Source organism: Coregonus clupeaformis, chromosome 9 (assembly GCF_020615455.1).
Source record: "Coregonus clupeaformis isolate EN_2021a chromosome 9, ASM2061545v1, whole genome shotgun sequence".
NCBI lineage: Eukaryota > Metazoa > Chordata > Actinopteri > Salmoniformes > Salmonidae > Coregonus > Coregonus clupeaformis.
Window position 1 is genome coordinate 49,882,357 of NC_059200.1, and position 72,089 is coordinate 49,954,445.

General features: G+C 43.9%; 2 protein-coding genes across 5 annotated transcripts in view; both read right to left on the reverse strand.

The window, feature by feature from the left end:
* Window positions 1-4,935: 4,935 nt before the first annotated feature.
* Window positions 4,936-38,159, reverse strand: LOC121574043 (neuronal vesicle trafficking-associated protein 2). The gene is made up of 5 exons (XM_041886584.2): window positions 37,972-38,159; window positions 37,404-37,570; window positions 29,707-29,823; window positions 6,554-6,664; window positions 4,936-6,227 (listed from the first exon to the last, which is right to left on the reverse strand). The coding sequence occupies exons 2-5, from the start codon at window positions 37,530-37,532 to the stop codon at window positions 6,036-6,038; spliced, it is 549 nt and encodes a 182-aa protein (XP_041742518.1). The 5' UTR covers window positions 37,533-37,570; window positions 37,972-38,159; the 3' UTR covers window positions 4,936-6,035.
* A 10,995-nt stretch (window positions 38,160-49,154) lies between these two features.
* Window positions 49,155-72,089, reverse strand: part of LOC121574044 (cytoplasmic polyadenylation element-binding protein 4-like) — a 25,232-nt gene continuing 2,297 nt past the window's right edge. For 2 of the 4 annotated variants that reach the window (XM_041886587.2, XM_041886585.2), the window contains exons 2-11: window positions 72,000-72,089; window positions 64,659-64,749; window positions 60,390-60,440; window positions 58,402-58,425; window positions 56,905-57,075; window positions 56,194-56,283; window positions 55,801-55,919; window positions 55,404-55,518; window positions 54,873-55,054; window positions 49,155-53,172 (exon numbers count right to left, since the gene is read on the reverse strand). The exon at window positions 72,000-72,089 is cut by the window's right edge and continues 1,065 nt beyond it. In XM_041886587.2, the coding sequence (XP_041742521.1) occupies window positions 52,945-53,172; window positions 54,873-55,054; window positions 55,404-55,518; window positions 55,801-55,919; window positions 56,194-56,283; window positions 56,905-57,075; window positions 58,402-58,425; window positions 60,390-60,440; window positions 64,659-64,749; window positions 72,000-72,089 (1,161 nt within the window). In that variant the 3' untranslated portion in view covers window positions 49,155-52,944. The remainder of the gene's footprint in view (window positions 53,173-54,872; window positions 55,055-55,403; window positions 55,519-55,800; window positions 55,920-56,193; window positions 56,284-56,904; window positions 57,076-58,401; window positions 58,426-60,389; window positions 60,441-64,658; window positions 64,750-71,999) is intronic. The other 2 variants (XM_041886588.2, XM_041886589.2) reach the window with 2 other exon arrangements.

Below are 72,089 nucleotides of genomic sequence, written 5' to 3' on the forward strand. Positions count from 1 at the left end.
ACCACTAAGCAAGGGGCACCACCAAGCAAGCGGCACCATGAAGACCAAGGAGCTCTCCAAACAGGTCAGGGACAAAGTTGTGGAGAAGTACAGATCAGGGTTGGGTTATAAAAAACATTCCAATGAGCACCATTAAATCCATTATTAAAAAATGGAAAGAATATGGCACCACAACAATCCTGCCAAGAGAGGGCCGCCCACCAAAACTCACGGACCAGGCAAGGAGGGCATTCATCAGAGAGGCAACAAAGAGACCAAAGATAACCCTGAAGGAGCTGCAAAGCTCCACAGCGGAGATTGGAGTATCTGACCATAGGACCACTTTAAGCCGTACACTCCACTGAGCTGGGCTTTACGGAAGAGTGGCCAGAGAAAAGCCATTTCTTTAAGAAAAAAATAAGCAAACACGTTTGGTGTTCGCCAAAAGCCATGTGGGAGACTCCCCAAACATATGGAAGAAGGTACTCTGGTCAGATGAGACTAAAATTGAGCCTTTTGGCAATCAAGGAAAACGCTATGTCTGGCGCAAACCCAACACCTCTCATCACCCTGAGAACACCATCCCCACATTGAAGCATGGTGGTGGCAGAATCATGCTGTGGGGATGTTTTTCATCAGCAGGGACTGGGAAACTGGTCAGAATTGAAGGAATGATGGATGGTGCTAAATACAGGGAAATTCTTGAGGAAACCTGTTTCAGCCTTCCAGAGATTTGAGACTGGAACGGAGGTTCACCTTCCAGCATGACAATGACCTTAAGCATACTGCTAAAGCAACACTTGAGTGGTTTAAGGGGAAACATTTAAATGTCTTGGAATGGCCTAGTCAAAGCCCAGACCTCAATCCAATTGAGAATCTGTGGTATGACTTAAAGATTGCTGTACACCAGCGGAACCCATCCAACTTGAAGGAGCTGGAGCAGTTTTGCCTTGAAGAATTGACAAAAATCCCAGTGGCTAGATGTGCCAAGCTTATAGAGACATATACCCCAAGAGACTTGCAGCTGTAATTGCTGCAAAAGGTGGCTCTACAAAGTATTGACTTTGGGGGGGTGAATAGTTATGCAAGTTTTTTTGTCTTATGTCTTGTTTGTTTCACAGTAAAAAATATTTTGCATCTTCAAAGTGGTAGGCATGTTGTGTAAATCAAATTATACAAACCCCCCCCCCCCAAAAAAAAAAAAATCATTTTAATTCCAGGTTGTAAGGCAACAAAATAGGAAAAATGCCAAGGTGGGTGAATACTTTCGCAAGCCACTGTATGGGGAGCAGAGAGCTCAGAGAAGAGGTGCTAATTAGAACAGTAGATATAATAACCCTGTCAGTCACTGACTCTCTGCAGAGGCAAAACACACTGCCTCCCTGTGAGGCAGCAATAACAAAGAACAGGTAAGGTACGTACTGCACTGTATATCTGTACCTATAGTATAGCCTTGTGATATGAATGGTATATCTCTGGATATCTGTTCCGTTTTGGTCTGAACTGTTTCATGTATTCCCAGGTAGAATGTGCTTCAATGATCATGTGATGCAGGTGTCCTGTGCAGAAGTACCTTCGACTAGATCTGTATGCACTTTAACCCTCATACTGTACTACCAACATATTTTACATACTGTACATGGGTTACAAACTGACCCAAGAAGAAACTATTGGAAAAAGGAATAATCATAGCAAAATATCAACTTAATTCCTATCAAAACATCATTAGACATGTACAGAATGTTTTCTGAAATAAAAAATAAAAAAACTGACTTTTAGCACAATTACAGTTCATTTGCATTTTCTGTCAAGCTTTTTTCCCCAAGTACGATCCACATTAGTACTAAAAAGCTGATTTACCATCAATTCATTGTAGTATCATTTAGTTTTTAAAATGTTGAAGTAAATATGAATTTTGGCATATTTATGTGGTAAAAATGACTGCAATTTAAAGAGGCGGTACAACAACATTTGAAATATAAGTAATTTTATTGACAAAAAGTGATTCATCCATTGATCCTGAGAGACAATGACCAAACATATGGCTTAGTTTTCTTTATGTACTTACCCCACAGCCAGCATTAGCATTGCCGCTAATGACACAGTGGGATTGGTAGGGCCTATGGCAGGATGCTTCAAAAAGCATGGCCAAATCCTCAAAGTCACTTCAAACCAAATGTTATAGCAACCAAAATACCATAACAAGTTGCACTTAGAGCCCAATTCTGACCCGAGTTAAGAGTAAATAGAACGTAATTCCCTTTTTTTATGCACTTTTCTCTCTATGTGTATTCTGACCTTGAACATTTTGGTTTTTGCCCAAGCACTACACAGCTGATTCAAATAATCAAACCTTGATGATGAGTTGGTTATTTGAATCAGCTGTGTAGTGCTAGGGCAAACACCAAAACGTGGACCCAGGGGCGGCCCCAGGACCAAGTTTGGGAAACCATGGCTAGAGAACCTGCCGGTTCCAAGTGGAAAAAGCATCTACTTTATTTTTTCAGATATAAATAGCACCATTCTCCATGCACTGTAATTTACAACTTGATAAGAGCTATTGATATGAGCTAGGTAAATGAATAATCCGTTTGGATAAGGGAATTGTAAATATAAATTACATTTGTTTTCGATATTATTAACCTTATAATCGCTGTAGACAAATGTGAAACCCATCATATGGCAGCAAACTGAAGCATGTCAACATATCAACATTCCCACAGTAAAGTGTAGTGTATTGAGATTATGATGGTGTTAAATGTTTTTTAAGTGGAACTGAAAGAATGTTGATTTTAGTATCAAGAGGGAATGTTTTAGTGTAACGCCACATACAACAGACAGGAAGTGTGTTGTAGACAGGGGAGACTGGTGATTGGCCAGAAGAGGGAGCATCTCTTTGCATTGTTTATAAATAGGGGCTAGACTACAGAAAGGGCAGAACGGCCATTCCAATCTGAGGCGCCGTTCTCCGGGTGTCATGTCACCTGTCACTTATGCTGAAAGCTTGTGATCTGAATAAACTTATGATCAAGGATTCAGTATGAGCGGACTCCTTTGTTTATCAGCAATAATTGCCACCACTCACTCGATACGACAAAAGTTTATGATATACAGTGCCATTATGCAGAATTTAAATTTCACGGCCTTGGGATGGGCACTCTCAAATGTCTTTATTATAGGCTACCCCAACTTTCTCTGTTTCCTATTTCTATCATGTTAAATATTAGCCACTGTCAGTATCGACCGTCGGTAGGCCTAATAACAACACAGATTCAACTGCCAATTTACTGTTAGTTATTTTCAGTTGGTATAGCCTACATGATCATTCCATTTAATTCCATTGTTTCGTTTAGCTTCATTTGCTTCCTCTGTAAATGCCGTCACGGCCATGTGGTTGTTGCTGAGGATCATAAGTAACAGTTGATAATATAAAAAAGACATGTAGGCTAATTAAATTGTTATGGAGCGGAGCGCAGATCAAGCCATAACAGTTTGAACACGATACATGGTGCAATACTTGGCTGTGTCATCACACAGTTCCATGGTTAGTGCAGGCAATTGACACACTATTCTTCCTAATATAATTGTACACTAATCTACAGTATGTCCACTAATCTTCCAACATTACCATGGGTTAAAGAACTGAAGTTCATATCGATACAGAAACACTAAACAATTATTCAGATTGATTTAGAACAAGTTGATTGACAAAGTCATGAAAAGTTGGAAGAATTTAATAAACCACTTTTGGGCTTTGATAAAAAAATATGCTCAGAGTGTGGCGGGTGATTTCGGACGGAGTCAGGCGCAGGAGGTTAAATCACAGAATATATAGTTTAATCAGGAACACAGCGGTACGCATCAATGCGTAATAGACTCCAGTGCAACAAGGCACACGGGTGAATATCCCGGCGATACAAATATAAAGTAGCTCACCGAGCTATAATACCTCCACAATAAACAACCACAAACAAAGACAATGGGGCAGAGGGAAAACTTATACAGGTACTGATGAGGGGATATGAACCAGGTGTGTGTAATAAACAAGACAAAACCAATGGAATGATGAGATGAGGAGCGGCAGTGGCTAGAAGGCCGGTGATGACGAACCGCGAAGCCTGTCCGAACCAGGAGAGGAGGCAGCTTCGGAGGAAGTCGTGACACAGAGTGACCATTGGGTTCTTGGTCACCTCCCTGACCAAGGCCCTTCTCCCCCAATTGCTCAGTTTTGCCAGGCGGCCAGCTCTAGGAAGAGTCTTGGTGGTTCCAAACTTCTTCCATTTATGATGGAGGCCATAGTGTTCTTGGGGACCTTTTTTGGTACCCTTCCCCAGATCTGTGCCTCGCCACAATCCTGTCTCTGAGCTCTATTTATAATTCATGGCTTGATTTATGCTCTGACATGCACTGTCAACTGTGGGACCTTATATAGACAGGTGTGTGCCTTTCCAAATAATGTCCAATTAATTTAATTTACCACAGGTGGACTCCAATCAAGCTGTAGAAACATCTCAAGGACAATCAGTGGAAACAGGATGCACCTGAGCTCAATTTCGAGTCTCATAGCAAACTGAATACTTATTTAGACGTGATATCAGTTTTTTTTTTTTTTATAAATTTGCAAACATTTCTAAAAACCTGTTTTTGCTTTGTCATTATGGGGTATTGTGTGTAGATTGATGAGAAAAAACAAACCATTTAATACATTTTAGGATAAGGCTGTAATGTAACAAAATGTGGTTAAAAGTCAAGGGGTCTGAATTCTTTCCAAATGCACTGTATGCAGCATTTACCGTGAATGCAGTCTCCGTGAATGGAAACATTGACTTCAATTTAATCACGCTATAACGCTGATCTTCAGCGCTACAGATTGAATCCAACCGCTACTGTACAGATGTGGACCAGGATAATGAAGAGAATGGAAGTCTGGAGCATTGAAAACAACAGGACAAATACTTTCTGTACAGGTCACAGCTTGCTTTATTTTCATTTCAAACCTATGGGATGCACACTGAGAAACTACTCCAGGCTTTGCTACATATCATCTACCAAAATCACAATAGTTCAAAAAGCGTTTTTGACAACATCAAAAAAATTTAACGGAACAAAACTATGCAGAGAAGCTTATCTAGAAATGGATCTAAACATTGCAGAACCAACCGTTTTAGCAAAGACAGTAATATACACACTGTTCCCCATCATCTCCACGTCTTGGGTATTTATCCCTAGCTTGGCCCACATATTGATGTTGTGTACAGTATCTGGACTGTTTGCTAAAGTGAAATGTAACTGGCAATAAGGTCGTTATTCTCCCATTGAATTATTTTACAAATATCATGAAACCTAGCTACAACAATGCACACACAGAAACTAGCATGAATGCATTGGGCTTTATACAGCTTGGCTCGATGAGGGAACTATGACATACAGTACAGTACATTGAAAAGTGTTCAGTTATCAAACCGTCATGATAGAGAATACTTAGCTAGCTTTGCTCAGATCATTCAGGAAATCTATTGTATATTGGTGTTCATGTTCAACTTCCATAGACGTACAAATCGGTACTCATCAGGGAAAACCTTTTTTATAAGAATGTATTACAGTATGATTATGCACAGAGTGACATAGATATGCCTGGACTTCAATCAGAAACATGTTCCTAGTGTTTATCATGACATGCCTTCCACTACATACAGTCATGACACTACAGGAGGACTAGCAGATAACAGGTGCACACATCTGAAAAATGAAGTTTGACTCTGTTAGTAGCAGCTCAGAAAAACATTGACTCGTGCCTTTGTACAAACAGTTGTTTGATATCAAATACAAAACAGCAATAACAAGTTTTAAAAAATAGTGATGATAAATAATGAATACATAGAGGGATGAGACAGAGACAGCCGGGAGAGAAGGGAGATTTGGATATGGGCAGGAAGGCGAGCGTGAGAGTACTCTGAGCCAAGCAAGAGACTGGGGAGACAGACACTCCCTGTTAAAAGCTTGGAATGGAGACGGGCAGACAAGGTAGGGTTGGTGGGAGGGTTGGGCAGGCAGACTCAGTGCCCGTCTGTGTTGGGCGGCTTGGCGTCATGTGAGGCAGCGCCAGCAGGGAGCCAGGGAGAGACAGAGCGAGAGGTGGTCTGCTTGGCCATGCTGTAGTGGCTGATCACCGTATAGAAGCGCCCTCGGGAGTTGGCATCCTGAGCCGTGTAGTAGGCCTCCAGAGAGGCAGGGATGCACCGCTTATGCTGCAGGGGGGCGAGAGAGAGAGTGGGGAGCGAGGGTTCAATATCATACTCTCCTCATTTACACACTGTTGCACAGCATTAAGGGCTTTTTCTGGTGAAGAGGTTGTTTTTTTCCTCTGGAGAGTGCAGTGGCTGTGTCTAAAGGTGACTCTGTACAGACAATTAACCAGTGTAGTTGTAAGGCTTTGTCCCAAATAGCACCCTATTCCCTATGTAGTGCACTACTTTTGACCAGGGCATATCAGGCTCTGGTCAAAAGTAATGCACTATATAGGGAATAGGGTGCCATTTGCGACACACCCTAAGACCCTGCAGGGCCCACTCACCTTGTATATGAATCCGTCTGGGCAGCTGTGGTCGTAGGTGAAAGCCTTGTACACCACCAGGAATACTATGCAGGCCAGGAAGGCCAAGGCCAGGACTATGAGGATAGTGACCTGCGAATGAGAGATGTCATACACACCGTTCAATTTAATAGCTGCCGGTGATATCAGGTCTCTAGTCAAAGCAGAGGTCAAAAACATCTTAAAGCAAGGTTCTGTTATGTCATTTAATAAATATGATGGAGTTTGACACTATAATATCGGTATATGTTCAAAAGAGCACTCAAACAACTAAAACAATAATTATTACTTGTCTGTTGACAAGGTAAGAGAAAACAAGTCAATATTCAGGATATACAGTGCCTTGCAAAAGTATTCATCCCACTTGGCATTTTTCCTATTTTGTTGCATTACAACCTGTAATTTAAATTGATTTTCATTTGGATTTTCATTTGGATTTTCATGTAATGGACATACACAAAATAGTCCAAATTAGTGAAGTGAAATTTAAAAAATAACTTGTTTCAAAAAATTCTAAATAATAAATAACGGAAAAGTGGTGCATGCATTTGTATTCACCCCATTTGCTATGAAGCCCCTAAATAAGATCTGGTGCAACCAATTACCTTCATAAGTCACATAATTAGTTAAATAAAGTTCACCTGTGTGCAATCTAAGTGTCACATGATCTGTCACATGATCTCAGTATATACACACCTGTTCTGAAAGGCCCCAGAGTCTGCAACACCACTAAGCAAGGGGCACCACCAAGCAAGTGGCACCATGAAGACCAAGGAGCTCTCCAAACAGGTCAGGGACAAAGTTGTGGAGAAGTACAGATCAGAGTTGGGTAAAAAAAAATTATCCCAAACTTTGAACATCCCACGGAGCACCATTAAATCCATTATTTAAAAAATTGAAAGAAGATGGCACCACAACAAACCTGCCAAGAGAGGGCCGCCCACCAAAACTCACGGACCAGGCAAGGAGGGCATTAATCAGAGAGGCAACAAAGAGACCAAAGATAACCCTGAAGGAGCTGCAAAGCTCCACAGCGGAGATTGGAGTATCTGTCCATAGGACCACTTTAAGCCGTACACTCCACAGAGCTGGGCTTTACGGAAGAGTGGCCAGAGAAAAGCCATTGCTTAAAGAAAAAAATAAGCAAACACGTTTGGTGTTCCCAAAAGGCATGTGGGAGACTCCCCAAACATATGGAAGAAGGTACTCTGGTCAGATAAGACTAAAATTGAGCTTTTTGGCCATCAAGGAAAATGTCTGGCGCAAACCCAACACCTCTCATCACCCCGAGAACACCATCCCCACAGTGAAGCATGGTGTTGGCAGCATCATGCTGTGGGGATGTTTTTCATCGGCAGAGACTGGGAAACTGGTCAGAATTGAAGGAATGATGGGAATGATGGCTAAATACAAGGAAATTCTTGAGGGAAACCTGTTTCAGTCTTCCAGAGATTTGAGACTGGGACGGAGGTTCACCTTCCAGCAGGACAATGACCCTAAGCATACTGCTAAAGCAACACTCGAGTGGTTTAAGGGGAAACATTTAAATGTCTTGGAATGGCCTAGTCAAAGCCCAGACGTCAATCCAATTGAGAATCTGTGGTATGACTTAAAGATTGCTATACACCAGCAGAACCCATCCAACTTGAAGGAGCTGGAGCAGTTTTGCCTTGAAGAATGGGCAGAAATCCCAGTGGCTAGATGTGCCAAGCTTATAGAGACATACCCCAAGAGACTTGCAGCTGTAATTGCTGCAAAAGGTGGCTCTCCAAAGTATTGACTTTGGGGGGGGGGATAGTTATGCACGCTCAGGTTTTCTGTTTTTCTGTAATATTTGTTGTTTGCAAGTTTTTTTGTCTTATGTCTTGTTTGTTTCACAGTAAAAATTATTTTGCATCTTCAAAGTGGTAGGCATGTTGTGTAAATCAAATGATACAAACCCCCAAAAAATCAATTTGAATTCCAGGTTGTAAGGCAACAAAATAGAAAAAAGGCAAGGGGGGTGAATACTTTCGCAAGCCACTGTAACTCATCATCATTTGTCTCCAGAAATGCAATCTGAGTAGTGAGGTAGAACGTGTTCATTGCCTGCCATATTAAGCCCAGTGGAGACAAACAGATTCAATAAACATCTTCACTAATTACATTTTTCACAACCCAGCAGCCAAATTGGTTACAAAATGCAATTGAAGCAGACAGATGCAAAAAAAAAAAAACTCCCTAACCACATCCCTAAAAAAGACAATCCAATATGTCAGAATACATTACATTACTTTCAATTGAGTGATGCAAAGAAGTCTATATATATATTTGGTGCTTAAAATGTGTATTTCCCTGTTAGACAATATTATTTTATAGTGGGAGGTTAACATATAATAGGACCAATTTTCTCCCTGTTCCTCCTGAATCTATGATTGGGTGCTTTGGAGCGCTGGTTAATAAAAATCATGCAAATGTATGTAAAGGATAGCTGAGAGATGTAAGAATGGTATTGCAATCTGATTACTTTGAAGAGGAGTGAAAGAACATGTACACACGGCAAAGCTCTATCATAATATAAATGTGGTGTTAGTACAGTAAAACTCTGGTTTAGTACAGCACTAAATCAAGTGACTGAAGGGCTATTTTCATCCTCAGTTCCATAATTAATCATAATGCACCATAAAACAATTTCTCTGTTTCCAATGGCCTCCCTCCATATTGCCCATCACGCCATCTCGGCAGGATGTTAGGGTAATTACATGTAGATAGCGTGCTGATCAGCAGAAATTAGGGTGATTTGTAAAAAGGGAGCACAGAGGCTAAATGACTATTGGCTTGGGTGTTAATGTGAGGACACATGTTTGGTTCTGTCAGAATGTTCATTAAATTACATTCGCTTATCACACACCCTTAACATGTGAAATGGGTATTAGGGCTTAGGCTCAAATAGATTTAAACATACTGTAATAACCAGTATTTTGCATCTTACGTTTGATTTTAAAGCATAGTAATTCAAAACTCAATCAATCTTTCTAAATAAATAAATACTATAACAAAACAGATTTTTCAACTGCAATTCTTTGGCAGTTGTCCACATGACATATAAACACATTATCCCAGTACAGGAGTGTTTAAGCATTAAATTGATAGCTTTGAACCTAGATTTGAAGAGTATTGGTAATACTGACAGAAGCATGTGGACCATTAATATTAATGATGACCTTTTTACATTATTCATAATCTCAATGAACCCTAAACCTCACAGGATTTGGTTTAATAATAATAATAATATGCAATTTAGCAGACGCTTTTATCCAAAGCGACTTACAGTCATGCGTGCATAATTTTTTTTGTGTATGTGTGGTCCCGGGGATCGAACCCACTACCTTGGCGTTACAAGCGCCGTGCTCTACCAGCTGAGCTACAGAGGACCACGTTTAATGTCATGACACTAATTTGACATGCGTAGACACTGGATTTTCTTTATCTGTCTATATGTCCATAGATATATCATAATATTTCCATTACTGGTGGCCAGCATTTGTTAAGCCTGTATAAGACTCATCTCACAGCTAGCATCCATTCCTATTTAGTGTGTCTCCCTCTTCAGGTATCACCAATACAATGGTTGGCTTTGTCATTGTGTCCTTCTAGTCAGAACACTACAGTATACTGAGGAAATGGAACCCTACTATTGAACAGGGAAGTCTGAATCACACAATCTAGTATATTCCTCCTCTAGGTGAGGATATGTTTGCCAATTTCCACCACATCAAATGTCCTACAGTAATACAACACTACCCACATGGAAAAATACTATACTATCGCATAAATACTATAGTATTCACTGTAGTGTTTTTGCGGACTTTACTGTAGTATTCACTGTAGTATACTGTAGTATTTACAGTCAACTATAGTATAAATACTGTAGTAAAAGAAAACTGTAGTATATACTATAGTAATTAATGTTCCATAACCTGTATGTAGGTAGGACTGTGGTCTGAATGGATAGTTCAGAGCTTCTGCTTTTTTCTATAACCTGAAGGGAAGACAATATGTGATCTGCAGTGCATTCGGAAAGTATTCAGGCCCGTTGACTTTTTCCATATTTTGTTACGTTATAGCCTTATTCTAAAATGGATTACATTTTTTTTAATCCTCCGCAATCTACACACAATAACCCATAATGACAAAGCGAAAACAGGTTTTTAGAAAACATTTCAAATGTATTAAAAATAAAGAACAGAAATACCTTATTTACTTAAGTATTCAGACCCTTTGCTATGAGACTCAACATTGAGCTCAGGTGCATCTTGTTTCCATTGATCATCCTTGAGATGTTTGTACAACTTGATTGGAGTCCACCTGTGGTAAATTAAATTGATTGAAAAGGCACACACATGTCTATATAAGGTCCCACAGTTGACAGTGCATGTCAGAGCAAAAACCAAGCCATGAGGTCGAAGGAATTGTCCACAGAGCTCCGAGAAAGGATTGTGTCGAGGCAAAGATCTGGGGAAGGGTACCAAAAAATTTCTGCAGCATTGAAGGTCACCAAGAACACAGTGGCCTCCATCATTCTTAAATGGAAGAAGTTTGGAACCACCTAGACTCTCCCTAGAGCTGGCCGCCCGGCCAAACTGAGCAATCGGGGGAGAAGGGCCTTGGTCAGGGAGGTGACCAAGAACCTGATGGTCACTCTGACAGAGCTCTAGAGTTCCTCTGTGGAGATGGGAGAACCTTCCAGAAGGACAACCATCTCTGCAGCACTCCACCAATCTGGCCTTTATGGTAGAGTGGCCAGACGGAAGCCACTCCTCAGTAAAAGGCACATGACAGCCCGCTTGGAGTTTGCCAAAAGGCAAGATTCTCTGGTCTGATAAAACCAAGATTGAACTCTTTGGCCTGAATGCCAAGCGTCACGTCTGTAGGAAACCTGGCACCATCCCTACGGTGAAGCATGATGGTGACAGCATCATGCTGTTGGGATGTTTTTCAGCGGCAGGGACTGGGAGGCTAGTCAAGATTGAGGCAAAGATGAACGGAGCAAAGTACAGAGAGATCCTTGATGAAAACCTGCTCCAGAGCGCTCAGGATCTCAGACTGGTGTGAAGGTTCACCTTCCAACAGGACAACGACCCTAAGCATACAGCCAAGACAACACAGGAGTGGCTTCGGGTCAAGTCTCTGGATGTCCTTGAGTGGCCCAGCCAGAGCCCGGACTTGAACCCAATTGAACATCACTGGAGAGACCTGAAAATAGCTGTGCAGCAATGCTCCCCATCCAACCTAACAGAGCTTGAAAGGATCTGCAGAGAAGAATGGGAGAAACTCCCCAAATACAGGTGTGTCACGCTTGTAGCATCATACCCAAGAAGACTCGCTGCTGTAATCGCTGCCAAAGGTGCTTCAACAAAGTACTGAGTAAAGGGTCTGAATACTTATGTAAATGTAATATTTCAGTTTTAGTTTTATTTTGTATTAGCAAATATTTCTAAAAACCTGTTTTTGCTTTGTCATTATGGGATATTGTGTGTAGATTGATGAGGGGAAAAACACAATTTAATCAATTTTAGAATAAGGCTGTAATGTGGAAAAAGTGAAGGGGTCTGAATACTTTCCGAAGGCACTGTATACTTTACATGTAGGCTTCTTACTTATGGGTGTCAAAAATTGGGATATGGAGGATATATGCAGGGTAGGGTTTATAGGCAGGTTATATGCAAATTAAACACTGTAGTATTTACTATAGTTAAAAATGTGGTGTTTTTGCGGACTGTAGTGTTTTTGTGGACATTATTGTAGGATTTACTACAGTGTTTTTTTGTGGATAATACTGTAGTATTTACTATAGTATTCTACAGTATACTACAACATGCTATAGTAAGTACTACATATGATCAAGAGATACTACAGTGTGTAGTATATTATACAAGGGGAGGGTCTAATCCTGAATGCTGATTGGTTAAAACTGCATTCCAGCCGGTGTCAACTAATAGTCTTGGAATTAATTGTTTTAACTTGTAAACTGTGTTGGTGGTAAACCGATGTCTGTCATAGTTAGTAAGCTACCCAGTCTGCTTAAGAAGTGATTGCTACCCATTCACACTGGACGCAGGTCCAGCCACTTCTTTTGTTCTCTGCAGATTACAACTCAATAGCTTAGTGTTATTAGCACAACCTCTTTGTTCAGCGGCAGCTGTCCCCAAAACGAAGACTGTCCCTGAAACAAAGACAGTTCTGCCAAGTTGTTCTGCGGGAGTTAGTCGAGGGAGGCCCCGCTCTCTCGCTTCCCCAGATGTTTAGTTAATTTCATTCCGATCTCTTTTGCATTATTGTAGCCTTTTCTGTAGCCTGTCAACTATGTGTCTGACTATCCCTGTTTTCTCCTCTCTGCACAGGCCATACAAACGCTTCACACTGCGTGGCTGCTACCACTCTAATCTGGTGGTCCCTGCGCGCATGACCCACGTGGAGTTCCAGGTCTCCGGCAGCCTCTGGAACTGCCGTTCTGCGGCCAACAAGGCAGAGTTCATCTCAGCCTATGCTACCCTCCAGTCTCTCGACTTCTTGGCGTTGACGGAAACATGGATTACCACAGAAAACACTGCTACTCCTACTGCTCTTTCCTCGTCTGATCATGTGTTCTCGCATACCCCGAGAGCATATGGTCAGTGCGGCGGTGGCACAGGAATTCTCATATCTCCCAAGTGGACATTCTCTCTTTTCCCCCTGACCCATCTGTCTATCTCCTCATTTGAATTCCATGCTGTCACAGTCACTAACCCATTCAAGCTCAACATCCTTGTCATTTATCGCCCTCCAGGTTCCCTTTGAGAGTTCATCAATGAGCTTGACGCCTTGATAAGTTCCTTTCCTGGGGATGGCTCACCCCTCACAGTTCTGGGTGACTTTAACCTGCCGATGTCTGCCTTCGACTAATTTCTCTCTGCCTCCTTCTTTCCACTCCTTTCCTCTTTTGACCTCACCCTCTCACCGTCCCCCCCTACTCACAAGGCAGGCAATACGCTTGACCTCATCTTTACTAGATGCTGTTCTTCTACTAATCTCCTCTCCAAGTCTCCGACCACTACTTTGTATCCTTTTCTCTCTCACTCTCCTCCAACACTACTCACTCTGCCCCTACTCAGATGGTAATGCGCCGCCGCAACCTTCGCTCTCTCTCTCTCCCGCTACTCTCTCCTCTTCCATCCTATCATCTCTTCCCTCTGCTAAATACTTCTCCCTCCGGTCTCCTGATTCTGCCTCCTCGACCCTCCTCTCCTCCCTTTCTGCATCTTTTGATTCTCTATGTACCCTATCCTTCTGGCCGGCTCGGTCCTCCTCTCCCCTCCTGCTCCGTGGCTTGACGACTCATTGCGAGCTCACAGAACAGGGCTCCGGGCAGCCGAGCGGAAATGGAGGAAAACTAGACTTCCTGCGGACCTGTCATCTTTTCACTCCCTCCTCTCTACTTTTTCTTCCTCTGTTTCTGCTGCTAAAGCCACTTTCTACCACTCTAACTGTCAAGCCTCTGCCTCTAACCCTAGGAAGCTCGTTGCCACCTTCTCCTCCCTGCTGAATCCTCCTCCTCCTCCCCCTCCCTCCTCCCTCTCTGTGGATGACTTCATCAACCATTTTGAAAAGAAGGTTAATGACATCCGATCCTCATTTATTAAGTCAAATGACACCGCTGGTCCTGCTCACACTGCCCTACCCTATGCTTTGACTTCTTTCTCCCCTCTCTCTCCAGATGAAATGTTGCGACTTGTGACGGCCGGCCGCCCAACAACCTGCCCGCTTGACCCTATCCCCTCCTCTCTTCTCCAGACCATTTCCGGAGACCTTCTCCCTTACCTCACCTCGCTAATCAACTCATCCTTGACCGCTGGCTATGTCCCTTCCATCTTCAAGAGGGCGAGAGTTGCACCCCTCCTCAAAAAACCTACACTCGATCCCTCCGATGTCAACAACTACAGACCAGTATCCCTTCTTTCTTTTCTCTCCAAAACTCTTGAGCGTGCAGTCTCTAGCCAACTCTCCTGCTATCTCTCTCAGAATGACCTTCTTGATCCTAACCAGTCAGGTTTCAAGACTGGTCATTCAACTGTGACTGCTCTTCTCTGTGTCACGGAGGCTCTCCGCACTGCCAAATCTAACTCTCTCTCCTCTGCTCTTATCCTTCTAGACCTACAGTATCTGCTGCCTTTGATACTGTGAACTATCAGATCCTCCACTCCACCCTCTTGGATTGCGTCATACCTGACAGGTCGCTCCTACCAGGTGGTGTGGCGAGAATCTGTCTCCGCACCACGTGCTCTCACCACTGGTGTCCCCCAGGGCTCAGTTCTAGGCCCTCTCCTATTCTCTCTATACACCAAGTCACTTGGCTCTGTCATATCCTCACATGGTTTCTCCTATCATTGCTACGCAGACGACACACAATTAATTTTCTCCTTTCCCCTTCTGATAACCAGGTGGCGAATCGCATCTCTGCATGTCTGGCAGACATATCAGTGTGGATGTCGGATCACCACCTCAAGCTGAACCTCGGCAAGACAGAGCTGCTCTTCCTCCCGGGGAAGGACTGCCCGCTCCATGATCTCGCCATCACGGTTGACAACTCCATTGTGTCCTCCTCCCAGAGTGCAAATAACCTTGGCGTGACCCTGGACAACACCCTGTCGTTCTCTGCTAACATCAAAGCGGTGACCCGATCCTACAGGTTCATGCTCTACAACATTCGCAGAGTACGACCCTACCTTACACAGAAAGCAGCTAAGGTCCTAATCCAGGCACTTGTCATCTCCCGTCTGGATTACTACAACTCACTGTTGGCTGGGCTCCCTGCCTGTGCCATTAAACCCCTGTCTAAACTTTTTTGTCTAAACTAACACCTGACTTATTTCACCTGCTAGCACTGACTCGTTTAAAGAAATGTACGTATTGTGATCAAGATGTAGTTGTCCCTGATTGCACTGACTTTGCTCACAGCTGCTTGTTTGAAGAAGTGTACTTACTGTGATCAAGATGTGGTTGTCCCACTGGCTATCCTAAGTTGAATGCACCAATTTGTAAGTCACTCTGGATAAGAGCGTATGCTACATGACTTAAATGTAAATGTAAATGTATTCCACAAGTTACCACCGGCTAAATCTATGACGTTGAAATGCCTATTTACTCTGTTCCATCTGACTGCGCAATCCACTGTCTCATCAGCCCAGCCAGGCATTTTATAAACTTGATCTCCACTATAAAAAGCATCTAGACATTATCTCACATTTCTTTTAGACTAACATTCAGTTTTCAACAGTGGAGATTTGTATAAACCTTGCAGTATGTCTCTCCGACATTTGCAACATTGTTTCAATATTCAAATTTGATCTCCAGCTGTCCCATAGTAATGAACATGTCGGGAGTCGGGATGAGACAGACAGGAATGAATCAACATAATTTCTATGGATATATACAAATAATTAACAATAGAAAACAGGTAAAACTAAATTAAGTGCAGCTAGATTGCGGTCTTTCCAGCTTCAGTTTGAAGTGATTGTGTTAGCTGTGTTGTTGGCTAGCTCCTCTGAACAACAGTGTCCTGACAAGAGAGCACATTTTCTGCACCAGGCGAAATCACACATCATTAGCTCATTGTTATGGATGTATCCAAATAAATGTCACTAGAAAACAGCGTAAACAAACGCAAATGCAGCTTCTTTGCTGTTATTCTGGCTGCAATGTTTGATGTGACTGTAAGTTAGCCGTAGTTGGCTAGCTAGCAAGCAAGGGATAAGAACGTTGCCAGCCAGTATGGCAATGGAACATTTAGAACGAACGACTGGGTCGATAGATACAGTACAAAAAGACTGAACGACTGGGTCGCATCTCTGGCAACCGAACCGATAGAACGAACGACCAGCCGGCTTGGGTAGCAACCCTAGATTTGTGTCGGGACTATATCTTGTGGAAGGATTAAATAGTATGAATAAATGAATACAAATAACATTTTTTATGAAAATATGTCAATCATTATTTGAATATGTTGGTAACCTGTTGTATAAAAAGGCTAACTTCGTCTCGGGCCTAACAACACCCGTGCCAATATATCCTCCAAACACCAGCTTCTCTGGCATTATCACTAAAGTATTCTACAGTACACTACAGAATTCTGTAGTAAGTACTGTAGTATTCTTTAGTAAACTGTAGTATTTTTTTCATGTGGGTATTGGCAGATGTGCTCCTCGCTGGCACGGGGTTAGTTGAGAATAGGATGACCTCTATTTTCCCTGGACTTGCTTGGACTGTAATGGGGATTAAATTGGTGTGCAGTGACAGATGACCCTGCGCCATCAAATTGGCCCATTTGAAGTGCTGGCATTATTTCACTGGGATAGTCAGGGGTCTGGTATCTGAACCGCCATGGTCCAATTCATATCTGACTGGTTAACAGACACTGTTTGTTTTTATCTGTATTTTGATTCAATACACACGGTTTCATTTTCTAAAGCTTTTGCCGGCTAGCGGCAATGCCAAATGTATTTGCCCTTGTGCGAACTGTGGGCCTACATGAACATTCCTTTAGCACTCTTCAATGAGGTCAGGGAGGGATGTCATCAAACGAGGTCAAATTTGCCCCAAACATTGCAGCTCTAGTCTAGTTAGTGCAGACAGACAGAGGCGAGACACTAGGCCATCTGCTCACCTCTCCTATGCCAGTGCTGTTTCTCTGCCTGGATGTTGGTTTATTACTGTGCCCTGCTGATGAGGCTCAATGTTGACGTTTCTACTGCTGCTGTTGTTGGTCTTGTTGTTGTTGGCGTCATAATCTGACGTCACTATAATCCATATAGACGGAGGCTCATAATCCCCCAGCAGCAGTGGGATTTATTCAATGGCTAAACATCCCTGGAGTGCAGCAGGGTGGGTGTGTTACGGTGCTACGGTAACAATACAGTCAGAGTGGAAGTGGTACAGTACAGAGAGGGTGTGTTCTTCAGATGGCCATGGAGAACATTGGGGAAACAAAAGACAATCCAAACTGAGCTGAGCCCACTGCAGATGTCCATACTGTGGATGGGTGGACATCTTAAGGACTCTGTCACCCGCCCACAACAACTTGTTTTCATTTTCTCACTCCCTAATCTCCTCTCCCCCACATGTTGTTCAGCAGTTCACTGAGTCTGCGGTGGCTTTGTGTAATAGGCTTCTGTTCAAATCTCGATTTATAGTAGGTTCCAAATGCAGGGGAAAATGTCAGCATACGGCTGCTATGTTTTCAGTGCCATTTCTGTCACCATCAGACATATGGTTTTGCTATATGTGTGTCAGTTTTATCTTCCCTTTCCTTACTAACTCTTGCCCAGTATTGTAATTCCAGTCTCCTTCCCTTATGCTGTTAGAATGCTACCCTCACACACTCTCACAGCAAGGCCACTTTTCCAGCCATATGTTACAGCGAAAACTCTTTCAGTCGCTCCAGGGGGAGAGATAGGGAGAGGCAGAGAGAAAGATAGAGGTAGAGAGAATCAGTTCTTCTTCCTCTAGAACCAGGTGGTGCTGACAGAACAATGGTCGTAAGTAAATCAATAGATCCCTGATTGAGGAATAAAGGCCCGTTGTCTGTGAGTCATATTCTTATTATGCTTAAGCTGATGCTCAATACAGAGCCAGGCATAGAAAATAAACTATGTTCTTCTATTGTAAGATAAATAACATGAAGAAGAAAATCGTCTTTATCTGCCATTTTCACATCAATGACCAAATAACTGTATCTCTGAGGCTAAGACCTCTTAAAATGGAGGGAGCTTTGTAAGACTGAGGGAACTACAACTGTCTTTTTTCTTGAATGTAATCATCTTAGATGTCCTGCTATTGCTCTTCTGAGATGGTTTCAGAGGAGTGAGCAACATGGCAACCTGCAGGGGAATGCCCACTAGGGCATGGTACTGTTGTAGCTGAGGAAGGGAAGGGAGGAGTGACACACAGGAGACGTGCCATGGGAGAATGGATGTCCCATGCGGGTTGCTTATCCTGTGGAGGTAACAATGTTTAGAACAACCACAAAGTACTCGAGACAGCTCTAAACAGCAACGCGTACATCTTCAATGCAACAAAATCAGATATCTGTACAGTACAATCTGTATGACAATTATGATACCTACAATCAGGTCCATAATTATTGGCAGCCATGATAAAGATGAGCAAAAAAGACTGTATACAGAAAATTATAAAAAATTCTGAGCTATATTCTATGCTACAAAAAATTGGGAAATTGTATTATTTTATACTAATACAATTGCTCAGAGAAACAGATTTTGTTTAACAAGTGAAAAAAAAAAAAAAAAAAGGGTTACAATTATTGGCACCCCTGTTTTCAATACTCCCTTGCGAGGGTAACGACACTGAGCCTTTTTCTAAAATATTTCATGAGATTGGAGAACACGTTGCGAGGGATCTTAGACCAGTCCTCCATACAGAATCTTTCCAGATCCTCGATATCCTTCGTCTGCTCTTATGGATTGCCCTCTTCAATTAAAACAAGAGGTTTTCAATGGGGTTCAATTCCAGAGACTGAGATGGTCATTGCAAAATGATAGTTTTGTAGATTTTGATTAGTGCTTGCGGTTATTGTCTTGCTGGAAGATCCACTTGCAGCCAAGTGTCAGCCTCCTGGTAGAGGCAACCAGGTTTTGGCCTAAAAAGTCCTGGTACTTGGTAAGGTTCATGATGCCGTTGACCTTAACAAGGGCCCCAGGACCATTGGAAGCAATTAGCCCCATAACATAAAATATCCACCATCATATTTTACCATAGGTATGAGGTACTTTTCTGTATATGGTTCTGTTTTTCAATGCCAAACCCACCACTGGTGTGAGTGGCCAAAGAGCTTTATTTTAATGTCATCTGACCATAGCACCGTTTCCAATCCAAGAGCCAATGCCGTTTATCAAACTCCAGTCGGTGCTATGGTCAGATGACATGAAAATAGAGTTATTTGGCCACACACACCAATGGTGGGTTTGCCGTTGAAAAAGAGAAGCTTATGCAGAAAAGTACCTCATACCTTGCATCTACTGGTCCTGTTCACCAATGTCATAAAACATTTTTAGAAAAAGGCATTAACCTTGCAAGAGGAGGGTGCTAGAGTATTGAAAACAGGGGTGCCAATAACATTTTGACCATATCTTTTTTAGATTATTTTGTATTACTTGTTAAACAAAATCTCTTTCTCTGAGCAATTCTATTATATAAAATGATATAATGTCCCAATTTTTTGAGCATACAATATGGCTCAGTACTTATATTGCTTATTTTATACAGTCATTTTTTGCTCATCTTTATCAAGGGTGCCAATAATTATGAACCTGACTCTATGTGCATGTGTACAATGATCAACACACAATAACACATACACACAAATACCAATAGAATGCCACTTATCCATTAGAGAAGGGAAGCAGTGTCATGTTCAGTATAAGTTAATTTCTCATTATGCTAATGTTTCCCAATTAGGACAGGTCTCTCAGGAGATAGAACTTCAAGGGTGTGAAAGAACACACTGCCACATCTAATAAAGACAGTCCTTGGCTCAAACTTATGAACTTAGGGACACAATCTTGATTTGTATTAGGGATAACACTTGAAAGACTTAGTGGCGTTCTATGAATCCATGCATGCACAGAGAAGAGCACATGGAGTAAACATCAGAGACCGGAGCTGAGCCCCATCTTCTTTCTGACAGCATGGCACTCTCTCAAAGCGAGTGAAGGCATTTGTTATTCGCGATTAAATGAGTGGAAGGCTGGCCTTCTACCTGTTCTGAGCAAACACACCACTAACGAGGCTCGGAGGATATGCAAACGGAAACCAATTTGATTTGCCAATGAGCAGCATGTCAGAGAAATAAAGTTGCTGAGGAGAAAGAGGAGATGTGATATTAATGCTGATGCGTTGATTTCGGGGCTCAGAGGAAATCTACCCCACAACACCCCCTAGGCTTGGTAAAGAACAACTAAACACTCCTCAAACGTCCACTTTACATCCCTTTAGACACGCTCATTAACATCTTCGGGTCACTCAGTCTCCAGCGCCTCACACACACCTCCTCTTATTATGTGCTAGATGTGGGGAGAGGAGGGAGAGGAGGAGCAGCTTGATGAGGAGATGAAGGGAGTGCCACATGGCCCTATGTGAACCCTGCCTGCCTGGCTGTGCACTACCTAGTGCTTAGTTAATAGTACCTAATGCCTACTCCACTGGATCACTGTCCGAGAGCATCATCGGCGGCACAACAACAAGGCTGGTCCTCCTGGGCAGTGGCTCCACCGCCACGGTGCCAAGGGATCCTCAGGCCAGTTGGCCAAAATGTAATGATGTACAGTACAGAGAGAAAGATAACAGAGATAGAGAGTAGAGGAGAAAGATAAACAGATATAAATATAGCGAGATAGAGAGCCCAGTGAGTGTCATACTGTAACAATACACAGAGAGAGAATTGGGGAGGCGCGACAGAGAGAGAGAGAGAGCGAGAGAGAGAAAGAGAGAGAGAGAAACCAGGAACTGTTTTGTATCTGGAGCCACTAATTGATCCCCAAGCTCACCTTGGTAGGCCAGGCCAGGGATGGAGGAGAGGGCTCTGACAAAGCACAGCAGTCAATGAAAGTCCCACTGTTTTCATCATGGCCTTACGACATGCACAGAGCTCATGGAAAGTGTCAGAGTCACACTAACCAGAAACAAACCACAGCATCCGTGACATGGACTGCTTGAATCACAAATAAGCTACCTATATGCTACCTCCTCAATGCGAGCATCTTTCTATTCCCACATCATGGCAGATCAAATGTTCAAATAATTTCTGTAGGGAGTGAAAACCAGGTTACAGAATGTAAACCAGGTAGAGTTGACGGATAATTGAACTTATCCTGAAACTTTATACAGAATGTATAATCATTAGGGACAAAGTTAATTGGATTTAACATTAGCTCCATATTCAGATGTAATGATTGTGAGGTATTGGAGGCAGCTGAGAGGTGGGATTAATCAGCATTAGAACCGAGGAAAAGCCATCTGGCTCTATAAATCATCTCAGGCATTGTTCACACAAATGCCCTTGTCCCCCGTGGCACCTCAAATACGCTGTCCTTTTTGAAATGACAAATGGCAAAAATAAATTCCCCCTTTGGCACACACTACTAACCGTCTTTTGTTGTTCTTTTTGGTCCAATGGAACAGTGAATAGGAGTAATAAATTAGCATATAGAATTTCCCATCTGTAGCCCACATAACCCATTGCATAATTTGGCCTGTGTGTATCTGTCTGTATATGTGTTCAGGGGAGTGGTAATAATGGGGAAAGCAATTCATTGTAACACTATTTCCACATGCTCAATCTTAGCTATAATGCAATGCCTCCTATCCACTCATGCCATAACCATTAAAAGTTGAACCTCCCCATGCAATGCCATGTTGATCCAATCAATGGCCAGAGTTCACCATGACGGTATCTCTAATTGGCTACCACTAGGACCTGGCAGTATTTCCATGGCTCCAGGGTGAGTGGGTCAGAGGGTGAGTGTTTGTATTTGCTCGCTGGGCAGCAGCCCTCTTACGGCGCAAGTGACAGACTGACAGAAGTGCGGAGGAGGATTGGTGGTTGCTGCTGGCCAGAGGCCACAACACAACTACTGACTGGAAGACTGACTGGAAGACTGGCTGATCCATACTCGACATTGACTTGCCTCAGTTGTGTGGCAGAGCCGAAGAAAGCAGGTTCAAGTATATCCGATCCTCTGGGACGCTGTGAGCTGGTGCATTGATTATTGTCACTCTGAAGGGCTGTCTGAATACAGGGAGAATAGCCTCTCTACATGGAAATGATAGGTTTCTTTGTAACATATTTAGAATTCCACAGAGAATCCATGTAGATCAATGTGATGCCTCACAATCCAAAACATACACTCACTGGCCAGTGTATTAGGTACACCACCCCGTTGAGTCACGTGGCCGTGGCTTGCTATATAAAGCAGGCAGACGGGCATCAAGGCATTCAGTTACTGTTTGATTGAACGTTAGAATTAGCAAAACAAGTGACCTAAGCGACTTTGAGCGTGGTATGATCGTCAGTGTCAGGCGTGCCGGTTCCAGTAACATCCCCAAAGCCAACACCTCCTTTGGCCGCCATTCCTTCCAGTTCTCTGCTGCCAATGACTGGAACGAACTGCAAAAATCTCTGAAGCTGGACACTCTTATCTTCCTCACTAACTTTAAGCATCAGTTGTCAGAGCACCTTACCGATCACTGCACCTGTACACAGCCCATCTGAAATTAGCCCACCCAACTACCTCATCCCCATATTGTTATTTATTTTGCTCATTTGCACTCCAGTATCTCTATTTGCACATCATCTCTTGCACATCTATCATTCTAGTGTTAATACTAATTGTAATTATTTTGCACCATGGTGTAACACTCTGGCTCTATGGACGTTTATATTGAGCCAGGGTTGTTCATTTTCTTGTGTTTGGGTGTATTTCATTTGGTGGTGTTGGGGATGGGTGAGTTTCATTTTGTTTGTGTCATGTGGTGATTGGTCGATGACTCCCAATCGGAGGTAACGAGTGTCAGCTGTCGGCTCGTTATCTCTGATTGGGAGCCATATATATTCTGTGTGTTTTCTCCTTTGTTTTGTGGGTTATTGTTTCTTTGTTGCTGTTAGTCGTATTTCAGTTTAGAACTTCACGTATCGTCATTTGTTGTTTTCTTCGTGGTTGCTTTAAGTTAATAAAGTCATCATGTTCACTCGCAACGCTGCGCATTGGTCTCCTCCTTCAGACGATCGTGACAGAATAACCCACCACAAGAGGACCAAGCGGCGTAACAAGCGGCAACAGGACCTACCTACGCAGGATTTATGGACGCCTCCTAAGGATTTTTGGACATGGGAGGAGATTCGGGCTGGAAAGGGTCCTTGGGCACAACCGGAGGAATATCACTGCCCTCGTGAAGAGCTGGAGGCAGCTGCAGCCGAGAGGAGGTGGTATGAGGAGGAATATCACCGCCCTCGTGAAGAGCTGGAGGCAGCTGCAGCCGAGAGGAGGTGGTATGAAGAGGAAGCGGAGTCGAGGCTGGAAGCCCGTGGTTACTCCCCAAAAAATTTTTTTGGGGGGCACATGGCTTGGGCGCCTGGGCAGCAGGAGGCTGCCACAGGTAGAGCTGGAGAGAAGGCTATCGGATTACGGGAGCCATTGGCGAGTAGAGGGAGGGAAGTTGTTGTGGCACGGCATGAGAGACTGAAGTGTGTTCCCAGTCTGGTCCGGTCCGTTCTTGATCCCCAGTTAAGGCCAGTGGTGGGTGTTCCCGGTACGGACCGGTCTGTTCCTACTCCACGCACCAGGTCCACGATGTGCGTCGCCAGCCGGCCAGAGTCTGCCGTCTGCCCTAGGGCGTCTGAACTGCCCGTCTGCCAAGCGCTGCATAAGCCGCCCCGTCTGTACTGAGCCTGCAAAGCCGTCCGTCTGCCATGAGCCTTCAGAGCCGTCCGCCAGACAGAATCATACACCTGCTATGGAATCAGCAGGAGCCGACGCAGCCCATACTAGACTGGAAGCTCGGGTTCGGGACCAGAAAGAGCAGATCCTGCAGATGGGAGCCGCCCTGCTGGAGGTGATGACTGCAATCCGAGGCTGGGGTCCGCCTCCACCGCCAGCCTCCCAGCCAGCACCATCAGCTAGCCATGAGCAGCCAGATCCGTCAGCCAGCCATGAGCAGCCAGATCCGTCAGCCAGCCATGGGCAGCCAGATCCGTCAGCTAGCCATGAGCAGCCAGATCCGTCAGCCAGCCATGAGCAGCCAGATCCGTCAGCCAGCCATGAGCAGCCAGATCCGTCAGCCAGCCATGAGCAGCCAGATCCGTCAGCCAGCCATGGGCAGCCAGATCCGTCAGCCAGCCATGAGCAGCCAGATCCGTCAGCCAGCCATGAGCAGCCAGATCCGTCAGCCAGCCATGAGCAGCCAGATCCGTCAGCCAGCCATGAGCAGCCAGATCCGTCCAGCCAGCCATGAGCAGCCAGATCCGTCAGCCAGCCATGAGCAGCCAGATCCGTCAGCCAGCCATGAGCAGCCAGATCCGTCAGCCAGCCATGAGCAGCCAGATCCGTCAGCCAGCCATGAGCAGCCAGATCCGTCATCCAGCCAGGATTCGCCAGAGCCGTCGAGCCAGGATCCGCCAGAGCCGTCCAGACAGGATCAGCCAGAGCCTTCCGCCAGACAGGATCAGCCAGAGCCTTCCGCCAGACAGGATCAGCCAGAGCCTTCCGCCAGACAGGATCAGCCAGAGCCTTCCGCCAGACAGGATCCGCCAGAGCCGTCCAGCCGAGATCCGCCAGAGCCGTCCAGCCGGGATCCGCCAGAGCCGTCCAGCCGAGATCCGCCAGAGCCGTCCCAGCCGGGATCCGCCAGAGCCGTCCAGCCGAGATCCGCCAGAGCCGTCCAGCCGGGATCCGCCAGAGCCGCCCAGCCGGGATCCGCCAGTGCCGTCCAGCCGGGATCCGCCAGAGCCGTCCAGCCGGGGATCCGCCAGAGCCGTCCAGCCGGGATCCGCCAGAGCCGTCCAGCCGGGATCCGCCAGAGCCGTCCCAGCCGGGATCCGCCAGAGCCGTCCCAGCCGGGATCCGCCAGAGCCGTCCAGCCGAGATCCGCCAGAGCCGTCCAGCCGGGATCCGCCAGAGCCGTCCAGCCGAGATCCGCCAGAGCCGTCCAGCCGGGATCCGCCAGAGCCGTCCAGCCGTGATCCGCCAGAGCCGTCCCGCCAGGATCCGCCAGAGCCGTCCCGCCAGGATCCGCCAGAGCCGTCCCGCCAGGATCCGCCGGAGCCAGCCAGCCAGGATCCGCCATCTAGTCAGGTGCTGCCCCTTAGCCCGGTGCTGCCCCTTAGTCCGGTGCTGCCCTTTAGCCCGGTGCTGCCCCTTAGTCCGGTGCTGCCCCTTAGTCCGGTGCTGCCCCTGAGTCCGGTGCCGCCCCTTAGCCCGGTGCTGCCCCGTAGTCCGGTACTGCCCCTTAGCCCGGTGCTGCCCCTTAGTCCTGTACTGCCCTTTAGTCCGGTACTGCCCCGTAGTCCGGTGCTGCCCCCTTAGTCCGGTGCTGTCCCTTAGCCCGGTGCTGCCCCCTTATCCCGGTGCTGCCCCTTATCCCGGTGCTGCCCCTTAGGCCGATGCTGCCCCTTAGTCCGGGGTTGCCCCTTAGTCCAGGTGGGGTTAGGTGGAGGGTGGTCATTGGGAGGAGGCTACCGAAGCAGGTTGTGACTGTGGTGGGGTGGGGATCACGACCGGGGCCAGAGCCGCCACCATGGACAGACGCCCACCCAGACCCTCCCCTAGTCCTGATGTTGGTGCGCCCGGAGTTCGCACCTTTAGGGGGGTACTGTAACACTCTGGCTCTATGGACGTTTATATTGAGCCAGGGTTGTTCATTTTCTTGTGTTTGGGTGTATTTCATTTGGTGGTGTTGGGGATGGGTGAGTTTCATTTTGTTTGTGTCATGTGGTGATTGGTCGATGACTCCCAATCGGAGGTAACGAGTGTCAGCTGTCGGCTCGTTATCTCTGATTGGGAGCCATATATATTCTGTGTGTTTTCTCCTTTGTTTTGTGGGTTATTGTTTCTTTGTTGCTGTTAGTCGTATTTCAGTTTAGAACTTCACGTATCGTCATTTGTTGTTTTCTTCGTGGTTGCTTTAAGTTAATAAAGTCATCATGTTCACTCGCAACGCTGCGCATTGGTCTCCTCCTTCAGACGATCGTGACACATGGCCTATTTATTGCCTTACCTCCATAACTTGCTACATTTGCACACACTGTGTTTTTGACTTGTTTTGTTTTACCCCATATGTAACTCTGTGTTGTTGTTTTTATCGCACTGCTTTGCTTTATCTTGACCAGGTCGCAGTTGTAAATGAGAACTTGTTCCCAACTGGCTTACCTGGTTAAATAAAGGTGAAATAAATACAAATAAAAAACTCAGAAACGGCTACCCTCCTGGGTTTTTCACGCACGACTGTGTCTAGGGTTTACCAAGAATGGTGCGACAAACAAGAAACATCCAGTCAGCAGCAGTCCTGTGGGTGAAAACAGCTCGTTGATGAGAGGTCGAAGGAGAATGGCAAGAATCATGCACGCTAACAGGTGGGCCACAAACAGACAAATAACGGAGCAGTACAACAGCGGCATGCAGAACGGCATCTCGGAACGCACAACTCATCAATCCTTGTCACGGATGGGCTATTACAGCAGACTACCACATCGGGTTCCACTCCTATCAGCTAAAAACAAGAAGCTGCTGCTCCAGTGGACACACGATCACCAACACTAGGACAACTGAGGAGTGGAAAAACATTGCCTGGTCCGACGAATCCCGGTTCCTGTTGCTTCATGCTGATGGCAGAGTCAGGATTTGGCATAAGCAGCATGAGTCCATGGCCCCATCCTGCCTGGTGTCAACAGTACAGTCTGGTGGCGATGGTGTAATGGTGTGGGGAATGTTTTCATGGCACACATTAGGTCCCTTGGTACCAACAAACGTTTCCGACATCTTGTAGAATCCATGCCCGAAGAATTCAGGCTGTTCTGGAGGCAAAGGGGGGTCCGACCCGGTACTAGATGGGTGTACCTCATAAACTGGCCGGTGAGTGCATTGTCTCTTAATAACATAGCACAAACCGTTTTTAACAATTAAACTGCTTCGCATTGTATCCTGACTCTCTACTCCATCTCTCTGTGTCCACTGATAAAATGGCAGACTAAACAGCATCAGGTGTCTAAACTAGCAGTACTGTTGAATATGTGGAGCTTTCTCTGCTAGCCGAGACACCCAGCCAGCGCCTGTCCTTCATTCTCATTCTACCTGCTTCTCTAGAGGACGAGTCCCTTGACAGAGAGAGAAGCATCTCAGCTCAGATCTCTGCACTTTCATGTCATTTTCTCTATCATGTGCACATGGGGAGAGCATAGCTATTGTTACAAATGAACCAGTTTTCCTTTGTGCGTGCGTGTGTGCGCATGTGTGCGTGCCTGTTTCTGAACTCAACCTCTAACAAAAATGACTAGCACAAAATAATCACACACTGAACATTCTGTATGGCAGCATTACTCATCCAACTGAAACAACTGTGTAGGTCACATACTGTATGTAGAACATCCATTATCTCCAACCTGTTAGAACACTGACACTTCAGTGGAGTGGAGCATTGCTTGCGACAGGCCTTTTTTCCTCAGATATAACAAAAGTAAGTGAACATAATTATAGGATAATTGCTTTGGATGAGAGTCTCTCTGGTTGTATGGTGCGGGCAATGACTCTGGACGTGGCTGCTGCAGTGTGCTCTACTTGGCAGGCTGTGTGTGTCAAACATCCTACCTCCCTGCCTGAAAAGAAAGAGAGCCATAACCTGCCCTCCGAGCCCCAGCAGCGAGCTTGAACCCCATCCACCTATCCATCCCCCCACCCACTCATCCATCCATCCCTCAATCCGCCTCCCCACTTTAACTGAGTCCTCCTAATTCCCCCTTTTATTTCGACATGATATGTTAATATGTTCCGCTTTGCTGCATCAGATACCAAGAGACCTCCGTCTTCCTTTGTTTTGTGTGTATAATGAGGGAGAACGTTCCTCCCCTGTTCCCAGATAAAGTAACTATGGGGAATTTGGCTCAACTGGGAGCAATCGCAGGGAGCACTTCATCCATCAACACAATCTGCACAGCTTTGGAGAGGGGATGTGCGAGCTTTCTACACAGATCCGTCTCTCTCTCCTCAGTCAGCGCTGAGCCGGGCTGGGAGGATACAGCACTAAACATTCAGCTCCATCAGTCACTCAAGGCAGGCAGCCCCCCCAAATTAGGCTGAGTTATAAAGTATCTCATTTGAATTCCCTTCCAACCAACAGAAGTCGATAGCTCACTGCGCCGTGCAGTCTGCAAGGGAGGGACCTCCTTGTTTCCAGGTCATATGCCTCCGTCTCATCTGCTGGCTGTGGGAGGGAAGGCCAGGCATGGTCGATCAAGCCTCTCCACTCTGCCACGGAGGGAGCTAGGCAGAAGAGATCCGCCTCTCAGTCAGTCACAACCCCACTCAGACAAGCTTCACAGCCTCTGTTTGTGTTGAATATCTAATTCTCTCTCTCTCCTCTCTGCTGGCTCCTCAAATGACCTTTAACGGCAAAGCCAAACTTCCCCTCTCTCTGCTCTCCTTCCTCCCTCCCAGACTCCATCTCACATTAATTATAGTCAAACACTCTGCAGAACCCTCTCTTCCATCAAATCCAACAGTACCTAAAATGGTTATAGCCCTTACTCTCAGGACTTTATAAGGAATTGCAGCTCGTTGATTTGAGGTGTCGAGGGAACAATGACCACTGCTATTGACACTCATCAAAGCAGAGAGTGTGTTAATTATGGATGAGGTCAATCCATTTCACTCTATGCTCTGGGTCTCCACTCACTGTTAGAGACAGAGCTGCTCTGGGTAAGATAGTAGTGCATCTTGGTTTGAATATCAACCTGGATATCTACATTGTATGTAAATAATGTGATAACTCCAGACGATACATCCAGCATTTCCTCAGGTACTGTGGATCACACACTGTAATATTCATACAGTTGTTCAGTACAAGCTTGCTAGCTCAAGTATTACAGAGATTCTCATGAGTTTATGCATGAGTTCTGGCTACCATGACAACCAAATTACCATTTTGTTTCCCGTACAGCACCTAAGGAATTAAAAAAAACAGATCCAGTGAAGTTGATGCTTTACCAAAGATAACTCCGCATCAGGAACAATGGTTATATGTGCTTAGGAGCGGAATTGTAATATTGACAACGCTAGCAGCAACCAGAGGAGGCTGGTGGGAGGAGCTATAGGAGGATGGGCTCATTGTAATGGCTGGAATTGAATTAATGGAATGGAGTCAAACATGTGGTTTCCATATGTTTGATGTGTTTGATACCGTTCCATGAATTCCATTCCAGACATTACAATGAGCCCATCCTCCTATAGCTCCTCCTACCAGCTTCCTCTGGCAGCAACGTAGCTGTTTAGCACATCTTAGCACTGAGGGAATAGTTGGTATGTCTCAGTGAATTAAGAAATAAACTTCCCTAGTACCTTGATTCTCTCTGACACTCCATCAGTGAAGCTGATGGTGAACTCCTCCACCTTGGGCACCTTCAGCTTGGTTTTCTTCTGGTCCGTTTGGTACTCAGTCCGTGTCTTCACCACCACCTGCATGGAGAGGAGAGGACAACAATGCACAGTCAGTCGGTTACAGTGACACAGCACATTATCACTAATGGATTAGCTGGACTTCAGTTAGACAGAGCCATAAGCCATCATACCACAAAGTCTTACTGTTACGTCATCATTGTGTTTTGTATACAAGGGCAAAGGCAGAGAGAAAAACTAAAACCTCTGCCTCTGCCAAGCAACTGTCAGGGGGTGGCTATTTTAGGCACTGTCCCGTTTGATGCCCGCCAATCAGAACCAATCCACTCTCTTTTAACATGATGTAGAGGAACAGAGAGCTGGGTAAGCAGGGGTCTGTCCTAGTAATGTCACTCTGCTATTTTTCACTGAAATTGGCTCAGAGTGGCAGTCAAAATACAGAGGGGGAGAGAGAGAGAGATAAAAATGTGCAAGTGTGAGCCTCATATTGCTGCTTATATGAATGTCACACCGAAGGTGTCGGCAGAAAGTACTATGCGGTAAATGACAGATTAATTCAGCACTTTGTACTGCTGGTTCCTTATCACTGCTACAGACCACTGTACTGTTCCTCTCAGCTATCAGACACTATTCCCCTGAACCTCTCTAACTTGACAAATCACAGGAACTGAATGATGCTAGCACTTCCAGTAATGATGGATCAAGGACTACATTTCCAAAATAATTACACCTTCCACAAACCCTTGGTACCTCCTCTCTCCAACGAACAACCTGGAATGAGTGGCATTATATTATCCTGAAGTCTCCAAGAAGAGACTCGGCTACTGCAATTACAGCCTCTCTGACTCCCTCCTGATCACTTTGACATTTAATTTCCCCCCTCAATTACCAGGCTGTCTGCACCCATTTTTCTCCTCATGCTCCACTGTAGTATTTGAGGGACCCTGTTATCATTACCACTGTCATTTCATTTCTCATTCATGGGTAAAAGCAATGTGTAGGCTACCCTTGGGTGAGGACCTGCAGTTTCCCAGGTAAGTAATTCTAGTCAATGGAAGTGCTATGAGCTCCTCCTGAGTCATAATCACAGGGACTGTATTTGCATTATGATTTACATAGATCTAAATGGCTAATAATAAGGGATGGGCATGATTATTCAAATATTTAAATATCTGAACGTACGTTAGTATTTGAATAATTGCAAGAGTATTCATTTTTGGGGAAAAAAACCATAGGCCTATTTTAACAGCAAAAAGGCTTTATTGTCTTAATTAAATTAAATAATCTATGTGACATTGCTACACACAATAAAACAACAAACTTTGGAATATCGTTTTTATGACGTGGACCCCATAAAAAGACTGTATAGCCAACATGCGGCGTGTAGTTTTTTTTTTAGTGTTTTCATTGTCAGCCAATAAAAGTGGCGCGCACTACAGTGAGAGGCTCCATGTGTAGCAATGTGAAGTGGGAGATCTCTAATCAATGCAAAATGGAATTAAAATTACATAATTAAGTTAGCTAAATGAGAAGCAGTAGGCTACAACGAGCAGCCGACAGGTAGGCTGTTGTTTAATCTGAATGGAGTTGTTGTATACAAGGACAGAGAGCACAGCAAAATAGCCTCAACTAGCCTAGCTAGCTAACATACAGTGAGGGAAAAAAGTATTTGATCCCCTGCTGATTTTGTACATTTGCCCACTGACAAAGAAATTATCAGTCTATATTTTTAATGGTAGGTTTATTTGAACAGTGAGAGACAGAATAACAACAAAAAAATCCAGAAAAACGCATGTCAAAACATGACTTAGTACTTGGTGGCAAAACCCTTGTTGGCAATCACAGAGATCAGACGTTTCTTGTAGCTGGCCACCAGGTTTGAACACATCTCAGGAGGGATTTTGTTCCACTCCTCTTTGCCGATCTTCTCCAAGTCATTAAGGTTTCGAGGCTGACTTTGGCAACTCGAACCTTCAGCTCCCTCCACAGATTTTCTATGGGATTAAGGTCTGGAGACTGGCTAGGCCAGAAAATCACATTGTATGATTTTTAAGTAATTCATTTGCATTTTATTGCATGACATAAGTATTTGATACATCAGAAAAGCAGAACTTAATATTTGGTACAGAAACCTTTGTTTGCAATTACAGAGATCATACATTTCCTGTAGGTCTTGACCAGGTTTGCACACACTGCAGCAGGGATTTTGGCCCACTCCTCCATACAGACCTTCTCCAGATCCTTCAGGTTTCGGGACTGTCGCTGGGCAATATGGACTTTCAGCTCCCTCCAAAGATGTTCTATTGCGTTCAGGTCTGGAGACTGGCTAGGCCACTCCAGGACCTTGAGATGCTTCTTACGGAGCCAGTCCTTAGTTGCCCTGGCTGTGTGTTTCGGGTCGTTGTCATGCTGGAAGACCCAGCCACGACCCATCTTCAATGCTCTTACTGAGGGAAGGAGGTTGTTGGCCAAGATCTCGCGATACATGGCCCCATCCATCCTCCCCTCAATACGGTGCAGTCGTCCTGTCCCCTTTGCAGAAAAGCATCCCCAAAGAATGATGTTTCCACCTCCATGCTTCACGGTTGGGATGGTGTTCTTGGGGTTGTACTCATCCTTCTTCTTCCTCCAAACACGGCGAATGGAGTTTAGACCAAAAAGCTATATTTTTGTCTCATCAGACCACATGACCTTCTCCCATTCCTCCTCTGGATCATCCAGATGGTCATTGGCAAACTTCAGACAGACCTGGACATGCGCTGGATTGAGCAGGGGGACCTTGCGTGCTCTGGGCTGATCCCTCACCTTCCTCATGATCATTGATGCCCCACGAGGTGAGATCTTGCATGGAGCCCCAGACCGAGGGTGATTGACCATCATCTTGAACTTCTTCCATTTTCTAATAATTGCGCCAATAGTTGTTGCCTTCTCACCAAGCTGCTTGCCTATTGTCCTGTAGCCCATCCCAGCCTTGTGCAGGTGTACAATTTTATCCCTGATGTCCTTACACAGCTCTCTGGTCTTGGCCATTGTGGAGAGGTTGGAGTCTGTTTGATTGATTGTGTGGACAGGTGTCTTTTATACAGGTAACGAGTTCAAACAGGTGCAGTTAATACAGGTAATGAGTGGAGAACTGGAGGGCTTCTTAAAGAAAAACTAACAGGTCTGTGAGAGCAGGAATTCTTACTGGTTGGTAGGTGATCAAATACTTATGTCATGCAATAAAATACAAATTAATTACTTAAAAATCATACAATGTGATTTTCTGGATTTTTGTTTTAGACTCCGTCTCTCACAGTTGAAGTGTACCTATGATAAAAATTACAGACCTCTACATGCTTTGTAAGTAGGAAAACCTGCAAAATCGGCAGTGTATCAAATACTTGTTCTCCCCACTGTATATATATATATATATATAAAAAACATGGGGGATTGGAAGTGATGCAGACAATTACATTAATGGAAGTTACAATCTATCTGCAATATTAAGCTGATCTACTCCCCCAATAATAAAAGGATATAAAAAAATAAAAAATAAAAAACTAGCTTGAGTCAGTGGCTGCTTTTTCTCTCTCTGCCTCCCGTGTCACACACACACCAACTCCTGCCCATCCCCCGCCCTGCTGCAGCGCGCATCGTCTCTCCTGAGTCGTGCAGGCTGCGCAGCAAGCAAGTGTCCAAGTTTAAACAAAGTAAAAAATATATGTATTTCCTCTATCCGGATATCCGAAAAACAATCATGATATTATTCGAATAGTGAACTTATTTCAAATGCCCATCCCTACTAATAATAAGATCACTGCGAGATAAAAGTCCTGAATCGTTATCTAATCCTAGAACAGGAGCTCATTTCATATCATCATGGGTGGTTCCCAAATGACACTCTTTTCCCTATTTATTCAAATCAAATCAAATGTTATTTGTCACATGCTTCGTAAACAACAGGTGTAGACTAAAGGTGAAATGCTTACTTACGGGCACTTCCCAACAATGCAGAGAGAAAAATATATAAATAATAACACGAGGAATAAATACACAATGAGTAACGATAACTTGGCTATATACACGGGTACCAGTACCAAGTCAATGTGCAGGGGTACAAAGTAATTGAGGTAGATATGTACATATAGGTAGGGAATAAAGTGACTAAGCAACAGGATAGATAATAAACAGTAGCAGCATCGTATGTGACGAGTCAAAAAAGTTTGTGTAAAAAGGGTCAATGCAGATAGTCCGGGTAGCTATTTGGTTAACTATTTAACAAGCTATTTAGCAGTCTTATGGCTTGGGGTTAGAAGCTGTTCATGGTCCTGTTGGTTCCAGACTTGGTGCAACGGTACCGCTTGCTGTGCGGTAGCAGAGAGAACAGTCTATGACTTGGGTGGCTGGAGTATTTGACAATTTGTAGGGCCATCCTCTGACACCGCCTGGTATAGAGGTCCTGGATGGCAGGGAGCTCGGTCCCAGTGATGTATTGGGCCGTACGCACTACCCTCTGTAGCGCCTTGCAGTCGGCTGCCAAGCAGTTGCCATACCAAGCGGTGATGCAGCCAGTCAAGATGCTCTCAATGGTGCAATACTTTTAGGGATTGGTGAAAAGTAGTGCACCAAATAAGGAAAAGGCTGTCATTTGGGACGTATCCCATGACTTCCTGTCTGAATAATGCACATGAATCACTGCATCCAGGAGTAATGAGGTGAAATGGAAACTCCAAAGGAAGAATACCAAGATACAAAGCCCCCAAATATGGTCTTTACATATGCTATATTCTCCTTTATGTTTTGATGTGTTCACTTCGCTAAAAAGCACTCCAGTTATATATTGACTCATTTATACTGTACAGAGTAACAACATGGCATCCCTCATCCAACAACCAACAAGCTCTCAGATCTCTGGGCCAAGTGATAGGTCATCCAGTTCACTCTGGCAAACAACAGCTTGTTCTGAAAGAAGTGCAATCAAAGGCACGGCCTGGGGCCTGAATTCTTGAGAAAATGATTTATTCAAAGTGCTGCATGTACCACTCTCCACTACACTCCGCAGGTCAACTACTTCTAGTCAAGCTCTGCTAGTTTCCCTGAAATCACTGGCCATCCAATCAAGATATTGGAGCCACTTCAGGCACATCCCCAGCCTTCCAGATGAGATCAAGTCTAATTCCTCCCCAATCCATCAGCACTAGCCCACTGAGGATTTTGTTTCTCAGGGCTGTTTGTCTCACTGCTGCCCTGTAGCCCTGTGTAGCCCTGTGTAGCCCTGTGTAGCCCTGGTCACACAGCCAGCAGTGGTTAGAGGGGTAAAAACATCTGTAGCTTACTGACAACTCCTCCCACACAGGTTGACAGAATGGACTTAAACCCACAGTGTTGTTTTTGAAGGAACAAGGTGTAAATACCATCTAGACCAGGCCTCTCTCTCTAATGTTCTGAGGGGGAGTAATGGTTGACTTCCCTTTTCATCTATTTCTGACATCTTTATGCATTCATCTGATAAATGTTTAAAGGTAATACATGGGAAATTATTTTCATTCAGCCAAGAATCGCTGAGAAAACATGGTAGCATCACCTCAGGCTTGGAAGGCTTTTTACATGAGGGTGAAAATAGAATCTGGGGAAAGCAGAATGTGAACTGTTCCCACAGCTATGCCTTATCTGTAGCCCAATGAAACCGCACTGTGGCCACTCTACTCACACCACTGCCCCCAGAGCTCTGAGAGCCTGCATGGACCACCTCAATCTCTGACAGGGACGAACTGGATACAAGAATGACCGTTCTTTGAGTGGAATCTGGAGACTGTAACCTCATTTATACCTGGTTCTAATATGTGTCCTGATCTTGTCCACATTATGATTGCGGCCACATTTACAGACATGCGTCTAAACATTGTATGTTTGCCATCTTATCCGTCCACTGTGTCCGCATTGTGACCAGATTTCCTGGTCCCTCCCTATATGCAAGTTATTTGACATTCTTTCACAATAATATTTATTTTGACACATATTGATGCCATAAGTCAATGGTGCCACCTGTAAATGATTTTAGAGGGTGGAATAATGATGATATAAATGGTTTCACTGTCCAGATCTGTCTACACTTGTAAGATATCCAGACACAATGCCTGCCTGACTACCTCTGGAGGTGGGCAGGAAGATCTGATCACAATGTATCTTTTGATTGTCTACATCTGTCTAGAAATGTTGGCACAATCAGAATGTGGACAGGATCAGGACAAAGGATGCATGTTAGAACCAGGTATAAACGGGGCTAGTGAGGTCTACTCTTCATATATTCAAAGACGACAAACCAAGTAGCCTATTCAAACCCTCTGATTTCCTTGTGTTTCTTGAGCCATGTAATTTGCCCTGTTCAGCAAACACAGGACCACTGTAAACACGTCATGAAATGAGCCTTCACTGTACTGTTTCAAATGTCAATAATTCAGCATTAAAAAAATTACTCATTGGTATTTTCCAAGGCTGTATGCCCAATAGAGTTTCCACATTTTTCCTAGCTATCCAACCTCCTTGGGGGAATATACTGGCATGGCACCTAGTCCACTTCAACAACTCCATCTCCAAACAACCACAAAATATGTACTTATCTGATCCTCTACATAGTATATCTTATATGAACCTTTACAGGCATGTATCAACCCTTTGAAAATCCTGAATGGTGCTCCAATTCCTCCTCGGGCGGGCATGGGTAAGACAGACAGATAAAGAAAATAATTGGTTGTGCCTGTCTGTTTGCCTGCCACAGTCTCCCCAGAGTCTCCCCTCATTACACTGTTGTGAAAGGAGATGTATGGACCTGCTTTTGTGACCTTGCCCCCCTAGTGAAAAATGACAGTGGGCTCTTTAGTAATTCTGGTACTCTGTATTGAGTGACCGGTCACACCAGTTTGCAGAGATTGTGCCTCCATCAGCAGAATCCAAGATGAGGGCTGAAGCACCACTCTGCAAAAGTGTCAGAGTTCTTCCCCTAATGTTTACTTCAGAGTGACGGGCTCAGCCTGCATTGGGCCATGGGTTCTTCTGTGCTGCTGATCAAATAAATCACAGAGGAGCATCATTTCAGCATATCACCATTCACTGCTGAAGTAAAACATGCATGAAATGACTTCAGCAGGTAGGCTGTGATAACACAACAAAGGACTGTCCTTCACTCCTATGGAAATAAAAAACCTACCGAGATCATATGGAGCTGTTTGATTGAAAATCCCTTCAAAGTAAGATTAAATTATGTGCATTATTAAACAATTACAAATATCATCACTCATATCAATCATAGTAACACATTCAGTTCAGTGAGGCAGCACTGGAACTGTAATAACAGAGACTGCCATATGGATTTTGTCAATTCATGAATCATTCTGTGTAATAAACTGCAGCAGTCTGGTCCAAAAATAAAACCCCTTGTCAAAGTAAATTATGGATGACATGTTTGCTGGCTTCCTGGAATGGATGATGTGCATCCCAGTTATAAACCAAAAACTGCTTCTTTAATCTGTGCTTTAAACAAAGGAGGCAACAGGGCAATTGAGATGGGTTTGCTGTTTTATTATGTAATGGCTTTGGCCATAAATCAAGGAGTGTGTGTTAATCAGAGGAGGTCTCAGCAGACAAACAGTCCATCTTACCTTGTCAGGGGCTCCATACTGGAGATTACCGACATCCAGAGGGGTGATGAGAGGCACGTTTTGGAAGCCATCCTCCACACTGACCGGTTTAGCGCCTTTGTCTTGTAGATTACTCCCCAGTTTAACCATCTTTACCAATAGAAAATAGTGCGCTTCTCAAGCAGATGCTGTAAATATGACAGACACTCTGTTAGTTAATTGTTCATGTCTCATTTATCAAACAATAAAACATCTACTGACCACGCAAATCAATGTTTTTTCTTTAAACATTAAATTACATACATTGGATTTAAACTTTAACTTCATAATAAGATCAAATATTTTTTTACAGGCTAATAAAACGCTCTGAAACCCCGTTAAATGTTTCTAAATATTGGATAAATTAAATATTGGGGGTAAAAGAAAAAGTGGGAAATAATTTTTTCTAACGTATAGAGCAGGCGTCAAAATAAATCCTATGTTCATAGGCTACTGTGCATAGGGATGCACCTGCAGTAGCCTAGCCTAGACTACTTCACGCTTCTTATCCGCCAAAAACAAAACATCTCAAACAAAAACAGCTACTTACGATGGACGACGCACTTGTATAAATCCTTTTCGTTTCTTCGTCTGCTGTTTTGTTATATCAAAGACAGGATGCAAGGAGCAGATGCATGCAGACCGGGCAGAGATGCAATCAAAGCTCAGCGATGCTGATGCAGGAAAGTAGACAGCCCGATCTCTGCAGAGACTAGCGGGCTCCGTAGGCAACCCAGCCTCCAAATCCAAACACTGCCTCCTCACTTTATGCTTGCAACTGGCGCCGCCATTAAAATGTATTTTCTTAGTCTTTATCGCCACCTAGAGACTTAAAGTTAGAACTGTGCCTGTCTGTATCTCTCCCTCTGCACAATAGCCTATCTACTGGAGGCTATATAGGCTAGATGAAAAAGGGCTAAAGTGCAAGACCGTAAAAAGGGACATTATTGCACTTCAAAATCCAAAAATGTTTTGAGACCTCAAAAGTTATTTAATGTCAAGATGGGTCCACGTCCCAGGCGATCTGTTTTGTTGACCCAGCTATAGCCCCTATGCCACAATTAATGGACAAGATAATCCGATGAGAAAGGTAGTGATCTGTCCATCATCAAAAATAAATATAGTGCATTGAAAGTGTTAGCCTATGTTTTATCTGTCTGTATGTAGGCTTTATTAAAGGGCTATATTTTCCACCTGTTTAATCATCAATACCAAAATCTGTTTCACTAAACACCACAAGAGGGCGCAAATATACAGGAAAACATGCATCCATCCCATCAATCCACTGTATGAACAAGTAAAACATTTTGAATTGGGAGGTGGGGTGGGGGAGCCCTATTTGGGTGGGTTAGGGTTAGAGTTAGGGTTAGGTTTCTGGTTAGCATTACAGCTGTAGGGCCATTGCAATGCCATTTTAGGGTTAGGGTTGCCGTTATTATTACAGCTGTAATGCTAACCGCAAATATAACCCTAACCCTAGCTCCATTTGTCCCTTACCTTGAGGAACAAACTTTTTCCCTCAGAATAGCCTCAATTCGTCAGGGCATGGACTCTACAAGGTGTCCAAAGCATTCCACAGGGATGCTGGCCCATGTTGACTCCAATGCTTCCCACAGTTGTGTCAAGTTGGCTGGATGTCCTTTGGGTAGTGGACCATTTGTATTTGTATTTGTATTTATTATGGATCCCCATTAGCTGCTGCCAAGGCAGCAGCTACTCTTCCTGGGATCCAGCAAAAAAAAAAAAAGATTTGTTAAGTGTTGCAGTCATTTCAGTCGCTGTAGTAGCTGACATGTATAGTGTTGAGTTGTCCGCATATAAAGACACTCTGGCTTTACTCAAAGCCAGTGGCATGTCATTAGTAAAGATTGAAAAAAGGAATGGGCCTATACAGCTGCCCTGGAGAATTCCTGATTATACCTGGATTTTGTTGGAGAGGCTTCCATTAAAGAACACCTTATGTGTTCTGTTAGACAGGTAACTCTGTATCCACAATATAGCAGGGGGAGTAAAGCCATAACACATACGTTTTTTCAGCAGCAGACTATGATTGATAATGTCAAAAGCCGCACTGAAGTCTAACAAAACAGCCCCCACAATCTTTTTATCATCAATTTCTCTCAGCCAATCATCAGTCATTTGTGTAAGTGCTGTGCTTGTTGAATGTCCTTCTCTATAAGCATGCTGAAAGTTTGTTATCAATTTGTTTACTGTAAAATAGCATTGTATCTTGTCAAAAACTATTTTTTCCAATAGTTTACTAAGGGTTGGTAACAGGCTAATTGGTCAGCTATTTGAGCCAGTAAAGGGGGCTTTACTATTCTTAGGTAGCGGAATGACTTTTGCTTCCCCCAAGCCTGGGGGCACACACATTCTAGTAGGCTTAAATTGAAAATATGGCAAATAGGAGTGGCAATATTGTCCTCTATTATCCTCAGTAATTTTCCATCCAAGTTGTCCGAACCCAGTGAATTGTCCTTGTTGATAGACAACAATAATTTTTTCACCTCTTCCACACTCACTTTACAGAATTCAAAATTACAACGCTTGTCTTTCATAATTTGGTCAGATATACTTGGATGTGTAGTGTCAGCAATTGTTGCTGGCACGACATGCCTAAGTTTGCTAATCTTGCCAATGAAAAAATCATTAAAGTAGTTGGCAATATCAGATGGTTTTGTGATGAATGAGCCATCTGATTCAATGAATGATGGAGCTGAGTTTGCCTTTTTTCCCAAAATGTCATTTAAGGTGCTCCAAAGCTTTTTACTATCATTCTTTGTGTCATTTATCTTTGTTTCATAGTGTAGTTTCTTCTTCTTTTTATTCAGTTTAGTCACATGATTTCTCAATTTGCAATACGTTTGCCAATCGGTTGTGCAGCCAGACTTATTTGCCATTCGTTTTGCCTCATCCCTCTCAGCATTTCACACATTATCCAGATACTGACTGTTAGCACTTGGTGGTCTATAGCAGCTTCCCACCAGAATGGGCTTTAGGTGAGGCAGATGCACCTGTAGCCATATTACTTCAACAGTATTTAACATGAGGTCCTTTCTTATCTTCACAGGAATGTGGTTCTGAATATAAACAGCAACTCCTCCACCATTGGCATTTCTATCTTTTCTGTAAATGTTATAACCTTGTATTGCTACCACTGTATCATCAAATATATTATCTAAGTGAGTTTCAGAGATAGTCAGAATATGAATGCCATCTGTTACTAGCAAATTACTGATTTCATGAACCTTGTTTCTTAAGCTACATATGTTAACGTGGGCCATTTTGAGCACTTTTCTTCTGGGATGCTTACGTTTTCATTGCTTTACTTGGAAGCTTAGCAGCAGTAGATGTGCTCATGTTCTTTATGTTAGTGCAGGTTGAGTTGCACACAGTGGACTTCCTCCTAGGTCACACTGGCTCAATGCTAACAGTATAAATCTGGTTCTTAGGCACATGATTACTGCATACAATAGCTGTAGGATCAGCAGAGGCATTCAGGGCAGTTAGAGGGACATAAATTAGGTTACTTATATTGTGTCTACCAACACCCCTGGTGTAATGTACATTTGCTGAAGCATTATGACAACTCTGTGTCACAATGGTAGGGATTAGCTGAGCTGGGCTTGATACACACAATACACACAGGAAACTGTTGAGTGTGAAAAACCCAGCAGCGTTGCAGTTCTTGACACAAACCGGTGCGCCTTGCTCCTACCTCCATACCGCATTCAAAGGCACTTAAATATTTTGTCTTACCCATTCACCCACTGAATGGCACACATACACAATCCATGTCTCTATTGTCTCAAGGCTTAAAAATCCTTCTTTAATCTGTCTCCTCCCCTTCATCTACTCTGATTGAAGTGTATTTAACAAGTGACATCAATAAGGGATCATAGCTTTCACCTGGATTAATCTAGTCAGTTTATGTCATGGAAAGAGCAGGTGTTCTTCATGTTTTGTACACTCAGTGTAGTGGTTGTACTGTAGATAAAAATAGTGGATGCATCCAAAATAGCATCCTTGTCACGCTCTGGCTCCGGGACTCTGTATAGTGAGCCAGGGTGTGTTCATTATTTGGGTGTATTTCTATGTTTGTATTTCTGTTGGGTGCATTTCTATGTTTGGTCAGTGACTCCCAATCGGAGGTAACGAGTGTCAGCTGTCGGCTCGTTATCTCTGATTGGGAGCCATATTTAATCTGTATGTTTTCCTGTGGGTGTTGTGGGTTTTTGTTCGTGTTTGGTTGTGTATTGACCGTCGACTGTCACGTCGTTGTTTTGTTGTTTTGATCGGGTGATCATTCCAATAAATAATATGTTCACATTCAACGCTGCGCCTTGGTCCTCCTCTCTCGTAGACGAGCGTGACAGAAAAACCCACCAAGATGGGACCAAGCAGCGTGTCCAGGAGCCGTCGCCAGGGAGATCCCTCACAGATCTCCTTCGCCTCCTGGACTGGGTCAAGCCGAGTGAGGAGGAGAAGGGCTTGACGCTATGGCAGAAGGGCGAGAGGCTGGCGAGGTCTATGGAGACCTGGTCCACGGGTAGGAGAGACGCCCCGAAAATTTTTAGGGGGGGGCTCGAGACGTCGGACCAGCAGGAGGCCGCGATAGAGCGGCCCAGTGGGTTGCTGGAGAAGGCCGCCGGGTTACGGGGGCCACTGGTCAAAGAGGGGATGGAGGAAGTGGAGGCACGGCGAGAGGTACTGGCGTGTGTTGCCAGTCCGGTCCGGCCCGTTCCAGATCCCGGTGTGGGGCCAGTGGTGTGTGTCCCCAGTACAGTCCGGCCCATCCAAGCTTCCCGCACCAAGCCAGTGGTGTGTGTCGTCAGTCCAGTCTGGCCCGTTCCTGCTCCCCGCATCAAGTCTGTGGTGCATCTCGTCAGCCCGGCTCTGCCCGTTCCTGCTCTCCGCACCAGGTCTGTGGTGCGCATCGCCAGCCCAGTCCGGCCCATTCCTGCTCCCCGCATCAAGTCTGTGGTGCGTCTCGTCAGCCCGGCTCTGCCCGTTCCTGCTCTCCGCACCAGGTCTGTGGTGCGCGTCGCCAGCCCGGCTCGTCCCGTTCCTGCTCCCCGCACCAAGTCAGGGGTGCGCTTCGACAGCCCGGCTCGGTCCGCTCCTGCTCCCCACACCAAGCCAGTGGGGTGCGGCGTCAGTCCGGCACGGCCCGTGCCTGTTCTCCGCACCAAGTCTGTGGTGCGTTTCGTCAGCCCTGTCCGGCCCGTTCCTGCTCTCCGCACCAAGTCTGTGGTGCGCGTCGCCAGCCCAGTTCGGCCCATCCAAGCTCCCCGCACCAGGTCAGTGGTGCGCGTCGTCAGCCCGGTCCGGCCCGTTCCTCCTCCACGCATCAGGCCAGGGGCGCGTGTCGTCGGTCCGGCTCCGGCCAGCGGGGCTGGACAGGACCAGGGGTACTTTGGGGGGTTGGAGAGGAGGTGGGGATCAAGGACTGAGCCAGAGCCACCGCCGAGGAGGTGTGCCCACCCAGCCCTCCCTTGTTTAGCCCGTATTGAGGCGCGGTCGCAGTCCGCGCCTTTAGGGGGGGGTACTGTCACGCTCTGGCTCCGGGACTCTGTATAGTGAGCCAGGGTGTGTTCATTATTTGGGTGTATTTCTATGTTTGTATTTCTGTTGGGTGCATTTCTATGTTTGGTCAGTGACTCCCAATCGGAGGTAACGAGTGTCAGCTGTCGGCTCGTTATCTCTGATTGGGAGCCATATTTAATCTGTATGTTTTCCTGTGGGTGTTGTGGGTTTTTGTTCGTGTTTGGTTGTGTATTGACCGTCGACTGTCACGTCGTTGTTTTGTTGTTTTGATCGGGTGATCATTCCAATAAATAATATGTTCACATTCAACGCTGCGCCTTGGTCCTCCTCTCTCGTAGACGAGCGTGACAATCCTACAGATGAAGAGACATATGTGCGTTTTGAAAATAATTAAATAGACTTCATGAATCGTTATTAAAAGTATGGAAAATATGTATGAAAACAAGTAAAATTAAAAACAAGTATAATTGAAAGAGAGAAGTTTTCTTTCAATAATGACACTTGATGCGGTGTACACATTCCCCCCCAAAAATAGATAAATATTTGACAATATCATAATTTTTCTAAACGCACATACATGGTTCCCTTTCAGTCAGTCAACTTCGATACAACATACTATGGGGAGTAGCACTCTCACGACTTCGCTTGAAGGATCTACCATCACGCCTGACAAGGCCAATGAAATCCACGCCTCGCTGGAAACCTGCCTTCCACAGGTGATAAGCGTGAGGCTTGGATTCATTCCTTCAATTATTCCTCTCTTCACCTCAGTATGAACAGGAACGATTCACGCTACTAAAACAAACAATTGGAAAACGAGACTGTCTTACGTTGCGCCAACTAAACCGTCCCATAGTGGTAGAGCCTGCTCACCCCTGGACGTTGTGTGCTGAAGTTTGTACTTGTTCTCATACGTTTCCTAATCACAAACAATTTGCTAGCACAATGAGTAAGATGGCTAAGAAAGCAACCGAAATGACAATGGCTATGCCATGTTCGTGGTGGAGCTCATGACCCCAGTCATGCAGTTATAGTATTTCTCTGAAAGATACTCACGATTTATGTGTAGTTTGTCTCGGCTTGGAACACGCTCAGGCGGCCCTCACTCGAACCAGTCATTGTGCGCATTGCCACGTACTGCTGACAAACTCCCTGGAAAGACATGTAGCATTCTTGGGGAAGATTGGAGTTACCGATGGCGACTTTCCTTTCCCGGATGCAGTTACCTCGTCTGGGACTGAGGTGCAGGAAGTGGAGAGAGACTTGGGGCTGTGGTCGAAACAGGTGGAACTAGCATCCCAACAGGGGGATAGTGAGACGGCTGGAGTTTCTCGGATAAGGATGAGGACATGGTTCTGAGACAGCCACCTCCTCACGCTCCGGGAATAGCAGGAGAAAACCTAGTTTACAATGCATCGTTCATAGAACTGTGTTGCAGGGTAGCTATGCGTTTGGAGGTGACTGTGGCTGCCAAAGTCAAGCACCACCTACCCATGTTTCCGGATTTCATCGAAGAATTGACAACAACCTGGTCCAACCCACATTCAGCTAAGCTGATGCTGCATGGGTGTGCCCCCTTCATGGATCTGGAAATGCTATGCGGGCTGTCCCGGGGTCTGGGTCAGCACCAGGTCAGACCGGCCAGTCTGCCTCGCACAAGTGCCGCCTCGCTTTCGGGGGCAAGGTGAGGTGAGAGGTGGGCCTGCCACCTCACGGGGAAGGAGACAGCCCCCGTGCACCTAGATCGGGGATGAGGGGTGGCACAGGATCGGGTCCTCCCTTGCCATCTGCCCCAAACACCTGTGGTGACAACAGCACGGCCAATCGGGGTACGTCACAAAGCCCCCGAACCCAGAGTGGACCGGGCTTCAGGCAAACGTTTGCACCTAAACACATTGTTTCAACCCCATAGTTTTCAGGTTTCAAGAGTGTTGTGTATTCCTAATGTGAGTTCAATAAGGCATGTCTCTCCTCCACATTCAGACAAAAGGTTGTCGAGAGTGGTGGAGATAAAAATACTTTTAAAAATAACCTATTTCTACCAGTCCACGAGGGACGTCATGCCCCCTCAGATGGCCCTTTACGGGAGACTCTTTGCCTGCTCCGACCAATGGCTCAAATGCGCAGTGTCGCCCTGGGTAATGTGAACCATAACATTGATGTACAGGCTACAATTCGTTGTATGCACCCTACTTTTTTGCGGCATAATGACATTGACTGTTCTCCTGGCCTCAGCACCAGTATTAAGGGAGGAAATATCCTCCCTGCTCCATAAACAAGCAATACGAGTGGTTCCTCTGTCCGAAGCACAGGACAGCTGGTACAGCCAGTATTTCCTGGTTCCGAAAAAGGACAGGGGTTTACGCCCCATTCTAGACATGCATGCCCTGAACAAACATCTCAGAGTTTGTAAATTCAAGATGCTCACAAATCAGCGGCTGTTACAGTCCGTGCATCCCGGCGATTGGTTCACCACCATTGACCTAAAGGATGCAAACTTTCATGTGCCCATGTACCAAAGTCACAGAAAGTTCCTGAGATTCCATTACGAGGCAAGCTTACGAGCCTCTCGTCTCCATCTTTTCAAAGGCCCAGGGGCCTATCTGGACGATTGGCTGATAGCAACAGAGTCAAGGGAAGGTGTCCGGGTTCCAGCTCTGCTTGGCCCTATTTTGGTTGGGGCTCACAGTACGTTTTCGCCAGTTCCTGCGCCTACTGGGGATAGTGGCTTCTATGATAGTGGTCATTCCCCTGGGACTATTATTGATGCGGCCATTCCAGCAGTGGGTACTAGCAACATGCTTGGATGCATCTCGCCACCTAAACTGGTCAATTTAAGTGTCCCTGACATGCCTTCGGGCACTGGCCCAGTGGAGGGATCCCCGGCAGCTGTCACAAGGGGTTCCTATGGGCCAGGTGTTGTCTCGCAATGGTCGGGCACGCTGTGCGAGGGTTACTCAATTCGGGCAGTATGGACAGTGTCACAGAGTGCCCGGCATATTAATTACCTGGAACTTCTGACGGTGTACTTAGCATTTAGGTTCCTCGTCGCGCGTTTGTCGGGCCGGCATGTGTTGGTCAGATCCGACAACATGACAACGGTGGCATACATCAACAGACGAGGGTGGGTACTCGATCCCTCCCCCTCCTCACCTTGGCTCACTCCCTGTTGCTGTGGAGCAGTGCACTTTTGCTCTCACTTCGAGCAGTGCATGCAGGGTGCTCTCTAAGCAGCGTCTCTCTCACTGGATTGTGGTGGCTATCTCCCTTGCATATAGCAGCAAGGAGCAGTGGTTACCTAGCCGTGTAAGTGCCCACTCCACCAGGGGTCTGTTGACTACAGGAGATATTTGTGCTGTGGCGAGTTGGGCATCACCACACACTTTGTGAAATTTTATCGCTTCAATATCACCGCTCCCAGTATAGCACACAGTGTGCTTATGGCAAGGACAGGGGAAAGTCACTAGGCAGCGCACCGTGTGCAGAATACCCAGACTGCCACATCTGGTGGGGTCAGGTCTGGGTTGTCTGCCATGGGCCATTGGGGCGTGATTATATTTCCCCATATTATGTTGTACCGAAGTTGACTGACTTAAAGGGAACGTAATGTTATGACTATAACTACTGTTCCCTGAAGGAGGGAAACAAGGTACAACACCTATTTGGTCCTGCACCGCCCGTTCCTGGGCTTGGTGAAAAGCGTTATTAAATTGAAGGAATGAATCCGAGCCTCGCGCTTATCACCTGTGGAAGGCGAGGCTTCCATCGACGAGCGGATTTCATTGGCCTTTTGTCAGGTGGGATTGTAGATCCTTCAACCGAAGTCGCGAGAGTATGATGTACCTCATTTCCCTCCTTCATGGAACAGAAGTTATAGTATAACGTTACATTCTTTGTGCCAAGGATTTAGTGCACTACTTTTGACCAGGGCACATAGGGTACATAAGACCAAAACAGTGTTCAATAACCTAAGGAGATTTTGAATTCCTGTCCTAGTGTACTCATTCTTATAAATGTACTACCTAAGGGACAACATGTCCAGGGCAGAGGCCTTGCCTTGCTATGGGTCTTACCAGACACCACGGCCTAGCTGTGCTTGCTGAGTGGTCCATGTCTCTGTGACCTGGTTTCTGGCTGCCACAGAGGCAGAGAGAGAGAGAGAGAGAGGCATGCATCCGGTCGCAGAATGGATTGGCTCAGCAGAACCTTTGTCTCCCCTGTCAGAGAGACAGGCATGATGTCATCTGGGCCTTTCATCCAAGTTTTTTGTCACTATTATTCTATACTGAATACAAATATAATCGCAACATGCAACAATTTCAAAGAATTTCAATCTATGGATTTCACATGACTGGGCAGGGGCGCAGCCATGGGTGGGCCTGAGAGGGCATAGGCCCACCCACTGGGGAGCCAGGCCCAGCCAATCAGAATGAGTTTCACCCCACAAAAGGGCTTTATTACAGACAGAAATTCTTCTCAATTTCATCAACTGTCCAGGTGGCTGGTCTCAGATGAAATCGCTGGTGAAGAAGCCGGATGTGGAGGTCCTGGGCTGGCATCCTTACGTGTGGTCTGTGGTTGTGAGGCTGGTTGGATGAACTGCTAAATTCTCTAAATATACATTGGAGGCGGCTTATGGTAGAGAAATTACATTCAATTCTCTGGCAACAGCTCTGGTGGAAATTCCTGCAGTCAGCATGCCAATTGCACGCTCCCTCAAAACTTGAGACATCTGTGTCATTGTGTTGTGTGACAAAACTGCACATTTTAGTGGCCTTTTATTGTCCCCAGCACAAGGTGCACCTGGTTAATGATCATGCTGTTTAATCAGCTTCTTGATATGCCACACCTGTCAGGTGGATGGATTATCTTGGCAAAGGAGAAATGCTCACTAGCAGGGATGTAAACAAATGTGTGGGCAAAATTGGAGAGAAATAAGCTTATTGTGCATTTGGAAAATGTCTGGGACCTTTTATTTCAGCTCATGAAACATGGGACCAACACTTTACATGTATTTATATTTTTGTTCAGTATATGTACACGTCCTGCAGCGGTATATCCATGCAACGCCATCCGAGAACAGGGGTGGGGTCCGCATTTACAGGAGCCCAACTACTGTTTTTGATGCAGTCTTATGAGAGGAAAGGTTTTCCCAAATGCATTTCACAGCCCATGGGACCTAAAACTTTTTCTCTTGCATTACCTATTTTGATGATAGCAAGGTAATTCATGGTTTTGCCTATATTGAAGGAAAATGGTATGGCTTTACACTTACTCAGGCAATGTGAGTGCTGTGAGTGCTGCTACCCAAGGTAGATAAGGTCCCAAGGGTAGTGAGCTAATGGTTTTCTTTCAGGTTTGACACATTATTAGACTACATTAGAGTGAATTCTGAGTGGTGCTTTATATTGGTTATGTACCAGTCAGCAGGCAGGTGGCGCTGCTGAGTCTGATGAATATGATCACTTACAGTGTTTGTAGACTGTGACACTAATCACATTCTTTATCCCAGGACATTTCTGCATGATTATCAATACCCTGGCATGTGTGATGATACATCTATTTACAATGACTGGCTTCATCAGCTACGGTTTGTATAAAGCAGGGGTGTCAAACTCATTCCATGGAGGGCCTAATATCTGCTGGTTTTTCCTTTCAATTAAGACCTAGACAACCAGGTAAAGGGAGCTCCTTACTAATCACTGACCTTAATTCATCAATCAAGTACAAGGGAGGAGCAAAAACCCGCAGACCTCCATGCAACGAGTTTGACACAAGGTATAAAGCAAGGATGACCATAGTATTAGAGTGACATTGAGTTTTTGAAAGGATTGTGTAATGAATGGCATACAAACACACTGATTTCATAGCCTGGAAAAGGAAATAATTAATGGTTGCAAAATAACTTCTCATAAAATATGAATGGTTAATATACCGACATCTGCGAAAGCTGCTGGTGGTCGCCATTTACCACCCTCTCTCTCGCTCTCACACACAGCATAACGTACATAAATCATTGCAACCTTATTTGCTTGTATGTAGTAAAGATATCTGAATTAATTCAGAGGTTTTATCAGCCAGGGCCCAGTAATTGCCGCTGCCTAGCTTTATGAAAGCAGCAACAAACGAACATCTACAGAAAACGCAATACACTTAACAGTCCACACAGAAATATGAACACAAATGGGCCTTATCGTCACAGTTAAGTTTTATTCATTCAACATTTCACATTACAAATATTTAAAAGTTATGCATACTGTTATAAATAGTTGGCTGCAAACAATTAAATAACATTAGATTTTTCTTTTTCATTTCACTAGCACTTCTACAGACCAACTCCTAGAAATATGGACATTTTGTATTACATAACTTAATTAGAAAGGAAAATACAAAAATAGGAACTTATAAAGTGAAATGACAATAAAAATTAAGGTGATCTCTTAAGTAAAAAACAAAAAATATTAATAAATACAACAACCTTCCCATACAGTTAAAAACTATCGAAATTTTGCCATTAAGTATAACATCATCAACAGACCAATATTTAAATATTTATTTTCCTTCAGAAAATGTGAACCATATATTGTGGAGCACAATATAGCAATTAGTAAAAACTAGACACTAACATATTAAAAGCTTCACCTCAAAAATATAACAAAAAATCTGATCAAAATTATAAAAAATTATACATTCCAATTAAAAATATACCAATAAACAGCTAAATACATTATTGACCTAATAATTACATTGCAATCAATCACAGTAGCTTGAAATAAACAAATTAAGCAAATGAGCACAAAACCTTTAATGTTTTAAAAAATAACTTCAATTATTTATATTAGTACAAATAGTTTGATTTCTTTTTCTTTTCTTTTTTACAAACACCAGCATGAAAAGGATTACAATAACAGTAGAAAATGACTGTGAAAAACATATTAACATCTTCTTTAAATGTCTGCAATTAAAAATGGCATTAAAGAATTACATTGCAAAGAGTCTTTATCTGGAAAAAAGTTCAAAAAAAGTATTGCACATAACAACTCGAAGTTAACTTGCAACATTTACCACATTCAAGTCTTAATGTTCCCCTTCCTCCAACAAGGTTTATTTGCCTCAACAGACAGTGGAGAAGAGTTATCAAGTCTTTTCAACAGTGTCCTATAAGATGCTCAAGTCCTGCACTGCTAAAATATATTTTAGAGTTTTTTTTCATCTTATTTTCTTGTATATTTTTCTGTGCATCCTGCAGAGGTCTGAGTATGGGGAAGGCAAAGAGATGAAAACATGGGAGGGGAGTGAGGTGTGGGGGTGTCCTTAAATTAAAGTTGAGAAACATCTGGTGCACAACTACAACAATTCATTTCAATAGCTAATTCATGTACTTATCTTCTTTTTTTTTTATCATGCATGCTAAGGATTACAATAGGAGCTAGTTGGCAAGTTCAAGAATATACATTTTCAAATGTTAAAATATCTAAAACACCAAACATCCATTCTTGTGATACGAGATTCAGCCTAATTATGAACCATAATTTGCATTCTCCTTATAATTGTTACATTCCAGCTATGGAGAGGAAACCAAAATAATAGAAGTTACCGTTTTCCAACTAGGATAGCCATTTTTTTAACATTAACATTAATTTTAAATGACAACCTTTTCTCACCATGCTGTTAAGATCAGATTTTTGTGAAACATTTAGTGTATGAGATCTAATACCTTAAGCAATACACTTTGATCATTCCTCTGCAGTTTTGAAGTCGCATCAACACAAGTGTGCACTTAGTTGTAAAGATTCCTCAGCACTGAAATGTATAAAAAGCATAATTGAAAATAATATATATTGAAATCACTCAACTTTTTTCTTTAAATGAGAATGTCCATATATGCAGATCTCTCAGTAACAAAAGTACAAAAGCTACCTTTCACAATGTGAAAAATTGAGGTATTGCAAAAAGGAGTTTTCCCATTTGTGAAAAATGTGCCTAAAATGACTGTTGAAAAAAAAATATTTAGAAAAGTAGTGCATAATAAATGTTTATATGTGCATGACAAAATAATTTAGCTAGAAAACACTGTACCAAAAATCAGCAGGCCATGTATAAAATAATCATTTTTTTTTTATCTCATTAACAGCAAATTCTTCAAAAAGGGTTTTTAACTTCTAAAATGTTCACCCACCACACCCACAAGCTAAAGTCATGGTGCAGACCTGGTGCAGTAGCACACCATCAAGCCAACACAAGGATACGTACTTCACTAGTGTATTAAGTTATATTTCAGCACTTACTCCCTGACATATTTAACGCTAGTAGATTCAGATACTGTATGACTATAATAACCAGACCAACTGTGAGTCTTTGTTTAGCTTTTTGCATTACATTTCCAAACCTGTTGCAGACCTATCCACGTTACACAACTGCCTAGCAAGAAGCTTCTCCATTTTGACCCTTGGAAATGAGCGGATTGACTGGTGAAAAGGCCTGGGTGCTTGTAAGCTCAATAAGTCCAGTTGTTTTCACTAATATTTTCCTGGATTTTGACTGCACTGTTATCTATTCAAGGCCAATCTTTGGTTTACTGGTGTCCATCTGGTCTTCGTAAGGAAAGGGTAGAAATGATAGAAAAACAAGAATGAAAACTCAAAAAAAAAGAGAAAAAAAGAAATGAGCTAGCATTACTCACTACTGCACAGCCGTCTTTGGTTCCCTAAAGCGCCTAGGTATAAACTCTTTATTGCAGTCTTGTTTGAGTGAATTAACTGCATGTGGGACGCACATAGTAGAGCACATTGCATGGAGTATCTTCATTTATGCTTAAAACACTGGCTGAGTTAGCTCGGCTGTTATAGTTATATCAACTCCTCTAGCCGTAAATGTGTGTTGATGACAACCCCGACTTTCCTAATTTCTTTCTCTTTTTTTGAGGGGGGTTAAAAACAAAATAGGGTTGTGGATAAAGGCTTGGGAGATTTGCACCACTGCATTAATAATAATAAATGAAAAACAGGGCTTTCTGCTCACATGCAGCCCTGATGAGAACTAGACCCTAGCCCCTCCTCCTCTCCTAGCTAGCAGGACCACAGACACAGAGAGTGGGGTCACTTATTATCTCTACACCGGCCAGCGCTCAGGGCCTCTGGGACCTCCAACGCCATACATTCCCCAATAAGATGCTCTGTTCATTCTTACTACAACCCTGGTTGGATTACAAAAATAAGGAAGCGACAAAACAGTGTCTATAAACTGTGCCTTTTTGCTGACGCCGTTTCCCTTTGATTGTGGTCCTTAGGGAAGGGGGAGACCTTATTCGGCACATTAGCAGCTAAGCTTGAGGTATTAGTTTTTGCATGTCAAAATGGAGATCAAACTCAAACGCCTATTGTGAAGTCGATCTTGTCAAGTAACATCAAATATTAGCATGGTCTTAAAACATTATTTCAAACATTTGATCTGGGAAAGAACCCACGTTTCTGTAGTTGTTTCTTTTTCAAACCAATTGAGATTAAGCTTTGGTTAAACTACTGGGATTTTATACTGTATCATCTGCACTCTAAAGTAAATAAATAAGTGCACTCTTCCTTAGCAACACCTTTTATATTTACATTTGCTCTGAAACCTATTGTATCAAAATTAAAACTGAACATACTGCTTTTAAATTCATGGTCAATGACACGCCAAATTGGATAGCAGAGTGACAATTGAAAGCCCAATTTTTTTCAAATGTCTATATGCACTATTAAAATATAAAATCAACTGGAGAAAGTAAAGAATGGGATTTAAACATGTTCTTTTCCTTCCTTGACATATCTGGATATAATTCCAGTTTCTCATCTTTAAAATAAATATGAATTTAAAATTAAAATGTATTTTCAAATTAGAGCTAAAAAGGAACCAGCAACAGAAAAGTGCATTTATTTGTACAATGATTTTGCAACTCCTACTCCCCCCTCTGCCTCTCTCTCTGTGTGTGTGTCAATCAGTTCCAGCGGAAGGAGATGTGCCTAGGCCGGTCCCCTCCTTCCTTTACCAGTGGCTTGTGGAACTCACGGCCGGCGCGCGAGTGAATGGCCGCCCAGCAGTATTCACAGTAATACTGGAGACAGGTGACGTTGGCGCAGAAGAAAGGGGCAAACTTGCCCCCACACCGGGTTCCCTGACACTCATCACACAGCTGGTCGTCCAGGACGTATGGCTTCACTTCCACCTGTAGAGAGACAGAGAGAGAGACAGAGAGAGAGACAGAGAGAGTGACAGAGAGAGAGACAGAAGACCATCTGTCAAACACCCACTAGAGAATAAAGCTAGGATTAATTTACATTCATGTACACTACATGACCAAAAGTATGTGGACACCTGCTTGTCAAACCATGGGCATTAATATGGAGTTGGTCCCCCCTTTGCTGCTGTAACAGCCTCCACTCTTCTGGGAAGGCTTTCCTCTAGATGTTGGAACATTGCTGCGGGGACTTGCTTTCATTCAGCCCCAAGAGCATTAGTGAGGTCAGGCACTGATGTTGGGGCGATTAGGCCTGGCTTGCAGTCAGCGTTTCAATTCATCCCAATTCATCCACACCGATCTCGACAAACCATTTCTGTATGGACCTCTCTTTGTGCACGGGGGCATTGTCATGCTGAAACAGGAAAGGGCCTTTCCCAAACTGTTGCCACAAAGTTGAAAGCACAGAATCGTCTAGAATGTCATTGTATGCTGTAGCGTTAAGATTCCCTTCACTGGAACTAAGGGGCCTTGCCCGAACCATGAAAACAGCCCCAGACAATGATAAACTATGCATTCGTGCAGGTAGCGTTCTCCTGGCATCCGCCAAACCCAGATTAGTCTGTTGGACTGCCAGATGGTGAAGCGTGATTCATCACTCCAGAGAACGCGTTTCCACTGCTCCAGAGTCCAATGGCAGCAAGCTTTACAGCACTCCAGCCGACGCTTGGCATTGTGCATGGTGATCTTAGGCTTGTGTGAGGCTGCTCGGCCCTGGAAACCCATTTCATGAAGCTCCCGACGAACAGTTCTTGTGCTGACGTTGCTTCCAGAGTCAGTTTGGAACTCGGTAGTGAGTGTTGCAACTGAGGACAGATTATTTTTACTCGCTACGCGCTTCAGCACTCGGCAGTCCCGTTCTGTGAGCTTGTGTGGCCTACCACTTCACGGCTGAGCCGTTGTTTCTCCTAGACGTTTCCACTTCACAATAACAGCACTTACAGTTGTCCGGGGCAGCTCTGGCAGGGCAGAAATTTGACGAACTGACTTGTTGGAAAGGTGGCATCCTATGACGGTGCCATGTTGAAAGTCACTGAGGTCTTCAGTAAGGCCATTCTACTGCCAATGTTTGTCTATGGAGATTGCATGGCTGTGTGCTCGATTTTATACACCTGTCAGCAACGGGTGTGGCAGAAATAGCAGAATCCACTAATTTGAAGGGGTGTCCACATACTTTTGTATATATAGTTTATTTTCAAAGATTTTACACACAACACATAATTGTACTGACAATTACGCACATTCCATCCTTTTTACAAAACATTTGATCTACAAAAATTCTCAAGTCACTACAAAAGTAGAGACACGTTGGCTTGGCACATATTAATTTGTGAACAATTATTCCAGTTTGACTGATTTTGGCTGAGTGAAATAGCCAAATTCTTCTGCAGGTGGCAGCTGGTTAAAAGTACAAGACATTTGTTTTCTGTCTTCGTATGCCCCAGTCAAAATGCCAACAAATATTTTTCTTTAATCTTTTAAAACCATTACAATAAAGAACAATGCCCTTTTAAAAGACATGAGACAAGAGCCTTTTATCTGTTTTGTACAACATTTCTGTCCTTCTGCATATTTGTTTGTGTAATGTTGTATTTGCCTGAGAGAGAAAAAAAAGAGCCTTCACTAACCCGTTTATCAATTTCTCCGTGCTGCAGTTGGACAAAACGAGCGCTGATAGCAGCAATGTAGCTCTGCTGATTAGAGAAGGCCACCCGCCCTGCTCCCTTGGGGTACTTGAGCTCTGGGTCTGTGTCGATCCCTGCGTAGCACACCCCTCCATACAGCCTGTCCATGATCATGGCCAGCTCCACTGTGGAAGGAGGGAAACACAGGTTACAGATGGGTTAGACTGCAGCACAATTCCAGGGTCTAGCCTCATAGATTTAATGTGACATTCCGAACTTGGCCATAATGTTCCAAATAGCTGTACGAAAGTCCTCCCTTCTCCCCCATTACATACATGCTGATGTGATGAAATGCAACACTCTTTTAACCGGTTTTAATATACCATAGAGGAGCTAGAGCTGCATGCCAACTTCCCTATGGGCCCTAGTCAAAAGTAGTGCACTATAAAGGGAAAAGGTTGCCATTTGGAACACACCTCAGGACTAAAGTGCCAATGGAAGTGTGGCTTTAGCTGACCAGGGTCAATAGGTTACCTGCACGGAGAGGGCGTGGCACCCCACCCACAAATATGGTCTTCCTGGGGTCCAGAGGCTGGGAGCCGTCCATCACAAAGTCACTGTCGTTCAGGTTCCAGGGGCGGATCTGGACCTGTTAAACATATACACAGGGAGACATATGTATCACAACATGTCACGTCTTAACGTTTGTCATGTCTACCATGTTATGCCTTTAACGATGCAAAGCCAATTCTACAAAGAAGGGTGGCTGCTTGGTTATTCACTTGGTCAGCGACTAATCGAATGGGCTCACTAAATAAAACATGACGCAGTAAAATGCTGCTGTGGTGCTGCATCTTGATATCTTTCACAATAGTATGAGAGAAGGGGAGAGAAGATATTTAGCAGATGGGTGATGGTGCAATCCGCTCACCGGCTTGTCTTTGATGGTGGGGCTGGACACACATAGGTAGAGCTTGCCATCCTCTTCAATACAGGCCTCAATCAGGGCCTGCACAGAGCTCTCCTCCTGGAACAGCAGGAAGGCATAACCTACAGAGCAAACGACAGAGGACAAGGCCACTCAAACCACCTACACAGAACACTGACAGAGATTACTAGAGGACTTAACGCTTACCTCTACCGTTTCATTCTCTGTCTGCTGCTGGAAATGACTGCCGACGGTAAGACCGCTCTGCTCATGAGTTTGTTCTAACATTTCAGACTATTTCCACCTCAATAGTCAATTCTGATAGTACATTTTGATAGCACTGCTGTATGTGGCGATAAGGACAGTAGCAGTAGGTTGACTTAAAACGTGACTCACCTTTCGGGGGAAAGTAAGATTTGCTCTCTGCCTTGTGAGGCCAGTCCACAAAGAGGTGTCCGAAACGACGGAAACTAGCAGTTATCTCATCTAAAAAGGTGAAAAAGAAAAACATTCAACTATTGCTTCACAGTGGTTCTACTGTGATACGGTGCATATGTGTTAACATCCGATGGTTGTTTTTAGTGGGGTAGACTACAGGGATATGTGAGTCCCTGTTACGTTGGGTGTAGATGGTAACGGTAAACAGAGAGAATAAAGCAGAGCAGATGGTAGCATCCAGAAAACAAGCAAAGCCTCAGTTGTTCTCTCAAATCCTCTGCCAGCAACACAAATCTGTTCTCCACTCCTTATTCTACAAAACACACAGAATGTACTACAACTATGCATACTCATGAGCCAAAGCCCTCAGGAAGCAATAAGAACCAGGCAGAAACTGAACTAAATAACACACGACGTTGTGTCATGCAGTGAGAAAAATGGTAGAGCAGCGCTGTATGGTGAAAGTCTACGGCAGAAATTGGTCACAAAGGGAGACATCTTTAGCATCCGTCATGTAACCCTACTGGCCATGAAGACATACACATTCTAGACCTCCACCCTATCAACCAGGTGTCCAGTCCAGTATCATCCTTGTGTTCACAGCTCATTACCTCCACCTATGTGACTGGCGTCAGCAGTGTTGTCCAGTGAAGCTGTAAAAAAGGTTACCTTCATCAATATCAGGGGGGAGACCGCCAACGAAGACCTTGCGGGAGTAGCGCTCCACGCGCTCCCCGTTCTGGTGGGGGAAGCAGTGGGGCGAGCCCAGGCCAGGCAGGCTCTGCTCGCCACGCTCGTCGTCAGGGAAACCATCCTCCATGGGGAACAGGGAAGAATGGCCTGAGGAGAGGATCGCACACAGTCAGCCAATGATACATGGCTACTTAACACAACTGATATAACACCGATATAACAAAAAAAGATCAACACTCATGGAGTTTATTTCCTAGGTTTATCAACATGAGTTGAGTGAGGGGAATATCATTGCATGGTTAGGTATGGCCTAAGTAATTCATCTCACATGAGTCATTGAGTGCCAGAGACAATGCTAGAGTAAGGCCCTGCTGAGCTGTGTAAAAGGGACTGAGCCAGGGATTCTAATCAATCTCTCCCTCCCTCCCTCCCTCCCTCCCTCCCTCCCTCCCTCCCTCCCTCCACATCCGTCCCCCAGCACAGAACTACACCAGCCATCCCCCGTTTCAGCTCAAACACACAGTCCCCACAAATAGCTGTACGAAAGTCCTCCCTTCTCCCCCATTACATACATGCTGATGTGATGAAAATGCAACACTCATCTAACCGGTTTTAATATACCATAGAGGAGCTAGAGCTGCATCCCAACTTCCCTATGGGCCCTAGTCAAAAGCTGTCATCAAGGCAAGGGGTGGCTATTTGAAGAATCTGAAGAAATATATTTTGATTTGTTTAACACTTTTTTGGTTACTACATGATTCCATATGTGTTATTTCATAGTTTTGATGTCTTCACTATTATTCTACAATGTAGAAAATAGTAAAAATAAAGAAAAACCCTTGAATGAGTAGGTGTTCTAAAACTTTTGACCGGTAGTGTATATATATGATGGGATGTATAGACAATATGGACAGTATACGGATAGAATGTAGTATATCTGAAGAATGTATTTATGTACAGCAATAGTTAAATAGGATAGGCCTTGACTAGAATACAGTATATACATATGAAGTACGTAAAACAGTATGTAAACATTATTAAAGTGACCAGTGTTCCATGTCTATGTACATAGGTCAGCAGCATCTAAGGTGCATGGTAGAGTAACCGGGTGGTAGCCATCTAGTGACAGTGACTAAAATACAGGGCACGGTACTGGGCGGGGGTCGGCTAGTGGTGACTGTGTGACGTGTGTGTAGTGTGTTTCTCGCTCTGTACACAAACAAATGTAATGCTGACAACCACAACACCACAGACAAAAGCTCTTGGAGACTAATACACTTTTGAGGGGAAAAACACCAACATGCCAGACCAACCAACAGACCAACAATGAAGCACAACATCTCCATGCAAACACATACTGTCCCCCTTCATAAAGACTGAACATGGATGCAAAAGACAGGGTCTTTCGATGCCAGTTTTGAAGGTAAAAAAAAAATAATAATCCACTTGAATAACCCAAGATAATCTATTTACCTCGTCTCCTCCCATAATTCCTTGCTGCATGTAAAAACAAGACAGGTGAACAAAGGGATGCACAGAACATCAATAGTGACCAGCAATGACAGTTTTCAACACATGCCCTTCTCCTTTTCAGTCAAATCCTACACATGATTAGTCCTGTATTGCCTCCTCAGTGCCCAGCAGTACATGGCAGACACAGCCAGAGGATGCCCTTGTGTTGAACATCCACCCTTGATATAGCTGGGCTGTCACGTCTCTACACGTCTCCTGGACTCCTCATGAGGATCACGCACGCACTCCCTTCCATGGGCCAGATGGAGAGAAGCTCTTCAGGAAGTCAGTGGAGGGTGCTTTTACACGCTCTCTGATACACGTGTGTGCCCATATGTGTGTTCCACAGAGTAACTATCAGCTGGTGTGACTGCCGCTCTAAGACTAGTACTCTCTGAATGGTATCTATGCAAGACCAATATCTGTACTGTTTGATCACTGTCTGACCATATGACGGCGCAATATAGGCTAACACTATGAGACTCAGGGAGAGCGTCCATGTTGGATCACCGAGCCCTCAGTTGCACTTCGGCTTATGCATATCAAAATACAGTTGAGGAAGCTGTATGATTATATTTTTTAGGCAATAGGAGGTTTCATTCTCAAGTAAGAACACAAATACAGGGAGCTTAGTTCTTTCATTGCATAGCTAGGCAAATGAGAGGTCTGGCTGAATGCAAATAGCATAGCCTCTGGCCCTCTGTGGCCTTATCATATGTAAAATATATAAAATCATATCTTGCCTATGCAATGAAAGAACTAAGCTCCTCATGTGTGTTCTTACTTGAGAATGAAACCTCCTCTTGCCTAGAGATAGTGACATGTTCATAAAAAATTTAAATTAAAAAAAATACAGCTTCCTCAACTGTATGATGATATGCATAAGCCGAAGTGCAGTCATCTTAGTTATACGATTTTAAAATAGAAATTAGAATGACAAAGCAGTAAAACATTATCCTAAATATAAACCATCAACTTAGTGAATTCCAATGCTGTTTAATATGAAGGTTTCAGCATGAAATCTCCTTTATATAACAATGTTTATTTGACTATGTCTTTGTTGTAAATGTGTTGGCGCCAAACTTGTGGCAGTTGTGAAAAAAAGTCAATGGTTGGAAGAGTTGCAGAGTTAATTGAAAATAATGCCATTGTTGATTAGATGCTTTTTTCCATTCATTAGGCTATTTTCTCTTGAACCATATGGTCTATCCACTAGAAACTCATATATCATATGTTATAATATAAAAAAATGAATACTATGAATACATTTTTAAAAAAGTTATTTGAGTATAAATTACCAAAGTTACAATAAATGATCTGTTAATTACCAAAATGATCAAAGACTCCAGTAGATTTGGTAAATTAGCCTAGCGTAGCTTTCCTATCCTATTACTATTCAATTAACCCAGAACAAAAAAATGGATTCAGTTCTGGGGGAGACATGTTAGAAAAGATACTAGAACGAGGAGCGCTAGGTGAACAAGGAGCTCCACCCCCTCTCTTTTTGGAAGTTACAGACAAGTCTATGGGCCAAATGTCCCCTCCTAGTCCGAAATTCAAATGATGCTTACACCTGCGAAATCGTGATTTTTTTGTAATTACCAGTGCTGAAAAATCCACGCACCGGAAACAAGTTCCTCGTTAGTGGTTGCAACCCACACAGTCTGTTAACAGATGCTACAATACCAGTAATTCTACGTGCATCAGTCCACAAAAGATTACTATTCAATAAATCCATATCAATCATTAAAAATAACTAATGGCGTAAGAAGAGTCGTCCACAGATTAGCAAACCCACAGCGGTGCCTCAAGAGCACGCTAAGCACAGACATGATGCTGCTAATCTTGCGGACTATGTTAACATATGGCTTGTTTCACCCTCCATCCATCCATGGGTTAAGCATGGGTTAAGCCATCAGAGCACTAGTGCTAGAAAACCATTGACATACCATTTATGGGCAAAGGACTATCTCCCCCTGGATGGGTGAATCCTAGGCGACCTAGTGAGAGGAAACAGAGTATAAATCATTAAGAGATACAGTCACAAGCATACGCTGCAATACACAAAATGAGCCGTGGTTACATTAGCCCTCGTAATAGTAAACCCATTGTGAGCCATGTATTTAGAGAGAGTTGGGCCATTGAGGTTTCTGCATTATGATGCATTTACATGACACTTCAAAATGATATGGCAGCCATGTCAGCGTCACATAAGCATTACATGGAGAATATTTAAATAATGCTATTTAACTGAATGTCTAGAATTGGAATAATATTTTGCTTTTTTTGTTTGACCAACTCTCTATACATGGCTCCTGTGTGGACTAGTGGAGAGTTCCGTGACTGGTGAATTCCGTTCCATCACACAAATTCTCTAAGCCCCTCCCCTCCCTCCACCTATTCAATCAAAGAGTGAGAGAGAGCAGGCAGGCAGGCTCAGCAGTTAATGGTGACAGAGCCAACACACCATTTTGTAACTTTTCAGAGAACAGAGTGCTCTTTTTAGTCACAGAGGATGGAATCGATTCAAAGCCACTTCTTCAGTCGATTGTCCTTTTAATCTGTTCTACAGAGGTTCACGTTTGGCGGTCAGATAATTATTTTCAATTAGGGATAGGGGGCCGGGGCACTGCTTTGGTACCCTTGGAGCTCACCCAAAGCGCCCCAGTAAGGTCAGGACACAGCATGAGTAGGGCCTGCATCTGTGTGGATCTTTCTAATGTAGAAACACATTGCCCTGGAGACAGTGGCGAGGAGCTGCTGCTCACAAGGCACATGATGCATCATAATGATGTTTTTCTCTGCCTTCTGTAGCTGGCACGCAGCACTGGGAGCATCATTGCAATAATCAGCAGTGGCACAAACTAGATTGGAGAACATCTGAGAGGCCGAGAGCCTGAAGTGTGTGACAAAGTTGTTGACTTTGTCAACAAACGTTCCGGTTTGCAATGTTTGCTTCACAAACCAGATGGACAACCTATAGAGACCGCCGCAAATGCTGCATTTACAACCCTTCAATAGCTGCAGCTATGAAAATACCTCCCACACAACCAACACCTAACCCCAAACCTGACCTCTAGTTCCTCACTTCACTTCATTATAACCCGATACAAAATCCTACATAAAAAGGGAAGCAGCAGACAGTTGTATTAGTGGTGGAGTCCCTTCCTCCACGTCACACCGTCTCCACCCTCCACATCCTGGATCAGACTGACTAATCCTGAAGAAGCCTTGCATTACCAGCACCACGGAGATGGCCTGTCACCACACCTAGCACGTGCTCCCCTCCAGGCATGGCTGGGCCAGGGAAAGAGGCTCCAGTGGAGGGCTGCTCCATCAGCCAGCCCAGTGCTGCTGCAGAGATGCAGGCGTTTATTGGTCAGTGTAGCTGCTGCTAACACCAATCTGCTGCGCCACAGCATTGTCCTGTACGCGTGCAGAGTCACAGTTCTAATGGACCAAAGTTGGGCAGCTGCTCACAAAATCACCTGCAATGACCTCAAAAGAACAGTAATGGGGAAATACAGGTAACTAGGAACGAGAAGGAAGCTGTTGGAAGGAAAACGAAGTCCCATCAGTGATTATCTCTCTATGTCTGTCTACTCCATTTGACTTTACACCTGAAATGATGGGACTTTTGTACCTTTTGCAATGCAAAGTTGAGAGGTCTAGTGGGGACCGTGACATTGAGAGCGATGCCACTCAATGTTGTTAGCACGCATTCATTCAAAATTTCAAATAGACATAGAAAAGGGGAAACATGCAAGTTAAGGATGTGCAGGTAGCTTTGTGGGTAAGAGCGTTGTGCCAGTAACCGAAAGGTCGCTGGTTCTAATCCCCGAGCCGACTAGGTGAAAAATCTGTCGATGTGCCCTTAAGCAAGGCACTTAACCCTAATTGCTCATGTAAGTCGCTCTGGATAAGAGCGTCTGCTAAATGACTAAAATGTAAATGATTAGATACATACACTACCGGTCAAAAGTTTGGACATACCTACTCATTCAAGGGTTTTTCTTTATTTTCTACATTGTAGAATAATAGTGAAGACATCAAAACTATGAAATAACACGTATGGAATCATGTAGTAACCCAAAAAGTGTAAACAAATCTAAATATATTTTATATTTGAGATTCTTCAAATAGCCACCCTTTGCCTTGATGACAGCTTTACACACTCTTGGCATTCTCTCAACCAGCTTCATGAGGTAGTCACCTGGAATGCATTTCAATGAACAGGTGTGCCTTGTTAAAAGTTAATTTGTGGAATTTCTTTCCTTCTTTTCCTTCTTAATGCGTTTGAGCCAATCAGTTGTGTTGTGACAAGATAGCCCTATTTGGTAAAAGACCAAGTCCATATTATGGCAAGAACAGCTAAAATAAGCAAAGAGAGACAGTTAATTTAAGACATGGTCAAAAATAAAGGAAAACCCTTGAATGAGTAGGTGTTCTAAAACTTTTGACCGGTAGTGTGTCTAGATGCATGGGCTCTGATACGATACAGGAACGATACGTTTTAGTTTGAAACAATTCTTGCGATTCGGTTTGATTAGAGGAAGGAATCGGGGAATCGATGCACAAACACATTCATTTTCCATTCTAAATTAACATCTGTTGCGGATGGAGCTCATGAGCTGGGCCTCTCTGAGCTGGATCTGTGTGTGTGTGTGTGTGTATGTGGTGTGTGAATATGTCTATGGTGTATGTAGGAACCTGAGCTGAGCCATAAGGTCCCCTGTAGCTCAGTTGGTAGAGCATGGCGCTTGCAACGCCAGGGTTGTGGGTTCGTTTCCCACGGGGGGCCAGTATGAAAAATGTATGCGCTCACTAACTGTAAGTCGTTCTGGATAAGAGCGTCTGCTAAATGACTAAAATGTAAAAAAAAATAAGGGAAACTACCACCCCCACTATCAGTTCAGAGGGGGGGGAATGTTTGCATTATTATCATTTTTTGGACCGTTAGGAAGTTGTCAGACTGGATGTGAGCTCCTCCTCCTATCCCGGTTCGACCATGCAGTGCGGGTATCAAAAGTGATTGCTGTCCTCGTTACGAAATTATCAACTTTACTATGTATATGTAAAAATGACCATACTAATTGTTTCAAGCAAAACTACCAAAACTATTGCTGATGGTGAACCAGAACAATCTAAATAAAATCTAATGTAAGCCCCGATTAGAAGGTAGCCTATTGCCTATAGCCAGATGAGAGTTGTGTCTCCTGCAGTAGCTTAGGCTACTTTTACTCAAGTAAAACTCCATTTTCAACAGCGCATTTGATAAAAATCACCTAGCAAATTACATTGGTTGTCACTCAACTAATAAAGCCTAATGTTGCGCAAGTCATTTTACAAACATTTGAATGCTGAAGGTGATGCGAAGATGTGCCAGATCAGGAATAGTCTAGAATTTCTAGCATTAGTTGTTTTAAAGACGCACTATGCAGAAATCGCTCCACCATTTCCTGGTTGCTAAAATTCTAATAGTTTGCCTAATTTCAGTTTATGTGACAAAAAACGCAATCATTCTGTAGAGAATCATTGTACCATCTAAACCGCTGAGAAAAATATTTTCCTTAACCCAAAATATTGTATATTCTGCTGTTTGAAACTGGTGTACAAAACCGAAAGTAAACGACAAAAAAACTAAACTTCAGAAATGGAAGCATAGAAATAGCACACATAGAACAGATCTACTGCTTCTTAGACTTGCTTTCAATGAGAATGACAGATCTATAACACACATTTCTATGTGAATTTGGTCAGGACGCCCAAAAAGTTACATATTGTAGCTTTAACGGAACAGCCTACAATCTTTTTTTCAGCTCCGATTTACTCAAGTGGCAATGGCATACAACCCGGCATAGCCTATAGGCCTAGGGGTTTCATTAATTGTTTTATTATGTATTTATTCGGGTTCACAGTGCGGACCGAACCGAGGTCCCCGTACCGAACGGTTCGGTACGAATGTGTACCATTACACACCTACTGCACAATCATAAGTCCATTTGCACTCTCTGTAGAATAGCCTACATAAGCCTTCACGCTTTATTTCCTAGTCTACTCTAGGGCTGAAATGAAAGCTCAGATCAGCAGTTGTCTGACATAGCTGTCCTCGATGACCTTGCAGCAGATTTGGAGGACAAAGGTCGTAAGATACGGCCACTAACAGCAATTTTGTGACCGGACATGTGATCCTGATGTTGCTGTGATTGTCATCTTACCTTTCAGGGTATCTTGCTCGGCCCTCATGATGTCAATGAGAGAGTTCTCCAGGGAGTGCATGTTGAAGCCATCAAAGGATCTGGTGCGCTCCTGTGTAAAAGATAGATGAGAGTTCTGCTTTAGAGGGATGCAGCTGCCGCTGGTTAAATGTTACATTTTTTGGCCTATATTCTGAGTCTGACGCCATGAAATTTCCATTAGGCTTTCATCCCATCACACACACACACTGATACTTCATGCATGGAATACAAAATACTGTGAATGTGAAGTAAATGAAATCGTGACAGTTACTTTTTACTGCAGTGTTGATGTGTTATAATTAATGTATAGCTTCATCTCTTATTGATGTAAATCTGTATCTACACATTTTCATTGCAAGTATTATTCTGTACAGAATGCAGGTCGTCGGCTCATAGTGCACGCAGAGGAAGCTCATGCAAACAATGATTGAGATTAACTTTAAACACAAGACCATGAAAAGGACTGACACCGTGACCAAACTGGAAATGTTCAATTCTTTCAGCCAGTCGGGCTCGACGTGGCAGTGCGATAAGAGGGCGCTCATAACCTAAACCAAACACGTTCTTAAGCCAGCAGTTCAACTTGTTTTCAAAAACAATATCCAGGCCTACTACTAAAACAAGGCAGCCTCTCACTCACTGTCCTTGACTTGATTATTTTCTATGGATAATAAACACTTTCCATGAAAAATGGTAGTCTCGGCTCGTTTCTAAGAATTACTTGAGCAGCAAGCAGGTTAAAACCCTCTAGTGAATGGCATACCAGAGGCCAGCCAGGAATAACACAAGACAAGTCCTACCTGATGATAATGTGAGGCTTGTTGCACAAGAGCTGGAAATTATTCACAGTTGACTGGCTGTCATATGACTGGAGAAGCACTAGTATGAAGGCTCATGTGGTGTTTGGGACATGGTCATGTCTCACATGTTATGGAATCACATTTTGATTTCTACACAGGCCCAATTTTAAGTATTTCAATACTGTTTACTGACAAATCCATGCTTTATATAACTTAGGCTACACCCTATCACCTTCAGGTAAAATACACATCATGCTAGGCAGGTGTTTACTGCTCCATGGCCACCATTTAAAGTAATAACATTAACAACCATGGCCTTGGAAGGGACAACCAAACCATCACCAGCAGGCTGGTGCTGCAGTAGACTATGTTTTATTTTCTACAATGCACTGGAGACATGAACTACTTGAAGTCAAATAGGCTACCAGAGATTACTGCAAGAACACTCATTACAAATTACATTCTCAACTAAATCTACCCAGCCAAAAAAAACATTGTGTTCACTAAACCCAGTTGGGGAAAAAAACAACCCTAGACCTACCCTAGCAGGCAAAGCAGGAAGGGTTTTAGTACAGTAATAAGTAAGGAGATGCCATAAAAGGTGTGTGCAAGATCCTGTAAAACCCTTCCGCCACCACGACGACGCACAAGCATGGCTGCGGTTGTTGCTAAGCATCTGAATGGATTGGCAACCACAGCGATTAACTATCTGATCTGCCCCTCCTCTCTTACACACCTCCTCCCATCTGATGAACAGGCAGCAGCACTCATCCCTGGAAGCTTAGAAGGCCTGGGCTAGGCTACGTACGTAGACGCACACACACAGCCCTTAAGAGCACACATGGCATGGGCAAGCTGAGCCTGCCTGGCCCTCAGTGTGTCTCTCTATCGCACAGCCTCACAAGATAAGTTAGGTTCATCTCCAAGGTACACACACGGAAAAGTGGGCAGGTCAGATAAGACACTTCCTTACCAACCTCAACAATAACCTTTCAGAAAAATTGTAAATTAAAAAAAAAAGTCAGGCTTTAGGCGTCCGCATGCTTCCCAGCCAAAACAGTTTCAGAAGAGTTGGAGAATATATTATGACGACATTTTGTGACATTTTTGTTCGTTTTGGACTTCGGTAAGGGTTTTTTCGGCTGTTTGGGTACACATTTATTCTCGAGGCCAGCAGAAGTTCGGGAGCCGAAGTCTACACCCCTTCGTCTGTAATTGGTCAGCTGTAGGGATTCTTCAATGAAGTCTGTCGTCATTCAACGAGAGACGACTCGTTTTCATGCACATTTTCTCATTGAGAAATACTGCACCAAACATCTTAGTTTGGATGTAAAATTGCACGACTAAGATCCCCTCTGCAAAAACGTTAAATTAATGACAGATTAATTCTGATTATTTTGAGGAAGTGGCTATGGCGTGTCAAAATGGCCAAACAGTACCATTGCCGCTTTTTCCAAAACGTTCAAGCGAAGGTCTTTTAAGGGAGTATGCGAGCACACACTTTTGGTTTGCCAGCCGAACAGAAGCATGATGACGCATTTAGTTTACATAATAGAAGAGTCACACATATACTACTGTTCAAAAGTTTGGGGTCACTTAGAAATGTCCTTGTTTTCGAAAGAAAAGCCATTTTTGTACAGAGCGTTGTACAAGATCTTCAGTTTCTTGGCAGTTTCTCGCATGGAATAGCCTTCATTTCTCAGAACAAGAATAGACTGACGAGTTTCAGAAGAAAGTTCTTTGTTCTGGTCATTTTGAGCCTGTAATCGAACCGACAATTGCTGATGCTCCAGATACTCAACTAGTCTCAAGAAGGCCAGTTGTATTGCTTCTTTAAATCAGCACAACAGTTTTCAGCTGTGCTAACATAATTGCAAAAGGGTTTTCTAATGATCAATTAGCCTTTTAAAATGATAAACTTGGATTAGCAAACACAAAGTGCCATTGGAACACAGGACTGATGGTTGCTGCTAATGGGCCTCTGTACGGCTATGTAGATATTCCATTAAAAATCAGCCATTTCCAGCTACAATAGCCATTTACAACATTAACAATGTCTACAATGTATTTCTGATCAATTTGCTGTTATTTTAAAACGGACAAAAAAATTGCTTTTCTTTCGAAAACAAGGACATTTCTAAGTGACCCCAAACTTTTGAACGGTAGTGTATACAGGAATGTAATAAAATAATTCCCCCGATCCCAACTATGAGGAAAAATAGGTGCACCTTATAAAAGAGACAAAAGAAAGAGGGAAACCGCCAGGGAGAGACCAAACCGGTGTAACAAAGAAGAAAACAGTGAAGGAGACCAAACCGGTGTAACCCATTTGTATTATAATAACTCTCTCCAGGCAGAGAGCCTGTGTTTGGGAGCTTGAAGCTAGGGCCAAACTATCCAACGTGAAGAACACTGCTAAAATAGGCCTTGATGAAACACCCTGAGCAGAATGATTAAGTATGGCATGCTAAGGGTGTTTCTGCTACAACATTAATCTACAATGTCACGGCTATACTAATGAAAAAGGGAATGGAACGGGGGAGGGAGGTAGGGATAAGGGGCCCAGCTTTGACACTGTTGATTTTTGTGTTGCTGGTCAAGGTTTTTCAAAGCCTTGCACATTAAAACACCCTCAAGCCCATTAATCCAGCCCCAGAGCCTGGTTAGGGAGGCAGGGGGTGCAGACTGGTTCCACGGGGGACCCAGATCTACTTTGGTGATAAAGTAATTAAAGAACAGCAACAGAGCCTAATCAGAGAAGGGGTATTAAATGCCTGTGACACTTCTGACATTTCTTTTACATCTCTCTCTCTCTCATATTACAACACACAAGATACTTCCTGTTTCAAAACGTTGTTCGAGGGTAAGAGAAGGGCGAATAGAACATAAGAACACAGTTGTGCGCTACTCACTGATGGTTATTTAATTATTCCAGGGACATTTGCCGCATTTAACGCCATAGGATCATGCCTAATTGGCTGATGTCCTCGAAATTTGAATAGCTGGAAGAGTGTTCTGGCCGTAAACGAGGTGTTGAATGACAATTAATGAATGAGGCTTGTAACTATAGCAGTAGAACAAAAGATGACATCTGGAACGGACCTCAGAACAGCAGTCAGTCACACAGTGTAGTGCACATGATCGAAAACATCTTCCCCTTAGCACACTGTCAACTGATACCCAACAGTGATGTGAACAAGAGACCTTTGGGGTAGATGTTTTCTATTTTGATAAGACATCCTGCCAAATCGTGACCCAATGGATATCATAGACTACTTTTGATGTTCTTAATGCATTATAGATTTTAAAAACACAATGCAGCAACGTCTCCTATAAACTAATGACTTACTGGGACTTGTGTCATACCTATTCAATCAGGATTTATGAATCTCTTTGAAATGAGAAAATATTAAATGAATTCCAGATTCAAATGTTCAGCCTTGTGTACAAGGACAACGCAATCACCAAGCACTAAGGTCCTTGTGCACTGCCCAATGTTCCCATAATTCTATTAGGGCATAAATATATATTGCATGGTTCAATGAAAAAAAGCTAATATGATAATAACCTCAATTCTGATTTGGAGCAGTTATACATGCAAGCAAACGTATGTCAATTTAAACTAGCTAACCAGAATACCATAACCTACCTCTACTAACAATTTCCCACGTAGATCGCTAATGTGGCCCTTTGGGTGCCTACCCAGCCCCAAATCCACAGGCATGTTACCAGGCAGCAGGCCCTATCCCTCCCAGTCAAGGAAGGCTGTAGAGCAGCTTACACAGGGCTAAGAGGCTGCCTGGGTTTGGGTTTTAGAAAGTGAAAGACCTACCTTGCCTCAGTGCAGATGCCTAATAACATAGCTCTAGCACCATACCCAAAGGCAGTATAGTAGGGACCAGGGCCATTCACACAAACGGTCTCCTCTCCATGTATGGAATATGTAGAATCTTTGAAAGAATATCACCAGAGATGATTCTGGCGTGTGTGTTCGTCCACTGCCCATGTTGTATAATGTTTTCATGACATCCCCTCACTGGGAGGCACAGTCCCTAATCCCTGAGAGATGACACTAGACCAAGGTAACATATGACTGTTTGCCACGGGCACCTGCACCCAATGGCAAAAGCTGCTCTAATCCAGAAACAAACAGAGGACAGTGGCCTAGCCAGCTAAACAAACAGCCATCCTACAGTGGTCTAGGTCTCCCAGTACAGTACTGATCTGTGATCAGTAGCAGCACAGCCCAAGGCCATCACAGGATGCACATCACATCTAAATAAAAGGAGGGGCCTTTTGTTTTTAGCACCATTGTCTCTTGACAAACCTTTTGTTGCCCGTTTTTGTTCTCCCCTGAGTGGGAGCAGCATCTCCCTTCTTATTTTCTCCCTAAGCCGCTGGTTAGCCTAATCATGAACGCCTCACCTGTGTCAGCTTGCATGGAACCAGTGCTCTCCTCCCCCACCAGACAGCCTCTGCTTTCACACCAAACATGAGATATTCTTGGCTGTGACACAGGAGGCCTATGGAAACTTCCAGCGCCATTAAGCTCTGACTAAGAGATGGGTATCGCATCACTTGTATCAATGTAACTAGTTAAGTCCCCAAGGCATACACCTAAACAGTCAGTGAAGCCTCCTTTAAATAGGCTACGAACATCATCCAGCGTTGATTAACATAACCAAGGGTTTCTATGAAAAGGTGCTGCTACATGGTATGGTGCCAAGGTTTTGCAGACATTAAGGTATTTCTACACAATGTTACTTGAGCAATGTAGCCTAAATGTTGTGTCAACTTGATGGATGTAGGCTATGCTAAAAAAAGGAAAGAGGTGACAGCATATTGGCTGCTGCATTTTATTATTTTAAAACAGGTAAGTGGTTAAGAATGAATAGGGAGTAAACAAACAGGACAAGATAACTCCAAAAGGGACACCACAATCCCCCACACGTTGCCTCTGTGATAAAATGGAAACTATGTGGAGCCATTTGGAAATGCCTGGCAGTCACAAGAGAAAGGCATGTGATCCATGGAAATGGGCTTGTGTTCACCATCACTGTCCACTTTAAGATGAAAACATTGCTTGGTCAGGGACAGAGACGAACAGAAAACCTAGTTATTATGTAGTAATGTCCTTAGTACAAAAATCAGTGTTTCTCCTATATTCATTTAGTGGCGGTGACCCACCGCTGCTAAATTGTTACCAAACGCTGCAAAAAATATGTAATACATCATATATAAATATATATATATATATTTCTGCCGAGATGCGCTTTTAAATGGATAGTCGTTGGCTCAATGACTGGAAGTCTATGGGAACAGCTAGCATGTCATTGCGCTTACGCTAGTAGCAATGCACTCACCGCCCACCCCCGCTAGCCTTGCCACCACTGCTGAAAAAAATCCTAGGGGAAACACTGAAAATAGAATACAACCATGCGAGTTAGCCTAGTGTGTGACTAAACATGATTGTACAGTAGAAATGGAATAGCTGTGTAATAAATCAACAGCACTTTCAAACGGTCCAGTCACACGAAAGTAGCCTATGTCCTTTCTCTACTCAACCCTTCGATATAGAGACTGTTGCAGCGGATTCAACCTCATTTCCAATGGATTTTAAGAGCACACCTTCATTCTGACAGTCTCTATTCAACGCTCTGCATCTCAAACTGCCCATCAGGCCAACCTAACCCGAAATGTGAGAATATTCAGCCTCTTGAAAATACAATTGAAGTATTACAGCCTGCATCAGGAAGCTAAAACCCCCAATCTAGCCCTCTACCCCCAATATATTTAGAGGGCAGTGTCACAATCGAGCTAGCCTGAGCAGCACAGGGTGATTGTAAACCAACAAGGGCACAGCACTGCTGTGTGCTACAGTAACATAGTAGTTAGGCTATTATCAATATCTAACATGGTCGGTATGGCATCATGGCTGATGATGCAGCACTTCTGGGTAGGAAGGAGATCCTCAAAGCCTTCAATCAGGCCTTACAGCACATATACCAGCCCAACCCCCGCACCCACCTTTACCCCCCCCCAGACGCAGTCACCCCTGTGCTTGATCAATAAAAGAACCTCCATGCCGTTTCCATCAATCCTATCAGTGTTCTCTGCGCATAACACTGTTATCTAAGTCATCTTCACATTGTGCTATCAAATTGCATTAGAAATGCGATGGCATTATAAAGACAGCGTAGACCGCTAGTCTTGAGTTATTATTATATACACTCTACCGCGTGTTCTCTGGCTGAAGAAAAATATCTGATACGTTCTAGGCTATGTCATAGCTTCTCTATCTCATATAGTGGGACATCATCACTGCAGTGGCAGAGCTACACTAGTTATAAGGGGCCTCTGGCAATTAAAGCATAGGACTAACATTAATACTGTGACAAATTCATCATATAATGTAGAGTAGGGCCTTTGGGTACACAAAATGCAATTACATCTCAATGAGTGGCTCTAAGTATCATTACAGAATTAAGAGATATAAAAGCGGTGAGAACTATTCACTGACCTGGAAGGGGAATATGTTCTCGCTCCTGCTCACACTCTCGTCCATCCAGGACTTGGGGTTGAAGCCGGGGCTGGTGCGGGAGTACTTCTG

Coding starts and splice junctions, on each gene's coding strand:
- LOC121574043 (XM_041886584.2), bottom strand. CDS start 37,532: ATGGTTAAACTGGGGAGTAATCTACAAGACAAAGGCGCTAAACCGGTC. Junction 29,824..37,403: donor AGTATGGAGCCCCTGACAAG/GTAAGATGGACT, acceptor CTCTCCATGCAG/GTGGTGGTGAAGACACGGAC. Junction 6,228..6,553: donor CAGACGGATTCATATACAAG/GTGAGTGGGCCC, acceptor GCCCCCCTGCAG/CATAAGCGGTGCATCCCTGC.